Source organism: Lolium perenne, chromosome 7 (genome assembly GCF_019359855.2).
Source record: "Lolium perenne isolate Kyuss_39 chromosome 7, Kyuss_2.0, whole genome shotgun sequence".
NCBI classification, from domain to species: domain Eukaryota; kingdom Viridiplantae; phylum Streptophyta; class Magnoliopsida; order Poales; family Poaceae; genus Lolium; species Lolium perenne.
Genome location: NC_067250.2, coordinates 11,703,406 through 11,773,961, shown reverse-complemented (window position 1 = coordinate 11,773,961; position 70,556 = coordinate 11,703,406). Strand labels below are relative to the sequence as shown.

General features: G+C 44.3%; 5 protein-coding genes and 4 non-coding genes across 9 annotated transcripts; 7 read left to right on the top strand and 2 right to left on the bottom strand.

The window, feature by feature from the left end:
- Positions 1-32,251: 32,251 nt before the first annotated feature.
- Positions 32,252-34,649, top strand: LOC127311430 (probable 3-beta-hydroxysteroid-Delta(8),Delta(7)-isomerase). The gene is made up of 4 exons (XM_051341860.2): positions 32,252-32,616; positions 32,702-32,848; positions 32,939-33,047; positions 34,155-34,649. Exons 1-4 carry the CDS (start codon positions 32,481-32,483, stop codon positions 34,411-34,413), a joined length of 651 nt encoding a protein of 216 aa, XP_051197820.1. The 5' UTR covers positions 32,252-32,480; the 3' UTR covers positions 34,414-34,649.
- A 1,285-nt stretch (positions 34,650-35,934) lies between these two features.
- Positions 35,935-42,359, bottom strand: LOC127311431 (uncharacterized). Its single transcript, XM_051341861.2, has 7 exons — positions 41,884-42,359; positions 40,592-40,944; positions 40,394-40,483; positions 40,199-40,312; positions 39,335-39,448; positions 37,398-39,248; positions 35,935-36,419 (listed from the first exon to the last, which is right to left on the bottom strand). The coding sequence occupies exons 2-6, from the start codon at positions 40,909-40,911 to the stop codon at positions 37,433-37,435; spliced, it is 2,454 nt and encodes an 817-aa protein (XP_051197821.1). The 5' UTR covers positions 40,912-40,944; positions 41,884-42,359; the 3' UTR covers positions 35,935-36,419; positions 37,398-37,432.
- A 1,476-nt stretch (positions 42,360-43,835) lies between these two features.
- Positions 43,836-48,538, top strand: LOC127311432 (uncharacterized). The gene is made up of 7 exons (XM_051341862.1): positions 43,836-44,139; positions 44,215-44,362; positions 44,577-44,666; positions 47,570-47,624; positions 47,701-47,823; positions 48,084-48,140; positions 48,237-48,538. The coding sequence occupies exons 1-7, from the start codon at positions 43,907-43,909 to the stop codon at positions 48,365-48,367; spliced, it is 837 nt and encodes a 278-aa protein (XP_051197822.1). The 5' UTR covers positions 43,836-43,906; the 3' UTR covers positions 48,368-48,538.
- A 5,498-nt stretch (positions 48,539-54,036) lies between these two features.
- Positions 54,037-55,888, top strand: LOC127311433 (small ribosomal subunit protein uS10). The gene is made up of 3 exons (XM_051341863.2): positions 54,037-54,266; positions 54,380-54,493; positions 55,519-55,888. Exons 1-3 carry the CDS (start codon positions 54,143-54,145, stop codon positions 55,659-55,661), a joined length of 381 nt encoding a protein of 126 aa, XP_051197823.1. The 5' UTR covers positions 54,037-54,142; the 3' UTR covers positions 55,662-55,888.
- LOC127318196 (small nucleolar RNA SNORD36) lies at positions 54,635-54,720 on the top strand. Its single transcript, XR_007861751.1, has one exon. It is a non-coding gene; the product is annotated as a small nucleolar RNA SNORD36 (small nucleolar RNA).
- On the top strand, positions 54,829-54,912 carry LOC127318197 (small nucleolar RNA SNORD36). The gene has a single exon (XR_007861752.1). It is a non-coding gene; the product is annotated as a small nucleolar RNA SNORD36 (small nucleolar RNA).
- LOC127318195 (small nucleolar RNA SNORD36) lies at positions 55,126-55,205 on the top strand. Its single transcript, XR_007861750.1, has one exon. It is a non-coding gene; the product is annotated as a small nucleolar RNA SNORD36 (small nucleolar RNA).
- Positions 55,348-55,424, top strand: LOC139834254 (small nucleolar RNA SNORD36). The gene has a single exon (XR_011749982.1). It is a non-coding gene; the product is annotated as a small nucleolar RNA SNORD36 (small nucleolar RNA).
- A 1,861-nt stretch (positions 55,889-57,749) lies between the features above and the next one.
- On the bottom strand, positions 57,750-61,696 carry LOC127311434 (3-phosphoshikimate 1-carboxyvinyltransferase 2). The gene is made up of 8 exons (XM_051341864.2): positions 61,283-61,696; positions 60,242-60,486; positions 59,990-60,143; positions 59,575-59,789; positions 58,800-58,917; positions 58,416-58,626; positions 58,263-58,324; positions 57,750-58,172 (listed from the first exon to the last, which is right to left on the bottom strand). The coding sequence occupies exons 1-8, from the start codon at positions 61,580-61,582 to the stop codon at positions 57,954-57,956; spliced, it is 1,524 nt and encodes a 507-aa protein (XP_051197824.1). The 5' UTR covers positions 61,583-61,696; the 3' UTR covers positions 57,750-57,953.
- Positions 61,697-70,556: the final 8,860 nt, after the last annotated feature.

Below are 70,556 nucleotides of genomic sequence, written 5' to 3'. Positions count from 1 at the left end.
TGGGCATTACGACAAAGTACATAGACCGTCATCCAACTGCATCTATGCCTAAAAAGTCCACCTTCAGGTTATCATCCGAACCCCCTCCGGTATTAAGTTGCTAACAACAGACAATTGCATTAAGTATTGCGCGTAATGTAACTAGTGACTACATCCTTGAACATAGCACTAATGTTTTATCCCTAGTGGCAACAGCACATCCATAACCTTAGTGGTTCTTGTCACTCCTCCAGATTCACAGAGGCATGAACCCACTATCGAGCATAAATACTCCCTCTTGGAGTTACTAGCATCAACTTGGCCAGAGCATCTACTAATAACGGAGAGCATGCAAGATCATAAACAACACATAAGCATAGCTTTGATAATCAACATAACAAGTATTCTCTATTCATCGGATCCCAACAAACGCAACATATAGAATTACAGACAGATGATCTTGATCATGTTAGGCAGCTCACAAGATCCGACAATGATAGCACAATGGGGAGAAGACAACCATCTAGCTACTGCTATGGACCCATAGTCCAGGGGTAGACTACTCACACATCACACCGGAGGCGACCATGGCGGCGTAGAGTCCTCCGGGAGATGATTCCCCTCTCCGGCAGGGTGCCGGAGGCGATCTCCTGGATCCCCCGAGATGGGATCGGCGGCGGCGGCGTCTCTGGAAGGTTTTCCGTATCGTGGTTCTCGGTACTGGGGGTTTCGTCACGGAGACTTTTTATAGGCGAAAGGGCAGGTCAAGAGGCGGCACGGGGGCCCCACACCACAGGGCCGCGCGGCCAAGGGGGGGGCCGCGCCGCCCTAGGGTGTGGCCCCTCCGTGGCCCCTCTTCGTCTCTCCTTCGGACTTCTGGAAGCTTCGTGAGAAAATAGGCCCCTGGGCTTTGATTTCGTCCAATTCCGAGAATATTTCCTTACTAGGATTTCTGAAACCAAAAACAGCAGAAAACAGCAATTGGCACTTCGGCATCTTGTTAATAGGTTAGTTCCAGAAAATGCACGAATATGACATAAAGTGTGCATAAAACATGTAGATAACATCAATAATGTGGCATGGAACATAAGAAATTATCGATACGTCGGAGACGTATCACCAGCCGTTGAAATTTCGGCTGAATCATCGGCCTGGACGACCTCTACCTCATCTCCATCCCACTGTATTATGCATTGGTGCATCGTGGAGGGAATGCAACAATTGGCGTGGATCCAATCCCTTCCTAGCAGAACCGCATAGGTGCTCTTGCTGTCGACGATGAAGAACGTCGTAGGTATGGTTTTCCTTCCTACGGTCAGATCCACGTTCAGAACACCTTGCGCGTCAGACGCTTGCCGTTGAAATCGCTCAAAGTCACGTTGGTCTTGATTAGATCCGAGCTGGAACGTCCCAACCGACGTAGCATAGAGTACGGCATAATGTTGACTGCCGCTCCGGTGTCCACCCGCATCTTATTGACAGGCCTCCCATCGATATACCCTCGCAAGTACAGGGCCTTCAGATGTCTGTAGCTTCTTTCTCGTGGCTTCTCGAAGATAACCGGCCGTGGGCCGCAGTCCAGTTGTGCCACGGGTGCCTCATCTAATCCTGGAGCATTGAACTCTGACGGAAGGATGAACACCATGTTTGTGCCAGACGATGTCTCGTCATCGGCTTTCCTTTGCTTGGGGCGCCACTCCATTCTCTGTGGTCGACCCTCTTCATCCAGGGTTCGCTGAACTTTTGCAGCCAGATCAGGTCGCGCCTTCCTTAGCGTATGCAAGTATAACCTTTCGGCTTCCTCCAAGCCGCGCAATCGCTGAACCCTGCGCTTCTGGGAACGGCTGAGTCCATCAGGGCACCACCGTGGACGGTGGCACCTATCTTCTTCTTCTTCTCCCTCGTCTTCGGAATCCTTGAGATCTTCCAATCGAGGGGACTCAGCGCGTTTGCTCTGAGGCGGGAGAGGCCCTAAGCGTTGGAACACAGACACGTTGGCTGCCTCCTTCTTCTTCTGGTTGCATTCTGGGCAATTGCCGATTGTAGGCAATCGGCTCATTCCTGAATCCCAGCAGTGTCTGAAGAAAGGGCAGTCCCAGTGCTTAATGTTGTCGTCTCGCTCCCTTGATTTTTCTTTGGTACGGCGCTCGTACTTCTCCTCATCGCGATCATGCCGACGCTGTCTTCTGGCTTCTCTAGCCAGATGATCTCTTTCATCTTCATCGCTGGATCGTCGGCGTTGGTCATACTGACTCACATACTTGTTGAGGAGGTGATCAGAGAGGGTTCGCTGATATCTTATGTTCTTCACCTCTCCCTCTGTGACGTAGCGCTTGCCATCATGACGGAGCCGATCGCGTGGAGCGGCCTCCTCTGTATCCTTGCTACGAGAGCAGCTGCCCTCGTCTCCATCCTTGCCAGAGTGGTGCCCAGGTCCTACCATGTTGATGCTGAACGAGGGTCCCGGCTGGCAACCTTCAGGGTAAGTGCATCCCACCATGTTAACGGCGGGGAAGGGGTGAGTGTCGACCTTCATGGCGTACTGGTTGAAAATCAGACGTCCTTGTTCTAATGCCATTTGGATCTGCTGACGCCACACCCTGCAGTCGTTGGTGGCATGGGAGAGCGAGTTATGCCATTTGCAGTATGGCTTTCCATTCAGCTCTTGTACCGTGGGGAATTTGAGACCTTCGGGTATCTTCAACTGCTTCTCCTTGAGTAACAGGTCGAAGATTTGTTCAGTCTTGGTCACGTCAAAATCAAACCCCCTGGGCGGGCCTAGTGGCTTTACCCATTTGCAGGACACGGGGGTTGCCCCCCGAGTCCATTCAGCCACTGCTACCTCTTGATCTCCCGCAGGAACTTCGTCTTCCTCCGCTTCGACCAGGACTACTGCACGCTTGAATTTGTCCTGGTACAAGTCTGGGTGGCGCTGTTCATATGCTGACAGTTTCTGAACCATGTGCGCCAGCGAAGGATAGTCTGCTTGGGAGGCCATGTCCTTGATTTGTGAGGCAAGGCCCGCTACTGCCAACTCGACTGCCTCTTTTTCAGTCACACGAACCGAATAACATCGGTTCCTCAGATTCCTGAAGCGCTGGATGTATTCTGCCACGGTTTCTCCGCGCTTCTGACGTACTTGTGCTAGATCGGCAAGGCCAGACTCGGCAGCGTCTGAGTGATACTGCATGTGGAACTATTCTTCCAACTGCTTCCAAGTCTGGATCGAGTTTGGTGGCAACGAGGTGTACCACCCAAAAGCCGATCCTGTGAGGGACTGTGAGAAGTACCTCACGCGTAGTGGATCCGACACTGAAGCCGTTCCAAGCTGCGCCAAGTATCGGCTTATATGCTCGATGGAGCTGGAGCCATCTGATCCAGTGAATTTGGAGAAATCAGGGAGCCGATACTTGGGTGGTAGTGGGACCAATTCGTATTCATCGGGATACGGCTTGGAATAGCCGATTGTCCTTCTTTTCGGCACCATGCCGAACTGGTCCCTCAGGATCATGGTGATCTGGTCTGCGGTGCTGGCTGTAGGGGTCGAACTCTGAAGATTCGCCGGGGTGGCGTACTTAGCCAGCCATACTTGCTTTTCCAGCTCTGAGCCAACTGCAGGAGCTGTGCTCTGGAGGTTCGTTGGGGTGGCGTATTTGGTTAGCCACGTCTGCTTCTCACGATCCGTTGCTGACGTTCCTCCTGTTTTCCCAGAAGCCCCTGATGTCGCGGCCTGGTTTGTGAGCGCCCAGTTACCGCAATCTGGCACATACGTGCACATGTACCCGTGAGGGATCTCCTTAGGCGCCTCCTGCAAGAATTGGCAGTCACTAGGGTCACCACCGATCTTGTAGACGACGAATGCCGGTGAGTTCGGCACTTCTGGTGCTGCCAACGCAAATGGCAACGGTGGACGGGACTGGAGTGGCAACTCTCCTTGATGCGTCCCGAGAGCTGGTCCTGACGGCGAGTACTGGCGGCTCATGATCTCCTGGATCACCCGAAGAGCGACACACTCCAAAGTGTTCACCAGGTTCTTAGAGTGGCGGTGTAGCGAGTGAGCCACCAAGTAGTTGATCTCCTGCCGCAGGGACCTGGTGCGTTCTTCCGATGGGGCGGATAGGTCTATCCCATCGAGTGCACCGTCAAGCGAGAACCCCTTCCACCTGATGCCATGTGAGCGGGTTCTGTGAAAAGAGCCGATGAGGTCGGCTTCGAGGAGTGCTTTGACCTTGTCGTACTTCTTCTTGAGTTCCTCGGTTAGGTCATCGTACGTGACTGGCGTGCCTTCCGCCATCTCAGATGTAGATGGCGATGGGGTTGTTGTCGAAGATGGTCCCACCGGGCGTGCCAGAATGTGTTGCGGTCGAAACCCACCAGTGAGCAGCGACGGGCAACACAGTAGAGCCGGGAACAACTTAGGGCTGCGGCTGGCCCTGGTCCCTCCGAGCGACGGCCCGCAAAGCCTCTGGTACACATGTCCGATGCTGAATGCAAGGGCGTGCCACCTGACCTATACCTGGTCAGGAAGGTGATGGAGATGCCTCGCTTAGTTTCCTGCATGGCATACACGTAAACATTAAATACGAGCCTCGATCGGCTCTCAGGTTATCCTGTGAATCGGCTCAAGGAGCCGATCCACCCATGATTCGTACGAGGTGCACGAATATATGGTGGTCCTGCTTGATCAAGATAAAGCTAATGCGATCTACGACGATTTGGGGTTTTCACCGCATAATCGGATCATCTTACTCACGATTGGGCCTCGCGGCCACGCACGGTGATCGTAAGCCGATCCTAGACAAGGCCTAAAAACCAACACGAGGTTGATCCCCGGAACATCCTGTCTAGGACTAGCGAACGTCACCCTACGTGCCGCTGGATCCTCCAACCCTTTGTAAGGCCTAACTATTGCAGATATTAAACTAATCCTTGAAGAATCAAGGAGCAACCGTAACGGATCGAATCTACTAAATTATGATCAAGCGGGGTGCCGCCCCTACACCTAAGATAGGTGTAAGGGCAGCTAGACATGCAAGGGTTGCACTACGAAAGCATATGATACGAAGAACAATGCTAACCCTAACATATCTATGATAACTACGTTGCTCGCCATCAAAAAGGCTTCAGTACGAGCAACGCATGAACAACGAGCATAAGCTACCTAGATCGCAAGATGCGATCTAGGCAGCATGATGCTTACCGGTAGAAACCCTCGAGACGAAGGAGTTGGCGATGCGCCGAGATTGATTTGTTGGTTGAACGTTGGTTGTTGTCTATTCCATAAACCCTAGATACATATTTATAGTCCAGGGGACTTTCTAATTCAGGCGTGCACCTAACCGTGCACGGGTTAATCTCTATCTTTCAATCTAAGATGCGATCTACTATAATACAGATACACGGGCAAACTTGCCCAAACTTTGCATAACGGGCCGATTCGCGTATTTCCTCCATGTATATTCTTCAAGTCCATCTTGATCGCGGCCCACCTCTGACTCGGTCAAAATCATGGTGATAACACTATGTTGGTCGCCATCAAAAGGGCTTCAGTACGAGCAACGCATGAACAACGAGCATAAGCTTGTGCTGCCTAGATCGCAAGATGCGATCTAGGCAGCATGATGCTTACCGGTAGAAACCCTCGAGACGAAGGAGTTGGCGATGCGCCGAGATTGATTTTTTGGTTGAACGTTGGTTGTTGTTTATTCCATAAACCCTAGATACATATTTATAGTCCGTAGACTTTCTAATCGTGGGAATAGTCCCAACCGGGCACGGGCCCAACTCTAACAGACACGTATCCTACTATGTTACAGATACAAGGGCAAACTTAGCCCAAACTCGCTATTCAAGGCCGATTTACGTATATTCTTCAATGTGTAATCTCCAAGCCCATCTCGATCACGGCCCACCTCTGATCTGGTCAAATTCGGGTGATAACACATGCCCCCCTGGTTTTGGAATTGATAATTCCAAAATCACTCTGTCTTTCCTTCGCCGGGTCACGTCGTAGCAGAGCAGAACCATCGCAGTATCCTTCATCATGATGCCTTGCCCTCTCAACTTCTCCGCGTGACTTGGCAGTTTTTTTCTTCTTTGGGCACCATCTCCTCGGAAACTGCTGTGGCATTGAATCTCCGCTAAATCCCCTTTATTTAACCGCACCGAATAGTTCGCCTCTTCATCCCTTGCTCTGTTCTGGCCATCGGCACTCAAAAAATCCCAAATTCAGAGCAATGTCTTCCTCATCTTCTTCCTCCGAACTTTCCTACCAATCTTCCTCCTCCCGCGAAACACCGGAGGACGTACGCGCCCCGGAGAAGTGGGATCAGGAGGACCACGCCTCCTCCGTTTGGTCTGAGGACGACAAGTCCTTGACCAGCGGAGATGAAGACCTCCAGTTCCTTGCTGATGGGGAGCTGGAGCCGGAGAGCGAGGACGACTCGTTCTCCTGGGACGACTACACCTCCTCTGAGAAAGAGGAGGAGAGGGAGGAAGAGGAGGAGGACGACGCCTCCTCCAACGAACCGCCGGCCAAGCGCTTCTGTCCCTGGCCGGGGAACTTCAGCGACCTCGACAGCGACGACACCGCTGACGAGGAGGACGAGGACGACGAGGGCCCTGCTGGCGGCCGTGACAGCAGCGACGAGGAGCTCGCTGGTAGCAGCGCCGACGAGAGCTCCGACGATGAGGGCAGCGATGGCCCGTAGAGTAGGACCTAGTAGCATAGGCCTAGCAGTAGTAGACTGGCCCATCAGGCCCTTCTTTTGTTCTTCTTCCCTTGAGCAATCGGCTCCATCTTTGTAAGAAATCCCCTCATTAATGAAGAAACATTTCTCCCTTAACTTTGCCTTCTTGTTAATTTTGCCGATTGTCAAACGAAGTCACTGTGCAGAGAGCCGATGGTAGGGCATTGGCTTGCGATAATCGCCTATTCACATGGTCAAACAGGTCTCATTCATGTCCATGCCACCTTCGAATCTCAAACGTACAGATTCGAGAAACCCAACGAGAGAATCATCTCAAATGCCATGGGTCCTAGCTTAGGAATGACCTGTTGACCTGCTCAATGAGCCGATGATAACGCACCGGTCGCTCACAATCCATCTTTCATCCCCCCAACTGACGACTCTGAGATCTGAGGTACAAAGGGTCGATGATGATGGACCCCCTTTCAGATTCCTTCAGCTCTGATGGTCTTCTCTTGTAACAATCCGCCGCCTTTGAAGAAGGTTATGATGCCGGGCCAACCGATGACCCTCCAATCGGCTCCCAGAACAGAGTGTCTACTAGATTAGCTGCCCCCCGAGCCTCAGACGAGGAGAGGATAAAGGTGAGGATGTTGATCATCCACCATGTCAATCCAGTCAAACTTGCCCCCACCAATCGTCTCCTTTCCCATCAAAGTCGATATCATCGTTGGACCTGTGGCAAGTAGACCTTGTGTAATTTGTGCGGCTTTGTTTCTCAATTCTAGAGTCGATGTCGTGCATCGGCTGTAGATCTAGATTTTTTTTTACGGGCCGATTTTCTATCGGGCCCCAATGTTTCACTGCACACATGTTCTCCTGCACATGTTCACATGTTCATCGTGTTTAGGTGCCCCCGAGCCGAATCTGTCAGGGAACGGCAGATATCGGCTCTGTAATTTGTACGTCGGCTCCGGTAGGATCAATGTCGAACACAAACAGAACATGTGGTGAGGATAATTTTGGCCGATTGCTGGAATCGGCCTCCATATTGATTGAAGTGTTCAATGAAGGCTCTGTAACGTTCCTTCCTAGATCCTTGGGGCCGATCCAAAGGATCGGCCTCGCCACGTTTCTCATCGGTTTGTTCTTGCTACTCGGTCAGGCCGGTGGATAAGACCAGCCCAACCTCATTCTTTGTCATGTCGATGCACTTGCTGTCGTCCACCCTGAGTGCACCGTTTAATCCTGGAGCACTAACCCCCATTGGAAGGATTAGCACCATGTTTGTGCCAGCCGATGTCTCGTCATCGGCTTTCCTTTGCTTGGGGCGCCACTCCATTCTCCGTGGTCGACCCTCTTCGTCCAGGGTTCGCTGAACTTTCGCAGCCAGATCAGGTCGCGCCTTCCTTAGCGTATGCAAGTATAACCTTTCGGCTTCCTCCAGGCCGCGCAATCGCTGAACCCTGCGCTTCTGGGAACAGCTGAGTCCATCAGGACACCACCTTGGACGGTGGTACCTGTCTTATTCTTCTCCCTCGTCTTCTGAATCCTTGAGATCTTCCAATCGAGGGGACTCAGCGCGTTTGCTTTGAGGCGGGAGAGGCCCTAAGTATTGGAACACGGACACGTTGGCTGCCTCCTTCTTCTTCTGGTTGCATTCTGGGCAATTGCCGATTGTGGGTAATCGGCTCATTCCTGAATCCCAGCAGTGTCTGAAGAAGGGGCAGTCCCAATGCCTATCGTTGTCGTCTTGCTCCCTTGATTTTCCTTTGGCACGGCGCTCGTACTTCTCCTCATCGCGATCATGCCGACGCTGTCTTCTGGCTTCTCTAGCCAGACGATCTCTTTCATCTTCATCGCTGGATCGTCGGCGTTGGTCATACTGACTCACATACTTGTTGAGGAGGTGATCAGAGAGGGGTCGCTGATATCTTATGTTCTTCACTTCTCCCTCTGTGACGTAGCGCTTGCCATCATGACGGAGCCGATCGCGTGGAGCGGCCTCCTCTGTGTCCTTGCTACGAGAGCAGCTGCCCTCGTCTCCATCCTTGCCAGAGTGGTGCCCAGGTCCTACCATGTTGATGCTGAACGAGGATCCTGGCTGGCAACCTTCAGGGTAAGTGCACTCCACCATGTTAACGGCGGGGAAAGGGTGAGTGTCGACCTTCATGGCGTACTGGTTGAAAATCAGACGTCCTTGTTCTATCGCCATTTGGATCTGCTGACGCCACACCCTGCAGTCGTTGGTGGCATGGGAGAGCGAGTTATGCCATTTGCAGTATGGCTTTCCATTCAGCTCCTGTACCGTGGGGAATTTGAGACCTTCGGGTATCTTCAACTGCTTCTCCTTGAGTAAAAGGTCGCAGATTTGCTCAGTTTTGGTCACGTCAAAATCAAACCCCCTGGGCGGGCCTGGTGGCTTTACCCATTTGCAGGACACGGGGGTTGCCCCCCGAGTCCATTCAGCCATTGCTACCTCTTGATCTCCCGCAGAAACTTCGTCTTCCTCTGCTTCGACCAGGACTACTGCACGCTTGAATTTGTCCTGGTACAAGTCCGGGTGGCGCTGTTCATATGCTGACAGTTTCTGAACCATGTGCGCCAGCGAAGGATAGTCCGCTTGGGAGGCCATGTCCTTGATTTGTGAGGCAAGGCCCACCACTGCCAACTCAACTGCCTCTTTTTCAGTCACACGAACCGAATAACATCGGTTCCTCAGATTTCTGAAGCGCTGGATGTACTCTGCCACGGTTTCTCCATGCTTCTGACGTATTTGTGCTAGATCGGCAAGGCCAGACTCGGAAGCGTCTGAGTGATACTGCATGTGGAACTGTTCTTCCAACTGCTTCCAAGTCCGGATCGAGTCTGGTGGCAACGAAGTGTACCACCCGAAAGCCGATCCTGTGAGGGACTGTGCGAAGAACCTCACACGTAGTGGATCCGACGCTGAGGCCGTTCCTAGCTGCGGCAAATATCGGCTCACATGTTCGATGGAGCTGGAGCCATCTGATCCACTGAACTTGGAGAAGTCAGGGAGCCGATACTTGGGTGGTAGCGGGACCAACTCGTATTCATCGGGGTACGGCTTGGAATAGCCGATTGTCCTCCTTTTCGGCACCATGCCGAACTGGTCCTCAGATCGTATCGATCTGATCCGCGGTGCCGGCTGTAGGAGTCGAACTCACGAAGATTCGCCGGGGTGGCGTACTTAGCTAGCCATGCTTGCTTTTCCAGCTCTGAGCCAACCGCAGGAGCTGTGCTCGGAGGTTCGTCGGGGTGGCGTATTTAGTTAGCCACGTCTGCTTCTCAAGATCTGTTGCTGACGTTCCTCCCGTTTTCCCAGAAGTCCCTGATGTCGCGGCCTGGTTTGTGAGCGCCCAGTTACCGCAATCTGGCACATACGTGCACATGTACCCGTGAGGGATCTCCTTAGGCGCCTCATGCAAGAACTGGCAGTCACTAGGGTCACCACCGATCTTGTAGACGACGATTGCCGGTGAATTCGGCACTTCTGGTGCTGCCAACGCAAATGGCAGCGGTGGACGGGACTGGAGTGGCATCTCTCCTTGGTGTGTCCCGAGAGCTGGTCCTGACGGAGAGTATTGACGACCCATGATTTCCTGGATCACTCGAAGAGCAACACGCTCCAAAGTGTTCACCAGGTTCTCAGAGTGGCGGTGTAGCGAGTGAGCCACCATGTAGTTAATCTCCTGACGAAGGGACCTGGTGCGTTCTTCTGATGGGGCAGACAGGTCTATTCCATCGAGCACACCTTGAGGTGAGAACCCTTTCCACCTGATGCCATGTGAACGGGTCCTGTGGAACGAGCCGATGAGGTCGGCTTCGAGGATCCTTTTAACCTCGTCATACTTCTTCTTGAGCTCGTCGGTCAGATCCTCGTACGTGACTGGAGTGCCGTCCGCCATCTCAGATGTAGATGGCGATGTGGTTGATGACGAAGCTGGTCCCACCGGGCGTGCCAGAATGTGTTGCGGTCAAAACCCACCGGCGAGCAGCGACGGGCAACACAGTAGAGCCGGGAACAACTTAGGGCTGCGGCTGGCCCTGGTCCCTCCGAGCGACGGCCCGCAAAGCCTCTGGTACACACGTCCGATGCTGATGCAACGGCGTGCCACCTGACCTATACCTGGTCAGGAAGGTGATGGAGATGCCTCGCTTAGTTTCCTGCATGGCATACACATAAACATTAAATACGAGCCTCGATCGGCTCTCAGGTTATCCTGTGAATCGGCTCAAGGAGCCGATTCACCCATGATTCGTACGAGGTGCACGAATATATGGTGGTCCTGCTTGATCAAGATAAAGCTAATGCGATCTACGACGATTTAGGGTTTTCACCGCATAATCGGATCATCCTACTCACGATTGGGCCTCGCGGCCACGCACGATGATCGTAAGCCGATCCTAGACAAGGCCTAAAAACCAACACGAGGTTGATCCCCGGAACATCCTGTCTAGGACTAGCAAACGACACCCTACGTGCCGCTGGATCCTCCAACCCTTTGTAAGGCCTAACTATTGCAGATATTAAACTAATCCTTGAAGAACAAGGAGCAACCGTAACGGATCGGATCTACTAAATAATAATCAAGCGGGGTGCCGCCCCTACACCTAGAATAGGTGTAAGGGCGGCTAGACATGTAAGGGTTGCACTACGATAGCATGTGATACGAAGAACAATGCTAACCCTAACATATCTAAGATAACTACGTTGCTCGCCATCAAAAGGGCTTCAGTACGAGCAACGCATGAACAACGAGCATAAGCTTGTGCTGCCTAGATCGCAAGATGCGATCTAGGCAGCATGATGCTTACCGGTAGAAACCCTCGAGACGAAGGAGTTGGCGATGCGCCGAGATTGATTTGTTGGTTGAACGTTGGTTGTTGTTTATTCCATAAACCCTAGATACATATTTATAGTCCGTAGACTTTCTAATCGTGGGAATAGTCCCAACCGGGCACGGGCCCAACTCTAACAGACACGTATCCTACTATGTTACAGATACAAGGGCAAACTTAGCCCAAACTCGCTATTCAAGGCCGATTTACGTATATTCTTCAATGTGTAATCTCCAAGCCCATCTCGATCGCGGCCCACCTCTGATCTGGTCAAATTCGGGTGATAACAAGACCACTCTCTTCGATTCATATGAAGTGTCAACCAGTTTGTACAAAGCTAGAGTGAATCAGCGATATCTACTATGAATCATAGTAAGTATTTTGAAGGTGCATTATTTACATGAATAGCAAGGAAATACCCAGAAATAATGTAAATTTTAAGCATCAGTAATACTATATTGCAAGTAAAGTGACAATAATGTCATCATAAAGCTCTACTGAAACAGTATACCAGATTACAATGAACCAAACAATAGAGATGTCTTAGATTATTAGTAAGCTACACGATAAAACAACTTCAGGTAATCGACCGCTTAATCTTCTGCCAGGCTGTCTAGAGAGCGACATCATCACCACCCTTCCAATAGTAATTCATAACATATCATGATTGCAAAACAACATCAGACGTGGTCATCCGGTTCAACTACAAATAAGGATGCTTTCAGTGCCCCGGATCTTTATTTTTTTTACTCAAAACAGCAACCAATCAGCAAAATTATGCATGGCGAGACATGATTTCAAGATTCATTAACTACTATCCTAGTGATACCAGCAATCATTAATTCATAAAGTAATAGAGCTTATCAGATCCATCAGCATCTCAATCTACCTGGGCATTTAGTTGCTACTGGCTAGCTGATTTAAGCTCTAATTTTATAATAAAAGGGAGGATTATATGCAAGTAAGTGCAGCATTCCTCAACATGGCGAATCACACGCTGCACACTTGGAGGGTAACTTGGAGGGGAACTGCACCTTGCTCAGAGTTCCACAGCTATGAAATAAAACTTGCTTGGGTCATCATTATCTTTGTCAAATCCATTAACATAACAAAGTATAGCTACTATGAATTTTCTACGGGGAACAGAATCAACTATGGAAGTGAGTGTGAAGCTCACCGGAAATCACATGGTAAAGTAAACAAGTGTACTGTGTTGTGAATCAAACAGTGAAGTAGACAAATAAAGGTGGTTTATCTACGGAAAATACAACATGTTGTGTATCATAAATGCAAGGGCTGCAAAGGAAAATATACATGCATCTATTTCTGTAGTATTTCAAACAGTGCCAGATAATTTAAGCATCACCTCAATTAAATGACTGAAAGAAACAAGTACACTAATTGATCATTTTCCTTTGTAACACTACACAACATGAAGAAACAAGCAAGCCGAGGTGTTATACAGCACACTACCCAACATGAAGAAAATAGAAATTTTTGTAATGCCAACATACCACATCCATGGCAGCTGGCCAAATGCATTCCAAACAAGATGCATACTGGTTCCCTTGCTCTCGCGGGCTCCTATGTGTTTTCTGGTCTGAAAAATCTTTCATAGCAACATTCGTTTTTCTACTGAAATTTGTACGCTGGAAAATTTAGCTAATGCCGTGGAGGTACCGGTCATCAGCGGACACAAAGTTGGCCGACGCATATAACACATGCAGAGATTGAGTATCCTAGAAAACCTCTATCGAGTGAACAAAAGATAGATTAAAGACCTTGGCATAATCAGTCATACACAATCAGGTCTTAAAAGGATGTTTAAGGTGGCTTGTGGAGCTAGATGCAACACAGAATCATGTTGAAAGCCCCACTCACTAATTCCGGCTCTGATTATTGCATAGCAAGCACACCTATAAACATAATTAAATTGTGATATACTGACAGAGCAAATACCATGTGCTCTTGTTGTTGCCGAACTGGGTTGCAGGCACACTAAAAGACTGAGTACTTGTTGTTCATGAGTAAAAAGGAACAATATTATTTGTATCCGTATTAAGCCACCTACAACACATGTAACATCCTAAAAGCAACAAATTAGCTGGCATGCCAAGTGGTGTGCACTTGGTGTACATTGCTGGACCTGTTTGGCAATAAGAGCTCTATAATAGTAGCTCATGCATACATAGTAGAGTGTAAATATTATTTTCTTAATGAGACTGGATGTGCAGGGACTCATATACAGCTTCTAGCATAAATTAAACTTCTTGCACATCACCGAGGAAAATGAAGCATAAAAAACTATAAACTAAAATAAGAAGTAAATAACAGACAAGCAGCTACTCGACTACTCGAGAACACACTAAAATTTAATTTTGTACCAAATTCTAGCATATTAAACACTTGTTACCAAAATCATCAAGCCCAGAGAGTAATATATTTCTCTGAAGAAATGCAGAATAAAAAAGGAGAGCCCGAGACATACCAGGCTTGGCTTTCAAATAAGCGTAACATCAATTGGCCACTTGCAAAAAAATATCTTTCAGGACCAATATATGAGAACCAAACTTCAAAAGTTGCCCAAATGAATTCCCAGAACCAGGATCGACACTACCTGTACATAATTCAGATTGCAAAGACATTAACACAATGAAATAACGGTGCAGAAGAAATATTTTAGGTAGAAAAAACTACGGCAAAATCACTGCACCTCCTCCCAACACAATGAAACCTAATGCAGGACAACATGAATCATTGGAACCCATCAAACAGCCTCATGTATGCCTCATTTGATGTAAATTTGAACCATTTCAGGCAACCTATCATCATAATGGGCAGAGGCCTATCAAACTATTAGATTTGTAGATAAACCACTATCCATCGTAAAAATCCCAGATTATTTAAGCATCACCTCAATTAAAATGACAGCAAGAAACAAGTAAACTAATTGATTATTTTTTAATCTTATAGCGTGCAGGGAAGAAAGTTCCCGTGAACACTTCTAAATAGGTAGTGCCAAGTTAAAGGGCGTCATCTACAATCAGACCAAACAAATCTATGGCATAACTAAACAAGAACATGATTTCAGTTCAATGTCTTCCCGATTACGATTTCATTCAGCGCAACTTTGAATGATCTTGTATGTGTATGGCCCCTTTTATTTTCATTCCTAATCTTTCCAAACCTGAATTGTATGATTGGTTCATATCCTATCATCTTGAGCACATGGACATAGTTCTCACAAAAAAGCATATTGACAGCTAATTCACCTCAAAACTATGGAACTTTTTATATGTTCCGATTATATGAATCAAAATCTTAATACAAACGAAGGGGACTGCAAAGATAAGTATTTTTTTTAATAAAATTCAGTTTTTACACAATTCAGGTTCCAATTATATGCCCCGCAAAAAGGTTCCAGTTATATGAAACACTTCAAGACAGCTAGTTCACTTCAAATCTTGAAATCAAGACTGCAGAATTTCTGAATTTTTATATTTTTTCTAGTGGCTACCAACCAGTTAAATCTATAGGAAAGCAAAAGAATAAAGTGAACCAGTGTCTCAGGTTGCCTAATTATTTTAGTCCACAAAGTTGTCTCAGGATGCTTTCATAATGAACCAGAAACTTAGATGAGGGCAAGAATACAATAGAGCTGTACATGCCTTCATGGGAAACAAAGAAACCAGGTTTAGGAGGAGCTCACATGGTGTTTAGGCAGATAAGAAAAGTAACATTCTTTTTGCCAAATAAGCTCAAGTTAAGCATCTCCTAAGCTCCTAGATACTTTAATTTAAGACAGATTAACTCAAAACAGATGGCATCTTGTACCAAAACAAAAGGATAAGGAAAGCAAAACATAATTGAAATGAGCAGAACTACATCAAGAAAACAAACATGAATGTATTGTACTGTAAACTAAAACGTACCTTGCTACATTGTGCATGTCAGCCTCAACCTTGAATATGTACCTCCAACTGAGCACCTGATACCTTCATAGCACCGAATGGACAATTCCAAGATCATAGGTCGTTCTCTGAAACCCATAATACCAGGCACGTTTTCAAATAAATGGGACTTGAAGTTCATAGAGCAGAGAATAATTTAATTATGATGATTCCTTCTAGTGGTGGTTCAAATAATGTTATAAACTAAAGAATAATGTCATAAATTAAAGAGTATGCGCTAAAAGGCCCGAAGGATCAGTGGATATGCTGAGACAAAGTAAGGCACTTAAAGCAACTCGTACAAAAAGGATCAGTGGATTCAACATTCCTTTGTGGCATGCGTTGCAGGCCGCGTCGTCCTGATTTCGAGTGAGCAGCCACACTCAACCCGGGAGGTGGTGTATAGCTACGCCCACTCCGACGCCAGCTCCACCTTCACGGGATCCAAGCCCTACACAGAGAAATACCAAATCAGGTCCTATATAGTACTAGCAACTCAAAATCTTCAGAGTAATTCAGAGAGTAAAAAAGTTGCCCCATCATTGGATAAATGGAAGAAGAGATGCATCTTCGATTCTCAAATACATGATTGCAAGTGGTCAGTTTCTCTATTCATGTTATTTTTACATTTTGGATCATACCAGAAGAAAAAGGTATCCTATATGCCTGATTGATAGCCTCCGAATATAATTCACAATACATAGTAAAATCCAAAAGTTGTTCTGTCTAGTGGTGCACGTTGTACATGTTTAAAAAAATCACTTTCTAATGAAAATTTTGGTAATTTACTTGCCATGTGCAGCATCTTGAACCCCATGCGAGAAATTCTAAAGCAGTAATTTTTAAACCCAACACAGAATCTCATTACCAGATCAGGTACATGTGTATGCATCAATGGAAAAAGCAGCACAGGAAGTCGCTGAACCTATATTGCAACGTATTGCTAGTCACATCATAATAAGAACTCTACCAAAACATGAAACAAGGTGGACAGAGCACACCGACGCCACCACAGTAGCTCCAGAAAAAAATCGCAAGATCTCACACCGCACCTCTGCCTCCTCTAGCCGGCCACCCCATCCCCACCATGTTCTACTCGATTGATATCCATGCTAACACCGCCACTATGCATCCAGTCATCATTGTAAGTAACCTGTCACGGCATCAAAAAGTACCATGGCATGAACAATACATAAATTAACATACATAGTCTAAACAATCAAACGGTCTAAATACATGAAAACTAAAGCAGGAAGGGATTGGAAATGGCTGCAATGTGAACTAATTACCTGTTGGCAGCCATAGTAGGTGAATAATTCTCAGAACCAATATTTGAGAAGCAGACTTCGATAATTTCCCAAATAAGCTCACCAGAACCAGGATGGACACTACTTTACAAAATTGAGATTACAAAGACATGGAAAGACAAATCACTGCAGGCTAGACTGTATATCAATTGCTTCAACCTGGAAAAAAAGAGGAAAATATATGCGACAAATATATATGATCATCAGGTTCAGATGCATAGTTGAAGCAATTTATTGCTGAATCAAAAATACTATAAAATAGATTAGAGGTTCTGTATGCATCACCCAACCAAAGGTACGAGCAGCTAAACAAAACAATATTAACTTGGACCGTTTCAACCAAATACATAAATAGTTTATGCAGGAGTGCTGGATAACAATACACAAAATCATATTAACAGGAACAACAATCATTTCTGCCCGAGTTAATAAAAAGCACCTTCAATGACATATCATTGATTCCCTTTGGTGGTAAATACAACGTTAGCACCAGCCTTGAGAACCTTCTCCAGTTGCTCCTTTGTTATTCAGCTTCTCTACGGAAAAAATACATAGTAGATCAGATAGAAGCGTAGTTGAGTTCTAACAAACGAGGCAGCTACAAACTAAACCGTCAGAACTTCACACTTCTAGTTACCTGAGATCAGATTTGCCGTCTTGCTCATTATTAGGAGTCACTTCATGAACACCATAAGCGACATACTGCTTCTTGAGGGACCTCTACATAGAGCATATCCAACCAATATTGAGGGTGTCAGGCGATGGCGGTACGGCTGCCGTTGCGCTCGCCAAGTAGGCAGACTTGAAAAATGTGTTTCTCCATGTCATGGTCACCTTTTCTTGTGCTGTCATTCATATTCTTTTTGACCAATACTTTCCCAACACGATCAAACCAATTGCTTACCTGCTTACCTTTTCTCGTCAGTAGATACAAATCTGAGAACAACAAACAAATAACTAAATAGTAAATTCAGCAGAGACGTGCAGACTGGTTATATCACAGATGTTGATGTTATACAAAGGAGGACCATGGAGAATAACTTACCGCTGCCTTTTCCCAAATTCCTCTACGATGTATTGATCTGATATATTCCTTTCCGGCCCTAGATCTATTAGGCTATCAAGCTTTTCTCCTGGATACGGATGAAGCAGCCGGCCATACAGCCAATCAGTGATCACTGCCATACAATGTGTTCTGAAAAATCCAGATCTGTGCCTTTTGTGATCACTGGGAGCATAAATACAGATTGTTTTCATGCACAATCTGAAAGAGAGAGGTCAAGCAAGAATATAGATATGGGTAATGATGAACCAACAGATATGGCAAAGCCTAAAAACAGAGACCAGGAGAAGATGGGAAGAAGAACTGGGAGATGCTCACCTTGGCGTCATAGAAATAGGTCTTGCTCGCCCTCAGGGGCGTGCACGTGGTCACATCAAGCGGGTGCTGCTCCGTCCCCAACGCCATGGTTTCTGGGAGAAGCACACTGCCTGCCGGGATCGACGAACCAGACTGCCCTCACATGGCACACCCCTCCTCCTTCGTTCCCTATAGCCAGGAGAAAATAGATTGAGCGTAGATAGAGATAGAGAGGAAGAGATGGGGAGAGGATGGAGAAGGAAACCTGCTATTCGTTGACCTCGAATCACCGCCGACCTCCTATCCACAACCTCCACCCACCTCCGCCCCTGCCTCGAGCGCACGCCGACGCCCTCCTCCAGCGTGCCACCAGGTCCTCCTCCTCTGGCTCCCCATGGTGCTCCGATCCTCCTCTGCCCGATCTCCGCTAGCAACTCATCACGGTGCCGCCTTCGTGTTCGTCCCGCGTCTCCTCGAACTCGTGCTCGCCCGCCGCGACGGACACGCCATGAACATCCTCCTCAAGCTCCTCCTTGATCTCGCCCCACGCCGGCGCGCCGACTCCCTACAGCCACGCCTCCAGCTCCTAGCTTGGCCGCCTCCGTCCCCGGCCGCCTCTGCACAGGTTGGAGGGAGAGGAAGTGCGCCACTATTGGGGAGGAGGAAAAGAGGCGGCGCGCCGCCGCCATTGGGGAGGAGGAGAAGATACGAGGATTGGGGGAGGAAATGAGGGCCGGGATTGGGTAGCGTGGTGGGGGCGATCTAGGGTTTCACAATGGAGAGGAGAACGAAGGCGACTGAACGGGCGGGCGTGCCTCCCTCTCACCGCCGGGCCCCGCACGTAGCCGGTCCTACGAGTCATGGACTCTTTCAGAAGCTGAACGAGTAAGAAAAGTTTCACTAAATCGGACGGCTGAGGTAGAAAGTGGGATCCGAAATTTACTGTACATGGTAAAACGTGGGGTGCAGATCGATTTGCCCCCTTCAGATGCCTCCAATGGGCGGGTACTCTTGCAACATTTATAGGAAGTAATTGAGCTTTGATTATTATGTACAAAGCTATAGTTAGGGAGTATTGTGAGCAGGTACTTTGATCTCAGGCAAAAAATGAAATATCCAGAATAGCACCAGACTGAATAATTGTTCAAGTGATCACACAAATTTTGAAGGAGCAACAATACCATATTGCAACAGAAGTGACAGTAATGTCATCGTAAAACTCTATACGGTAGCAGTACCACTACAATGAACAAAGTAATATACATGTCTTAGATATAATAGTAAGCTATAAAATAAAACAATGTCACTAATCAGCGGGTTTCATCTTGAGCACCATCATCACCACCCTGACAATAGAAATTTATATCATGATTGCTAAATGACAGCGTAAGTGGTCACCCGATTCAACTACACATGAGGATATTTTCACTACCCCGAATCTGCATATTTCTTTGCTCTTTCTTGCTTTTCTGTACTTAAAAGAGCAAAGAAAGAAAGTGGAAACAAATAGGCAGATGCCGCGGGTTAGACCAACCAGTAATATTATGCATAGCGACATATGATTTCTAGATTCCCTCACAGCTATCCTAGCAATACCAGCCAGCGCATGAAACTATTAATTCATGAAGTAATAGAACATGTATAAGCTCCATCAAAGCTGTCCAACAAAACTATGTTATTGTCACCATCTCAACTACCAAGTCATGTCTGCCCCTACCGCACATACCTACATGGGCACTACATGGGCACTTAGCTGATTTAAGCCCTAATTTTACCCAATAAAAGGAGGATTATATGCAAGTAAATGTATCATACTTCAGTATGGTGAATCACACGTTGCACACACTTGGAGGGGAACTGCACCTTACTCAGAGTTCCACGGTTATGAAAATGAACATGATCTTCTCACCATTATCCTTGCGGAATCTTTTAACATAACACAACATAGCACGTCATACAAATTATAATCCTGAGAGCACTGCTGCTATGAATTTTTTTCAGGGAACAAAATCAACTTCAATTAATTGACAGTAAGAAACAGGTTTTTTTTGTAGTATTTCAAACATTGCTAGATTATTTAAGCATCGCCTCAATTAAATGACAGTAAGAAACAAGTAAACTAATTGCTAATTTTTTAATCTTATAACGTGCAGGGGAGAAACTTCCCGTGAACACTTCTAAACAGGTAGTACCAAGTTAAAGTCTAAACAGGTAGTACCAAGTTAAAGGGCATCATCTACAATCAGACCAAAAAAATCTATGGCATAACTAAACAAGAACATGACTTCAGTTCAATGCCTTCTCGATTGCGATTTCATCCAGCACAGCTTTGAATGATCTTGTATGTGTATGGCCTTCTATTTTCATTCCTAATCTCTCTAAACCTGAATTGTATGATTGCTGCAGCATCTTCTACCAAAAGAATTTAAAACATATAACCTTAAATTATAGAGCAGATTCACATCCTATCATCTTGAGCACATGGACATAGTTCTCACAAAAAGCATATAACTACTATATTATAGGGCAACCAACATCTTTTTTCCCATAATTTTGAGCTTCTTTCTGAATTAACCTCATGGTGACACGTACTTCATTTGATAGTCTGTTGTTCGCTGATTTTTTCTGGTGTGTGATTCCGGTGCCCCGTGCGATTTCTATCTTCCTGACCCTTTCTTTCTTTCTGTTTTCTGAGATGTACTTGTTGACCGGGTGGCTTTAGCTGAAATAGTGCACCGCTTTGACCAAATTAGTCGGTTGGCCAGCGTCGTGTATCTCTGGAAGAGTCTCTTTCGTACTTTTTTTTCTCTCCAATGTGCTATTCTCCACCCAATCTCTTCCATCAGCGTCCGGCGGCGAGGCGGAGGCACACACACGGAGAAGCAGCCGCGGCCGGCGCATCCTCGGCTCCATGGTGGCCAGCACTCCCTCCGCTCCCCGACGGCTGGCGCCTCCTCGGATCCCCTGCCGCCGGCGCCTCCTCGGATCCCCTGCCGCCGGCGCGTCCTCTGATGTGCGGCGGCCAGCGCGTCCGCGGCGGCCAACGCCTCCTCGGCTCTGCGACGGCCGGTGCTTCCTCGGACCCGCGGTGGTCTGCGCGTCCTCGGACCCGCGGGGGCCAGCGCGTCCTCGGCCCTCCGACGGTCTGCGCCCCCTCGGCTCCCCGGAGGCCGGCCCGTCCGCAGAGGTTCGCGCCATCTTGGCTCCCGGCCACCGGCGTCCGTGCGGCGGCCAGCGCGTCCGCGACACCGGGCGTATCCTCTGATGTGCAGCGTCTGCCGCGTCCTCGGCTCCCCGACGGCCAGAGCTTCCTCCGATGCCCGGGGGACGACGTCTCCTTGGCTTTCCGGCGGCCAATTACTTCTACATGGCGAGCGGCAGCTGCAGTGGCTTCCGTGGTAGCGGAAGATGGCGCCAGGTCAGCAAAGAGGAGTGGCGTGGGGTTGACGGTTGTGACGGAGTGGACGACATGACCGTGTGCTCACCGGTGACGCAGGTAGCGGGAAGTGCCATAGTGGCGGCGGCGCTTCGACGCTTTGACCGAGGGAGATGAGGGAACATAGCTGCCGTCGGAGGAGCACAAGTATTTTCTCGACCACCTCTCTCTAATGTGCACTCTTTCTTAGCCGCTGCCATCAAGAGGCAAGAGCTCAAAGGCGGGGTTACCAAACCTAGACCTCGGTGTTGCAGGTCGGCCTTGCTTGGGTGCGAGCTGATGGACGTGCCGCTTGGGCAGTCATTTCCCGTGGCGGTGAGTCCAGGTGGTCAGTTGTACTCCTCTGCCTCGGAGCTTCTACCTCAAGCTCTTGCGCCATTAGAGGCCCGCTCGAAATTGCTACTCTATGTTTTGAGGCCGGCGCCCGTGAGACCCTTCCTTTATTCCTTTTTCTTAGTTTCTGGCTTTCTGCTTCCTTGTGTGCTCTCAGTCCAAAACTTATTTTTTCCGTGCATGCAGCAGAAGCTGAAGTTCATGAAAATTCTTGAACTGAGCCACGGAAACATCTCCCCTTGCTCTCTAGGTATGTTCACTCAAGTTTTGTTTGATTGGACTAAGTCATGCTTTTCTGTTTTCTCTTCGTATGCTGATTTTGGTGTCTTTAACAAAAGGTGCATATCTCTATTAATCGAGCATATCTGCAGATGAGGAGGCAAATGAGCATCATCACCAGCTAGGAGACGGTGAACGCCACAGGGCACGTACTTCATGTCCTTTGATGAGGAGAGCACCCTCGCTGTCATCCAACCACGGCTCTGCTCACCGATCAAAAAGGTACCATTATCATCTGTCTCTGCCTTCTCCTGCTTATGTTCTCTTAACATATGCATTCAGTAATTTTGTTACATGTATTAGTTTCCTCGCTTTATGTTCATTCTTCCTACCACACGAGTTTGCTAATTCTCCATACATATTTCTCCTGATATGAGTAATTAGTGAAAGTTGAAGATTAAAATTATGTTATATTTGCATTTTTGAAACATTCTTCAAATCTCTACTATTAAGAGCAAACTGGTGAATGCCTGGTGTCACATTTTCAGGATGGACAATAATACCCCCACGTCCAATCTAAATAAGTACGGAAGAGAAGAAGATATATTTTTAAAATTAAATATCCTATCTGATCCAACAATATCGGTAACAACCCGCAAGCAACAATATCGGTAACAACCCGCAAGAAAAAAGATACTGGCTGTACCTTAGCGTACCCTTTGGTAACATGGCACATCCCCGTCTCCAATTTCTGGGAACAACGCGCATACTTTTCATCCCCGCCGCCCCGTCTACCTCGACCTGCGCTGGTGACAAAAAGTCGATCATCTATTTCTCGTCGCTGCTCCTCTCTTCAGTCTTCCTACTTCTTAAAATCCTCTTTAAGAAGGAAGCAGTAGAGCTCGATTGGATGTTGCCGTGCACGTGGGAGATCGTTCGGATGACTCTGCATAGTTGCATTGTCTTGTCACCGGACAGGGGCATGGAGGCGGCCACGGCAACATCAACCTGCGATGAGTCGTGTGAACGAAGGATCCGGCTGTGTGCGGCTGGCTGCGGCAGTAGCGGTGGGCTGGACATCGCAGCTCTTGGCTCCTGTGATCAGTTCATGGCCGGTGGTCATGGTCACATGGGTACTATAGCTGCGGCCTTCGGCAACGTCGGCATGCCGGACGGCAGAGCTCGCTGCCGGCAGCGGATAGTGTCCCGATGGCCTGATCTTCCTCTTCAACAAGACGCCGCAATCGGCTAGGATCGTGTCCTTGATTTTCGATTTAGTTAGGATCTACAAAGACTAACAAAGAGTACAGCCGTATCATGCTAAAAATAAGGCTTTTCAGAAGATAAATTTTCTTTTTTTTTTACATAGACTAGAAAACATATTGGTTCCTCGCGAAATTTGATGAACACACATATATTATGGAGATGTACATGTTTTTTTGTGATTTTTTTTTTGAAATTTCTAAATATTTTGTTCATTGCCTCTTACGAAATGAAACCATTATGAGGTTAGGGTGTTAGGCAACAAATTGGCAGAGAATAAAGAAGAGATGGCTCTTGTGTGTATAACAAGATATTGTGTACATAAACAGAAGTGGAAGGATTAAATGCACAACATCCGAATGGGTAAGTTTTCCGGTCTTCCTCCGGTGCGGTTCCTGAGGAACCTTTTGCCGTCCACGTGCATGTGATATTGCTGCCCCCGGGACAGCTGCTCTCGGCTAGGCAAGGTCGCGTGGGTAAGCTGGCGGCAAGGCGAGAGAAAGCTGACGGAGGGGCGGGAAGAAGGAGGCGGCGCCGAGCTTGTGCGTCGGGAGATGACGAACCTCGTAGGCGGCCATCAAGTGCTCTGGATGGGAAATCGACGGCGGAGAGCGCGCATGCTAGAGTGGGGGAGGCTGGCGGCGAGCATGGTTGGGCTGGTAAGTCGGAGGAGGTTGGGGCAGGAGGGAGACAAGGAAATCGGGGTGGTCTCTACTCGCTAGGGTCCATGAGGGAAATCGGGTCAGTGTCCTTCCTTTTACGGGGGTGCGCCAGAACGTACGAGCGGGCGCCTGTGCGTCCGCTAGACGAGTCATATAGTTAAAGCACTTTTCGCGAAGGGATTTAGGTGTGCCTTGCACTCAGTTGTTGTGTGAGTATAAGTTGTGAGAGGTGCAAGTTATTCCTTTTCGAAGCATTGTATTGTTCGTTTTGCTATTTCTAGAGATTGATCTCTTGGTTGTCTATAAGTAGGTGGAATTGCTATTGGTAAAAAGAGAGGTAATCCAAGTTTTTCATTCAGCTGTCGATGCGCATGCAAGCTCTCCTTTATAGTTGCTCGTAACCTAGGTTAACCTCTCTATAACTCTTGCTCCTCAACTTTGAATAAACATTTTATGGTTTCCCTCCTTTTGGAGATTATGGTACAATGAAAAAAAAGATTTTCATAGGCTAATTTACTTGCTTGTGCTATTACTTTAGACGCAAAAAAAACTTAAGCTGCTTGCCATTATCCTAGACAAAATGTTAATGTTTTCCCTTTTTTTTCTTGTTTGCGAGGTCATAAATTTGATCTTATGTACCATCCGGTGTTGATCCCATAATACGCTATATCAGATATATTTCAATTTCGTCACTTTTTCTAGCAAAAAGATGAAGTATTTATATTAAAACGTTGGTGGAACGGAGATCAACGATTCAACTACTTCTTGTTTGCATGATAGAACTTGATGTGGAAAATTGACAAGTTGCTTTCTTCTGCACTCTCGAAGATGGGCATACATGTGTATTCATGATCTTGGTTTTCATTACCTCTTCTAACATCTTTGTGATCTTCTTTACCTGGTTGTAGTACAAATGCTAAATAGGTTTAAAAAATTATTTTGATGTGCACAATTATGTGACACAAATATTTTCTTTTCACGTGCAATGTGCCATCAGATTTTCTCAAATAATTTTTATTTCATATTCCATTGCCTACTTTATGCATGATTTAGAAACAACGTTGAGCAGTATGAGGTTGCGCCATCATAGTTTAGTTGAACATCTTAAACATCTCAAAAATCTCACTGATCAATATCATTGTCACCGGTACAACGAAAAGCACATAGCCTGCAAGAATCAGTGTTGAATTACATCTTCATTAGATTGCACTTAAAAGTGAAGTTAAACCTTAATTATTTTGTAAATATCATGTTAACATCTTTTAATACACGTGAATTTTCACTTGTATTGTATTTGCATGTAGTGCAACAAAATAAATTTAGTGAAACCGTAGCGAAGCACGGGCATCCAACTAGTGATCAGATAATGTGTTAATGTCAATCATGTTACTATGCCCACATAAGCTTTACCAAATTCTCATTTTGAATATGCCTGAAAATGGGTAGTCAGTGCAAATTTCAAGATTATTAAAAGTCGGTTGTTAATACTGATATCTTTCAAAACATGCCTAAAATGATCACACGGTATGTTTCTCTTTCAGGGTGATATGCATGTTCTTTGGCCTGTCTAAATTTATGATTTAAGGTGTATGAGTCGATTCTTGTGTCTTCTTTGACTTACCATTTTTGGGACAGAGTATTGTAGATAATTTATGCGTCATTTTTGTTACCACACAATAATTTGCATGAGAGCCTGATTATCACCAAGCTAGGCTGATATGAGCTTTTGGTGAACTGTTGGTGTCAATAGCGACGAGGGGGGACAGAGGGTCGCAATGCCAGGCATACCTCCTTGGCGGTGCACGCACTCTTCTTGCGGTGTACGCTCGCAGGTGGACAAGGAGCACACACAAATAAAAAGGTGTGAACCTCATAGTGCATAATTCCTTTTGTGTTTCTGAAAATATTGTGTCCCTTAGTCTTAACTGTGGAATCTAACATTGATTGCTACTTACTTCCATGGATACTCTCATGGATATCTATTACCATGAATTTTTTATATGCTACTTTTACTTTTGAGACATTTTTTTGTCGATGCATGAATATTTGTTAAAAAGTTAGATGCTCTCTTAGGCTTTCCATCCATATAAATGTATATACACTTATCAATATTGTGCATATTATGGTCTTCGGCTTTGGATGGAGATTACAGAGGAGACAAGCAGAGAAGCCCCATGTTGATCTAGCTGCACATAATGTTATGTGAGTCTATTTACAATATTGGATGAGAAAGGAGAAGAACACACCTGAGAAAACCAAACATTCTCCCCTCCATCAGCTCATCTTTGACCAGCAGCTTAATAGAAAAATCGAAGTGAGTGGCAATGTTTTTTGGTGGGCAAATGAAAAATTGATTAACTTACCAAGCATTATTGTGTTTAAAATTTATGACCATACATTGTTCATAGTTTCTGTAATTGCAGCCGATCCGCGCTGCTTTTTCCCTTGATTCAGACATGTAAGGATGATGCTGATTGACTTTAGGTTTGAATTGATTGTCTGATTTCATTCTGATTGGTTGGGCATAGCTGCAAGTATGCACGGTGATAAGAAGTAAATATTTTCTTCTATCTGCAATGTAATTGGCGGGTTAGACCTTAATAGTACATAAGCATCATCTTTCGTATGTGTATATATACCTACTGAGCTGCGTATATCACATGGTTTAGGGAATGGGACGGAGATTGTTTTATTCAGAATCTTTATTTTTTATTTTTGTTAATAGAAAACTAGAGTCAGATGCTTTTCCAAAGCGTCTACATGATCTACAGCCTATTGTATCCTTGCTTCAGAGTTCAGATTGCAAATCGGATAAGACATTGGTTAATATTACATGCCAATTATATCAATAAGACACGTGTATATCTATAGTTGACTTCTTTATGTACTACAAGTTTTTTTGATATGAAGTTTAGAGGCTTTATGGTGAATCTTTGATGAATAGATTGGGCAATTATTACTTATTAGGTGTACAAGTTCTTTTTATATAGATTGCAAGATTTTTCTATATAAAGTATACAGTGAATCTTTGATAAATAGATTGGCCAATTATTAATTATTAGGCATACAATGTTCATTCCATCACATTTCCTTGAATTGCCTCTGCAAATAAGCTATATATGTTCGAATGGTATTCACAGTTAATTAAACATGAGAACATATGTAAATCTTATTGTAGTTCCCTCTTTTCCTTTGGATTTAGAGAACATATACAGGTTGAGATATATGCACTCACAGAAAGTAGATTAATTGGGATGATTCGATGATGCATACATATCTTCTGTACTAAGTTAGCTTCTAGGATGTTGCAAGCAGTTGACAAAAAATTTAGGCACTGCTGTTATCATCATGTGTTGTCAGCATTTAAATACTCAGTGCATTCTGGCCATTTAAAATCATATATACATTTCAATTTACAGTACTTGAAAATTTTACATCTTAATAAGTGATGATATACATAAGGGATATGGATGAGCTCCACATGAAGTAATTTGAGATTGACTAGACCTTAAGATTGGCCGATTTTCCTCTATTCCACCAGTGTCTTGGTATTTTAGTTAGTCATAGCTTGGGAATTTTAGGCTGCCGGTTGTGGGAACAAAGATTTAACCAAAGTACTGGAGACAAAACGCAAAGAAGGCGGGATATGCAAAAAAAAAAAGCTTATTAGAAGTCTACAACAAATATGATGGTTGTTTTTGAAGAAGTTAGGTGTTAGAAAATCTCAAAAGGAGACGAGAGAGAGTAGAACCATGGATAATGAGAGTGTTGAACCAGAGGGTAGTGCTTGCTGTTATTTCAGACCATGAGTCATCTCACTGTCCTGAACAGAAGGTTGAACCAGAGTTATCTACTGTACTCAGTCTTGCAGTTATTGGTTGTTTGATTCTCTTCTTAAGACAATTTGTGTGCTCCTAGGGTGTAAAAAATCTTAGCTTTTACGTACAAAAAGTTTCATTTCCTTCTATAGTTGTTGACGTACACTGGCTATCCTTCTTTTATCAGTTGCAGAGAGTCCATGGATATTGAATGGAAATGAAGCAATAGAGAGGACATGCCCTATATGGTAATGTACTGTTATCAAAGCGAGCCAACTATTGCCCCATTTCTTAGTTTGCATAGTATGGTTTTGGTGTTTTTTAGAGCCCAACATATACTACTCATTTGTCTCTTTGGTTCAGCTACCAAGTGAGGTTGAATTGGATCAAGAGATGCGCAGCCCGGTGCATGCATGCACGATCATATTCAAGCTGAGGAATGACAGGTTCCACCCAGGGATATCAAAATGCAATCCACCCCTTCCTACTTCATTTCTCTTTGTCTTGAATCATGGTTGTATCAGAATATTATGGCTCACACGCTTACTCAGGTTCAGTAGAACATAATCACTTAGTGTTTTAACTATTTTGCTAATGATACATACATCTCCATTCATGCGATGTAAGAACTGTAGATGCTCATCCTCTGGTTTGCAGCACACCTCCACCTCACTATATTAGCTTGCAGTAGATTTTTTTTAATTGTTCTTCAGCTCATGACTAAATAAGGGCGTGGTGTCCAAGCCCTCGTAGCCGACCAGCCGCCGCCATCGCCGGCCACGGATCCGCGTGAGAGGGTGCAAGGAGGCGAGCTAGGAGGGGGGCCGCCACCGTCGGCGCCCACAAGGCTTTGCCTAGCCGCGCCCTTTGGCAGCGGCGGAGGGAGGGAGAGTAGGTGGACGAGGGAGGTGGGCGGCGGTGGCTAGGGTTTCCCCTGCTGCCTGCGTGGGGGCAGGAGGGCGACTATATAAGGAGATCACAGGCCTCAAAATCAGCTAAGAAATAACGGCAGTAATAGTGACCTCATTTTTCAGTTTGCCAGTGAAGGTATGGGAGTTTGTCTGTATGTATATACCTACATGTCGCCTGGTTTTAGGTAATACCAAGACTCTCATAGTCGTATCAAAACACGAAATAAATTAGTAGAAGTCCTTTTTGAGTGTCAGGTATTTCTCTAAGGATGGATCTCTGAGCGTTACAAACTTTTCTTCTATATTATCGATGCTCTTTGCTAAAATGCATATACTTTCCTCCAGGTGCCAAAGAATTTTTTTGTAAGGTGGCGATGATAAGCTTCTGCAGGTTTGGAACACACGATCTGCGGAGCCGTAGAAACAACTAACTGAATATAAGTGCCATGTAAATTGTAGATAATTTCCTTTGTGATGTGATCGCTTAATATAAATGTCAACGATGTGGTGTGATGATCCAATAAGAAATGAGCTGAATTGATATCCTTGCTATTTGAAGTCCTTGGTGATGGGTTAATATAAATGTCAACCAGTATATCCTTGCTATTTGAAACGGAACAAACAAGCATTTAGAACAACTATGCAACACACTCTAGAGAAAAACCGATCATCATCGGCGCGGCGTGCCGCCGCGCCATCTTTTGCTAGTGTACATTAAGAGATCAACCTGGCCTAGGTCAATCTATCCTCAAGTATGGCGTGTGTCTTCGTTCCTTTAATCCAAGAGCAGTTTGTAGACAACAGCACCTGAAGGGTGATGCATTCAACAGTTATTGAGTTAGGACACCATTCATAAAAGATATACTTCTTTGTTTTTTCTTTCTTCAGTTAGCAAATTCTATGCAACCTTTCGAAACAAGTATACACCGCGTTACTTTTTAATCCTTTTATCAACGCTATTTAATTTACTCCATTTAGATCCAACAAAGTCTACAAAACCCCCTCAGACCAAATGATGGATCTTTTTTCTAGGTATCATAGAAAAGTGAGTCTCCAATATTCATTTCTCACTACTGGTGCTGGGAATTTAAGTTCCTGTTCTCAGTCTCCTTGCCGCGGGGGTACAAAACTCAGTGTGTCGCCCCACAGCAAGGCTAAGGTAGCTACCCCTGAAATGCATGTATTGTGGACAGTTTATCCTCGAGTCTTTGTGATCATGTGTTCTATATGAATGATGACGTTCTTCCTGTATGAATGATGCTATCCTCTTTCAAATACAGTGTTCTAGCCTAAACACATCAGTTTGGTTCAATAATATATTGTCAACTACTGAATGGGCTGCCTGTTTATCTTGCTCACTTTTAATTCAGTAATGTTGGTCTTTTGCTTTACTTAACGCCATCGTTTGGTCTCAATTATTTCATATGAAATAATGGTTTCTCCTGCAGTCAAGAATCTTGATAACAACATGCCTGAAAATTCTACCTCAACAAATAGGTGTAGCAATGCACTTATCTCTTCCTGTGCCCAACAATGACAAAGAAGCCGTCCAAGGTCTTGCCCTCCCTGTCTCAAAGGAAGAGCTGATACCGGGCGAGGACAACAATGCCGGCTGCTGATACCTCAAAGACAGAGGAACACCCGCAGCACCTGTCTTACCATGCTATCCGCTAATTAATTAACAATATATATTAGTACCACTAGCTAATCAACAAACTATGTACTAGAGTACTATGTATTAAGCAACAATGCAAGATATTACCAGTAACTAATCTTCCTGTTATGTGATGTAATCCTATCAACTATGCAATCCTGTAGGAAGATGTATCAGTATAAGTGACTATAGTTAAGTAACAATGTATATTAGTACCACTACCTAATCGACAAGCTCTATGTACTGGAGTACTTTGTATTAAGCAACAATGTAAGTTGGTACCAGTAACTAATCTTCCGGTTAGTTAATGTAATCTTGGAGGAAGATATATCAGTATAAGTGACTAATTGGTGTGCGCCTCCCCAATACCATCACTTCTTAACACTGTTATGCATACAATGCAACCATTGTCATTGGCTCAAGGGTTTAGCCGGCAATTCTGCAGTGACTTTTCTTCGAAAAAACACAAAGAATTTGTGTTTCTTTTCGTCGAATAGAAGAATTTTTCAATAATGCCTTTGATTTTCATTCTAAGTATACCTACTATCGTTGCAACCTTTTTCGTACCTTCAAGGGCACCACCTTTTGGACAGCTTACGCTCTAACCTTAAAAATACTAACTCGCTGCGACTTACAAAATAACGGATTCTTACTAAACAACAAAATTAACTAGACAATTATCATGATCCGGCGCGGCGTGCCGTCGCGCCCTTATTTGCTAGTAGATAGCTAATTCACTTCAAAACTGTGGAATTTTCTATGTTTCGATTATATGAATCAAAATCGTAATACAAACAAAGGGGAATGCTAAGAGAAGTAAATTATGCAATTCAGTTTTTACACAATTCAGGTTCCAATTATATGAATCACTTCAAGAAAGCAGTTCACTTCAAATCTTGAAATCAAGACTGCAGAATTCTGAATTTTATTTTTTTTTCTAAGAGAAGTGACCAATAATCTTGTACTTCCTCCCTCCTAAAATAAGTGCTTAACTTTTTATAGACACGGATGTATCTATAACTAAAATATGTTTATATACCTCCGTATCTACACAAAGTTAAGCATGCTTTGTTTTCGATAAAGAGAATATATTAATATCAATGGATACTAATTACATCCAGCATCTGCAACATCGCAACACCCTAATAGCAGTACGGAGGCACACATCCAAAAAAGAGAAAAGAAAACTAAGAAACAAAAGTCCCGCTACAGCATCCTAGACCTAGCAACAACAATACATCCACCACCAAGACAACATCTGAAATACAGACTCTCCAAAAACGACGTTTCTAAGGAGGAAACGGTGCACCGTCGTCGCCCGATCAAAGATCTTAGATTTTCACCCTGAAGATAGTCCCCACTCTCAAAACAATGGGTACAACAAGATCATTGCCAGGCACAAGCAGTTAAAACCAGACCTTAGATTTTCATCCTGAAACGTAGTACTCTGAACTTCATCTATATTGTCGCCCCTACTTTCATACCACAGTTGTGGAGCCCGGAACGCCAAGCAAGTTCCTCAACGTCGCGGAGACTAGAACCACCCTCACCCTTAGCTACTCCTCAAATCCGGCCTTCATAATATTCCTTCTTCTGACTTCACCATGGACCTAAAAAAACGATCGGAACAAAAACATGGGTGCGCGCGACCGAATAGCACACTATCCAGCAAACTCCAGGATGCATTGTTTCATTCACAGGCGGCGCCTTCCGAAAGTGGAGATTTTTGTTGCAATACTTGTGTTTCTTCGCTGGTTATCTAGCGATTCGCAATTTTAGTAATCTGTAATTCCTAGTACGTGCAAATACAAGCATTGATCCCCATTCTGACACCGGTGAGCCTCCGGGACGGCAGCTGTTGATCGCCGTTCGTCAGCCACCTCCTCCTCTTCCTTATTTTTGCTCTTCTGCCTTCAGTTCAGATCGGACGGTGATTAAACATTCCCTTGGGAGATCCAGTCCAGTCCAGTGAACTGTTGGTCTGTCTTCATCTCTCGCCATCTCCGAATCCAGATCGAAACCTGTCTGAGACGGCAATGGCCGCCCACCCCTACGCGCCGGCGGAGCTCGACCTCCCGGGCTACGTGCCGCTGCGCCTCTCCCAGCTCGAGATCCTCGCGGGCTACCTCGGCACCTCCCTCCTCGTCCTCCTCGCCGTCTGGCTCCTCTCCGGTACACCCCAACCCCGCTCTCCCCGATCCCTCCTTCCGTCCACCTCCACCTCCCTCTCCCGACCCAAGATCCCTTCTTCTCGCAGGAAGATGCCGCCGACTATCCAAGGCCGACCGCCTGCTCATGTGCTGGTGGGCGTTCACCGGCTTGACCCACATCCTCATCGAGGGGCCCTTCGTCTTCACCCCGGATTTCTTCTCCAAGACCAACCCCAATTACTTCGATGAAGTCTGTAAGTCGCCTCCCGATCTCTCTACTCCAGCTCCGGATCAATCGATGTTTGGAGTTTTGAGGTCGCGCTGTCTCTTCTGTAATTGTCCAGGGAAGGAGTACAGCAAAGGCGACTCCAGATACGTCGCCAGGGACACCGCCACCGTCACGGTCGAAGGGATCACGGCTGTGCTGGAAGGCCCTGCTTCGCTGCTTGCAGTGTATGTCTTCTTTCATCTTATGATCATCCAGACCTTCGATAAGCAGAATTTGATGTGACGGACTACTGATAGATACTTCAAGAGAGCATATATGTAGATCGATGGGATTATGCTCAGGTCTGCAAGTAGTGTGTCCTGTTGTATAACTTCATGATAAGACGCTGGCACATTACAGAATCCGTAAACAAGCCAAGTGTATTTCCATGTGCTCCCTTGTGGATGGTTTTACTGGCCCTGAAATAAACTGGAATCATGACGAATTGGGTGTTTCACTTAATCTGGACGGGATATCAGGGTCATAGAAATAACATAATAAAACAAACTCTGTGTGTGCTACTAAATCATTGAGACCTTGATAAGCACAATCTGATGTTGATAACTCATGGAAGTTCAGAATTTCGTGTGACAGGCTACTGGATCATGCTGCAGTCAGTAACTATTTTGTGCTGCATTAGTGGTCACTATTGTTGTATCTGCATGATTATAGACTGGAACAATAGTGCAATGGCCGCAAATTATAGAATTCGTGAATAAATGAAGTGTGTTTTGATGTCCTCCCTTGTGGATAGTTTTGCTGGCCCTTCACAGGCATCATGATGATTTGACTTCTTGAGTAAATATAGACAGGATATTAAGGTCACTGAAACAAACATTTTAACATAGCTTTAGTGAACTTCAAAAATCCACGACTATATAACCTATAAGCTCCATCAACTCAGTATAGCTGTTAAACTACGGTTTACAGATTGATTATCTTGTCAGAAAATACTGTGGTTCAATAAATCGTAGGTACATATGATTACACGGAGAGTCAGTTCCTTCTTGTGTTTTTAGGTTGTCCCACACTAAAGCGGTTGAACCGCAATGCATAGCAACACAGCTACACAAGGCAGTAGCATTATTTCTAGGACTTTCTTCTAAGGTGTGACAAATCTCATCTTGACATTTTTCAGTGGGAGTTCATTTCCAAAATTGGCAGGCTCATTTTCTTAATGTTTAGCAGAAGTATATAGCCCACATAGTTTGTATGAAGTTTTATCCCGCAGTTGTTGTAATTTTGATTGCGTACCTTTTTATTTTATCTCACCACAAGTTTCCTGCTTGTAGCTATGCAATTGGATCGGGGAAGTCCTATAGCCATATCCTCCAGTTCACTGTATGTCTGGGCCAGCTGTACGGATGCTTGGTCTACTTCATCACCGCCTACCTGGATGGCTTCAACTTCTGGGTCAGTCCATTCTACTTCTGGGCATATTTCATCGGCGCAAACAGTTCATGGGTTGTGATACCAACGCTGATCGCCGCAAGGAGCTGGAAGAGGATCTGCGCAGCAATCCATCAAAGCGAAAAGGTCAAGACCAAGTAATGCCTGCCATAGTCAGGGTTCGATTGCAACCAGGGCACATCACACTATGGAGAGGAGACATCGTTTGCTTGCCACACTGAAATTTGTTTGATCTTACTAGAGATCTGCTTGCTTGTAGACGTTGCAAACCATGTCGTCTCAAACAACTATGTGATATTGAATTGCGTTTCTTGATCTTTGTACTGAATCCGAGACCCCTTTCTCCTTCAGCAAACAGAATTGTGAATCCAATTTCAGTATATGGACTGCGAGACCCAAGGTGATCCACCAGGAGATTTTTCAGAGTCCATTGTTTGTCTACTGATTTCCTGTGTGAACTGGAGACTGCCATGGCATGGGGTGCTAGCGGCTCCTCGCTCGCCCCCTACCACGGCTGATCGTTGCACCCCCTTGCAATACTACGAATATCAATTTAATTTTATTGGTGCCGTACGTCCTCAAGAACGTAAACCAGAGGGACTGTCGCTGTAGTTTGCCTGGATGATCTTGAACTTTAATGGTGCCACACTCTGACACCATAGCATGCTGCGAAGCTCTTGCCCTAGCAGCTGACCTGCAGCATGCATATCTGGAAGTAATCCCCGCCACCCGGGATGGGAGTGGGCGCAGCTAGTCAGCTACATTTTCGATTTTGAGTGAAATCAACCGGACGACGATTTATTGGATGAGCACGTCAGAGGAGCCGGACGATCGGTCGTCGAGATTAATTTACTATACTCCACTAATATGCGAGATCTCACTAATTCTTCCGGTTTATGTATCCACATGATCCTCTCAGCTAACACCCAGGGGATTTGTGCATGACGAGACCCTTTCAGTTTAAGTTCATCTTTGTGTCAAACTCGATCGAGACCGTTTCTCTTTCAGCTAAACACACTTGTGATGCCAATTCCAGCTGTACGGTAAACGATAATACATGTGACATGAACCTTGTACACCGTGTATCTTTTCTTGTACTTGCTTCTCTGATTTTGCAGCTCCTTGATGATGTTACAACTGTCTCATATTACAAGTCAGAAACAAAACGATACGAAGAGAGACTGTAATTTACACAGCGAGCTGGTCAAATGAGGATTCCATTCGAAGTAACGTAACAGGAGCACCATCTTCAAAACTTCTCGGGATACAGAGTAGTTCAAGCTCTGTCATTTCACAACACTTGATGCAGACACAGTTATGGAGAGAATCATCGGCGCAGTTCTTAAAATCTACTGCCGAGAGACATGACATCGTAACAGAACACAGAGCAGAGGTCGATGGACCATGCTCATGATCTCAAATTCTCAATAGTAGATAACTAAAATTGATCAGTTCTGTGCAACAGCGTAGACCCTTGGCCAGAGGCAGAACGTTACATGTTTCTTCCTATCTCACATCCTGCATATTGCGAAATTCTTGTTAACAGATAGATACATCTTATCGACCAAAAAAACTACCACCGTCCGCAGACCGCAGGTGGCACATTCACAAAAAAACACAACTTGAATGCTCCAATACCTATATATGATCCAGATCGACAACTGACGACAAACATAAACAACAATATGCAGGCTGCGGCAATATTACCATGGCAGTTGGACAAAATAACCATGACTGCTGCTTAAATGTAAGCAGAGCCGGTACACAGATCTAGAGGAGAAAGACCACTCTCACATAGACATACAACGATAATGATAACCATGGGACTAGACATGCATCTTAGCTTTTTAACACTACTTATCACCAACCTACAGATATAAATAAACTGCTAACCACCATCTACTCTGTTTTCAGCTGACACTGTTCAAAGGTACTTAGGCCCTTATCAGCATCTCTAATCCATCTACTCTGATTTCAGCTCACACTTTCCAAAGGTACTTAGCCCCTTGTCAGCATCTCTAATCCATTGCTAAAGAACTTCATATAAACAAAATGATAACGATTTATGTCTCATCGTCTCCCCACTTCCATCCAGACACAGCATGCACCATCATAAGTTCTACACCGCATCAGACCCCTTACTGAACCTGCAACGGTAAAAATAATGTTCGGTTAGCCAAGCAGATCGCATAAGCCTGAACTCCTTTCATAAGTGAGAGAGAAAAAATGCACGCAAACGATACAATCTGGTGGTTCACGGGCATTCAAAATTCCAGAAAACCAGATTGATTTTACCGAAGAAAAACAGTAGTATAATTGATAAATGGTATGCAATGTTTTAGTCCCTCTAATACTCCCTACGACATAGCTTCTGAGCCTTTGGTCCCTTGACTATTGCCTCGATTTAACCCATATTAAGAACTCCAATATCATTTAACATGTTTAACCTCTCAACGATCAAAGCTGTTCAAACTGGGCCTACCAAGACTGGCTTTGTGGGCAGTTCTGTGGCGTGACTGATAAATCATAAATTTTGCCACCGCATCCCCTGTGGAAGAAATAACGCATTCTCTAATCGTCCCAACACTTCACTACCACACCTCCCCCGACGATGCAGGCAATGATGCATCCTTCACGATTGTTGTCATCTCCCAGACAGATATGGTCAGTTGGTGCCCAAATCTAGCCCCTCCATCCACGAATAGCCACAGATCTGGCCAGAGTCTACTTATCCTCTACGCGAGAGTATCACAACGTTCCCTGCAAGAATTTGGGGTTGGGCTGAACAGAGAAAAGGAGAGGAGAAGAAGCCATCTAGAATGGCCAGGTGGATAATAACACTTCAAGTTGGGGAATGGGGCCCATTGCTCTTCTTCTAGGAGTTCTGGGTGCAAGTTAAATGGCATTAGAGTCAGGGTGAAAATTAAACTGGGACAATAGTTTAGCCACCAAAAGTAGACTTTCTCCTATAAATCTTTTAATGGAAGGCAATGGTACCCGACATAGATTTTTTAGTGAATGTTGAGCTCTCTGCACTGTAATCTATTCTGATCATTGGGGATTTCCATACACTAACTAAGATGTCACTGTTCCAGCAAGATTACATGGAAAGAGACAAGATATACCTGCTATACATTCTGCAGATGAGAGTTTCCTTTGCCTACAGAAGAGCTTCACATGTTGCCTTATTGTGGCCTGCTTGCTTGCACCTGCTACAGAGCCGTATAAGAGTGGTTACCTTGTTGGGGTTAAACCTCTTCCTTCTCGGTTTATCTGATGTCCGTGGCTTGGGAGGTGGGATCGTCGCCCCAGCACTAAAATCAAAGGTATCCATGTCAGGAATTGGGAAGATTGTTCCTGAGTATGTCAAATGGTAGCTCTCTATTCTAAAATACTTCGAGCAGTAGTCGTAGAACGACCGTCCAATCCTGTTAAACACAGCAACAGCATGCATACAAGGGAGGCCAGAAAGTTGCCACCTCCGACAGCTGCATTCCCAATTTGCAAGATTAACAACAAAGATACCGTTGCCCCGCACTTCAAACACAGTCTCAGAAGAGCACAGCACTGTCAGCTTTCCAGCCTTCGACAGCTCATCCTGCGCTTTGTAATCCATGGAAGGTGTTAAAGGCCCTTCCCATGACTTGCAGGCTTCACGCCTCGCTTCCATTACCTCCGTTATTTTTATTCGAAGAGAGTCTATCATCAGCACCATTGACCCCTCCTTCTTTGTCGGTATCCAGTTATTAAATGCATCAACAATGTTTGAGGAGAAATGGTCATACCGACAGCCTGTGAAGAAGGCGTCTGACCAATGCTCTGGCTTACTCGCAATGATCCAGTCGGCAGCCTCAGTGGATATATTCCTTATGCTCTCAATTGATGCATTAAATTCATCAATGCTGCATGCTTGGGCTGCACGAGTAAAATCTTCAACCATCGCATCTCTTATCTGTTGCGACCATGGCCCCTTCTTCAGCTCTCCTTTGAATTCCTCCATGATATGATGCAAACAAAAGGCGTGGTGGCTATCTTCAAACACATGCGGGACAGCAGCATCCAGACCCTTTTGTCCATTGGACAAGAATGTCATAGAATTGAATGCGTAGTTATGATATTGAAGAGCCATCCTCAGCTGCATCAAGAACCAAACCCAGCTATCATAATTGTCATCTTCAACCGCATTAAATGCCACTGGAAAGATACCATCGTCCGCGTCAACCGCAGCGGCAACTAGCAACTTGTACTCATTTGTCGCTTTGAGTGGAACCTTGTCAAGAAACAGGAGGGGCTTACACCCATTTGCAAAACCATGCAAAGAAGCATGGAATGCAAAAAAAACACGGCGTGTATCTGCCGTTTGAGACAACTCAAGTGAACTCCCTGGGTTGGTCTGGAAAAGCCTATCCCGATACCAGGGCAAATGGCCGAATGTCTCCCTCATGACATGAAACATCTCCTTCTGCGCCACTTCTCTACCTCGCCAAACCTGTGAATAGGTCAGCAGAACTCCATATTCTTCATATATTTCCTTGACAAGGTCCTTCGGCTTGAGCGAAGAGTTCTCACGCAGTTTCTCCTTAATGATGGTAGTCAGCCACTGCCTTGTTGCTCGTCGCTGACCCTCTCCACCTTCTCCTCCACACGTGTGCTCATCAGTCATTTTCTTGATGACAAACTTTTTGTTGCGGGATGACTCAGATGCATGCAATCGCCAGGTACAGCCATCCCCAACACACTTTACAGTGACACGGGTGGTTTCATTCTTGATGAATCTGTACACAAATCCTTTCCCAATGGCGTATTTGCACAACTGAGCTCGAAAATCCTTCACATTGTCAAATTCTTGACCAACACCTTTAATAATGCCATCCCAGAACACAGTAGGATTACTGGTAAGCTCCTGTGGAGGATCAATTATGATCTCAGAACCATCATATGGATTGATTGCATCATCAAAAATCTCAGTTGGTTCCCTGCAAAAGCCATGTAGGCATCTGTGAAACTTATAATTATACGAACTTTGCAAAGTACAAATGACATAACTTGAGTAGGTAACTACCTTTGCATGTCAACGAGAGCAAGCTTATCCTGATTCAAGACATCTGGAGCAGAGGAAACAGCTTCAGCTGTGGTAGCAAAGGCATCATCACGCCCAAATTCTACTTGAAAATCCCTGGTCTCACCAAGAACGGAAGTAAAAAAGCTAAATTAGCAAGCAACTACAAAATACAAAGACTGAAAACATATCAGGCAAAAAAAAACAGATCAGGCAACGGATGCAACTAGGACATGAAACCATTCAAATAACATTGTCAGCTACAGAGAGTGGCATATGGAAAACTAGGTAAGAGAAATAGCTACAAGGTGGCTTAGTAGGTATGCATTAGCAGTTCCCATAATTAACAGAAAGGGGCATTAACAAAGTTGTGAAGATGCCTGTTAGTAACAAGGGGTGGTACCAAAGTAATGAAGATGCACATAAGAGTATATGGTAATAATATTACGTGTGCATGGCTTAACTAATTATCAGAGATATAATCTGTTTCTTAAACACAAATGATGCTGTATAAACCATGCTACTGGCGAGATTTATATTCTAGAAATTTCAGCAAATATAAATAAAATGCATGGCCCGTTAGTGGCAAAACTACAAACACCAGCCAATGAGGTAGGCAGACGATTTGATATGCCAACTACAGCTTCAAACAAACTACATCTCTTGAAATAGGCATATATTTAACTGACTGCAGATTATGCCACTTTACAAAAAAAAAGGGACTCTAAATTTTCTACTTTATCTTTTGAAGGGCACAATAGATCATAACCAACGTACATCTCATAATAGTTAGTAAGTACAACGTAGTAACCAATGGCACAGCAGAAATGCAAAGATGTGGTAACCATGTTAAGATTAGTTTTGTACTCGTTGTAATCATTTAATGCAACCACCGGTCCTGGTTGATTGACATCATCATGGGTATTAGCTTGAATTGCAGCAGCGGTAGCACTAGGGGTCTTCTTGTTACTCTTGGACGCCCTGGAGAGAGACAGAGAACACTGAGTGTAATGTGGAAAAGTTATAACATCGGAGAAAGACAACCTGCATAGTGCCACCTACTTGTTCTTGGAAGTTGGCCTTTTCCTTTTGTCACCATGTGCATTAGATCCAGCTTTAACAGTGGATGCTCCAGTGTACGCTATGATACTCCTAATTACCCAGTATATATAAAAAGTCCATCACATCAGGACATGCTTGATATTAGCTATTGTAAATGAACTATAAAAAGATTAGACAGGAAGATAGAACAGGACATACCTGTTCTCCACTCTACTAATCACAAAAACATCTACTTGTGCAGCACTAGCAGTAAAATCAACCATCCGTTGCAAATCTCTATCACATGAGACTGTGATGAGCGTTCTGTTATTGTTCGGAAGGAAGTATTTGAACGACATATCAGTGACATCCACATGGAACACCTTAGACACCTCATCCTTGAAGCTGTCCAGTGACATCTCCCGAGAGACATCAACAGCGTGTGCTTCTCCTCCTTTGTAGATCAAATTCCCATTGGGACCAGAAGTGAACTCCCCACCGTGTTGGCAAATGGCTACTACAATGCCACCCTCTGCCATTCTCTGTAAGCTGTTCCGTGATGAGTGAAGACGCTGCATTTAGAAGAAGAAAACATTACATTGTAGCAATGGAAAATATATTTCAAAGTTCCTTCCTCCTTCAAATATTCAACTATGCAGATGCAATTCATTTTCGTTTAATCGAGAATATATCAAATATTCAACTATGCATATGTAATTCATTTTTATTTAATCAAGAATATATACATGTTAAGTTGAAGACGAAATTTCACACAATTCATCAACTGGATGATAAAATAGATAAAGAATTAAACACAAGAAACAGGCGGTACTTCTGATATTTCTTCCTACAATTTGTTATACAGGTGGGTTTAAATCTGATTAAGCTTGGGCATAAGCCGGCTGTCCAGGCAAGCCCCGTATAACAGTGAAAATAAGCCATTGAAAGAAGCTGCCTGTTTGGAAAGGATAGCAGATGACAGCTTACTTCAGTGGTGAACAGTGTGAAATCTGAAATACCCCTGGACCCATTTGCCTGCTGTTTACAATAGATGGAATTGTTGCGTTTTGGACTGTTTATTCAAACAAGTTACAGAGAAAATCAAGTTGAAACATTAAAAAAAATTGCTCCTGAAACAATCAAAAATATGTACTACCTCCGATCCATAATAAGTGTCGGGGTTTTAGTTCAAATTTGTTGTTTTTTTTTTGCTCACTGGTATTCAACGCCATGCATTAAATTTTTGTAACATCTAAAAAAAAGCATGCAAGCTGTTCTTGCTTCACCCACACATACATGCATAAATAGTCAGATAATTTCATTGCGTGCTGTTCTCGCTAGCAGGACGATTTCAAAGAGAAAAAACTTCAGCTGCTTTTGGTAGCAGAAGAATTTCAAACAGAAAAATGGATATGGTAAGAACGATGGTGATCTGCATTTGCCTTCAGGTGCTGTATCCATTCATACATCCACGCTAATAGGGAAGATACAAGCACGCCGAAGCAATTTACCTTTAGACCTTCGGGAGCAGAGGGGCGTCAGTGGGACTTGGACCGCGACCTCCTGGCTAGCTCGCGGCGACCTAATCTGTCAGCCGAGCTGGGCAGGTACCGGGACGGGGAACTTGACGGCGAGCTGGGGGCGGGGGAACTTCCGGGCGAACTGGACGGCGGCGGGACGTCGATCTTGTTCGGAGAGGGGGGTGGGGGGCCTCGGCGTCGAGATGGGCGGCGCCCCCGTCCGGCTCCCGGTGCGGCAAGGCGGGCAGGGTACCAGACGGGACCGGGCGGCTCGGGTCCGCTGGAGGCGCAGGGCCCGTGGGATGAGTGGTGACTGGTGAGGCGGCCGGTGTCGCTGAGGGCGAGGCGGCGCTCAGAGCGAGGCGGCAGGAGGGAGTGGACGGCGGTGCGGCGCAAACCCTAGGCCGCTCCGTCGCGAATTGGGGGAGGATAGAAAAACGAAGGGAGGAAACTGCGAATGTACGACTCATTGGCAAAAAGATCCTGTAATTTAGTTCTTATCCAGGGGCATTTTGTAAAGAAAAAATAAAACTTATTCCCAACATGGTAGAATTTTATTTTTTCGCTTCTTTACTTGGTAGGTCTAGGATTTGACTTCTATTATAACTTTGCCCCCCCCCCCCCCCCCCACATTGGTGATAACTTGATTTGCGTACCATTGTAAATCGGGGGAATCTTAACGGTTGGTGTCGATGTAGACGATCACGGTCCGTTCAATCTTGGCGATCCAACTCGATCAACTCTGTCGCTTGTGCGATGGCTCTGAGGTGATGCACACGTACGGCTTGGCGACATCATCTCATTCTTGTTCCAACAAGTTGGAGTCGAGGTAGAGAGATCGCTCCGGCATCACAACGGCGTCATGACGAACTTGGTGTAAATCCGGCAGGGCTTCACCCGAACTATCTTTTCGGAGTTCGCCAGAATTAGGGTTCCGACGAGATTCCGGCGATCACCGGGAGGTTCGAGGACCAACGGAGGTAAATGACGGAGGACGGAGGACGACCCCGACGAGGACTTGTGATACTGTGGCCAGCTCCGGGACTCCCGTATAAAAGGCTCGAACCCGAGAGGCCGTAGGATTTCTGAATTCTAATTGGACTTTCGGTCAAAACTTGTCAAACTCATATTGGAACCAAATAAGGAAGTCCCCAAGTGAATTGAAATAGAAAAAGGAAAGCTCCTCCCTCCCACTTCCAAACCGAGTGGAGGGGGGACTCTTTCCCTCTCCCACTTGGCCACGGCGGCCAGACGGCCGACTGGCCCACTTGGCGCGCGGGTGGGGCCCACCTGGCCCTAGGCTAGGTGGGTTCCTTCCCCCTACCGGATTTTTCCGGTATTTCCGGAACCATTTCGATACTTTCTATATATGTTCCTATAGGTTTGTCGCCCTTCTAAATCCATATGTGATATCCTTGAATCCATCCGGGACACTGAAAAACACTGCACCAAATCCGTCGTGTCGTGTGGAGTAGCGGTGGACGGTGCAAGTCGCTAGCGCCGCGAAACATATCGCCACCGTCCCTAGTTGTCGTCGACGTGCTGTTGAGACCGCGCGGCTCCCCTGGTCTCCCTTTCGACCTCAGCTGACAAGGAGCAGCCCGACTACGATCGGACATTGGCGGCGGCAGGGCATGGTCACGAGCGCGCCGAGCGATTATTGATGGTCGAACTCGTGAGAGTGCCTCTCACTGGAGCACTTGTTGCCTTCAAGCGGCAACAAGGAGGAGCCGATCAAGAGCAGCGGTGGCCGGTGAGAGAAGCTGCGGTTTGCAAGCGCCGCCGTGACTGAGCAACGAGAGGAATTACGGGGGTGCAGCGGGGGTATTTTTGTCCACGATTTGTAGCTTTATCCTCAGAAACAATTCAGAATAACTGAAAAGGGGCAAATTGTAGAAGTACAAAGTAAAGAGGGGCAAAAGATAAAATCCCCCGACCTAGTCCAGCCGCAGCCCGAACCAGAGGCAGAGTCCGCACGTCGTGCTCACGGCTCCGACCGCCGCGCGGCCGGCTTATGAGAGCGCCGACGGCCGTCTCCCCGCTGCGCGGCCTCCTCCTGCTGCACCTCTCCTCCCTCCCCCCTCGCCCGCCGCCCACCATGAACCCCTCCTCCTCCTCCGCCGGCTACCGCTCCAGCGCCGCCGCCTCCGCCTCCCCGCACCACCCGCGCGGCGGCGGCGGGCGGCGATCCGGCGGCCGTGGCGGTGGAGACGGCGGAGACCGCGTCGACGCCCTCGGCCGTCTCCTGTAACACCACCACTACACACCAACTCCTCTGCTACGCTACCTGGGTACTCGCTACTCACCGCTGCTTCTTCTCAGGACGAGGGTCCTGCGGCACATGGCGTCGGAGCTGAGGCTGGACATGAGGAGCGACGGCTACGTGCGGGTGCGCGACCTGCTCGGGCTCAACCTGCAGACCTTCGCCAGGGTTCCCCTCAAGGCCCACACGGTGGACGAAATCAGGGAGGTGAAATAGACCATCCCCACGACTTCACGCTTCTTCCTGTTAATTCTCGCTCAACATTATTACAGAATACAACATTGGGAAATCGTGAAATCGCACTGGGAAATCTCGGAATTCTGCGTGTCTCACTAGTGGCTATGGGATTTTCCGCGGATATTTTGATGTCATTGGTGGGCTTCCAACGTGACAAACTGAATGTCGCCTTTTCAACGTGTAGGCGGTCAGGCGGGATAACAAGCAGAGGTTCAGCCTGTTGGAGGAAGATGGGGAGCTGCTGATTCGAGCGAACCAGGGGCACACGGTGACAGTAAGTTCTCTGCCTGAGCACCGATGTATTTTGTTTTACGAGCACCGTACTATTCAAGTATTTGTCCTGTCCATGATCATCTGCCATGCTATCGTTTTTTTCTTTGGGCGCGCCTAACTCTCGATCGATCTTGAAATTACCTAGCGCTTGATCGATCGACTTATGTGTGTGTTTTGGATTGTATCCAGCGTCCCTCTTTTATGGGCCTTTTAACTAGGATTTTTTTAATAAGGAAAAAGGCCTACATGGCAATTGCAATTACAAGCAGATGAAAAAAACAATTACACAAAATTTCAAAATTGCACATATATATTTGCGCGAGAAGAAAATGCATATATTTTTCTAGTGCATAAAATGGCATAGTTTTTTTTCTGGTAAATAGATGCAACTTGCACATACACGTGAAGATACATTCAAATTACACACACATGTGCAATTACGCATCTATATTTAAGTGCACACATATGCTCAATTGAGCCTATATGCAATCGCAAACATATTACACATAAAAAAATTGGCATCAGTTTCCAACTGTTCACGTACAAAAAATATGGCATGGGTTTTCAATTGCACATTGCACGTATGTGCAATTGGATATGAAAAAATACACATGTGCAATTACACACCGCAGTTTTTTGAATTACGTACATGTATGCAATTGCATGTCCATGTGGGCACATGGAGTTATTATTGAGTGATGACCTTACACAAAAGCAGTACAATTACACTTAAAAGAATGTCCGACAAGGAAAAAAACCACACTAACTAGCCCAAAAAAGGGATGGTCGTCCGACAAAGTACAAAAGGCAATTAATAAATTGACTAAAGGCCTAAGAGTGCATTAGGCCCATCCTGAGCTCCCTCTTATGTCTTAACCTGCTGTCGCTAGGATCCATGAGAGGCAAAGGTGTATCTTAACAAGAAAAGATAATCGGAACAAATCACCACTGTAATTGGGATTTGCTACAATTTGTTTCCTTCTGTGGCACTCTGCTGCAAGCTCCTGAGCTGTCATGAAAAATATCATGCCATTCCAACCTTGGTATGTGCTAACCTGATTCGACATCCAAATAGTTAACTGAACTTATGCATACTGCATCCAGACAACCACTCCTAAACAAATTGAGTAACAACCAAATGTTTCTTTTGCTGCTCAAGATCATATCCGAGTGCCAATGTTACAAGAAAATAAACATTGTAACAGAGGCATGCATGGCTCGAAATTAAGATTAGAGGAAGAATGTATAGATAGAGAGGTGTTATATCCCAACATCTGAGCCATCATTGAATGATTAAGCCTCTTCACAACTAACCCAACCATGCAACATCATGCTAAACCTGGACGTTACTTATAAGATCATTGCCAAACACTGCATTTGCAGGCAGAGATTGTTCGATGTTCTTGTTTTCGTGCAACATCAGAAGTTATACTAACTCCGTTCCTAAAAAAGCTTCCTTAATTTGTCTAGATACGGAGGTATATAGACATGTTTTAGCTATAGATTCATCCGTATCTAGAAAAAGTTGTGAAGCTCTTTTAGGAACGGAGGGAGTACAACAAACTGTTTCTAATGTACCACATACATGAAACAGGATGTGTAGATGTACCTCAGGCTCTGAGATTGATGGTGCAGCATTATATTTAATTTCTGATGGTGGAGTTGTGATCTGAGGATTGATGCTATCAATACCAACTGAGGAAATTGAGTGATAAGTGTTCATCTGGTCTTGGACTACAAGGCCGTTCCTATATTCTCTCACTTGAAGCACCTGGAAACAAATACATATAACAAATGCAGAAAGCGCTGATAGCCGGTAGGAAATATAACAAGAAAAAGATGTTTCCAATGCTTGGTTGGGTTTTGTTCAAGCATAGCAAATCAAACCTGGAAGTATAAACAGAAATTTATTTTAATTCGTTTCAGTATAACTTTTATAGAGGAAAGACCTGATGGGCCCTGCTTTTTTATGAAAGCAACACACAAGTCTGAATACATCTGGGGCTACCAGTTCTGTCAAGCGGCACAAAAGAGAAAAAAAAAAAGAGTGCAAGTAGGAAAAACTACACCATCAAAACACACTGCTAGGAAACAGGATAAACGTCCACACAGGGTCTCCATTACAATTCAAACACCTACTCAACCAATGCCACTCCTGGGACCTGTGATCAGATGCGAGCGGGGCGGTAGAGGTGGCTTGGTGGGAGGTGTGTGTGTGGTTCTGATCGCCTGTGGATCGCAGGAAGGGAGCAGGTTCGGGATAGGGATCGATAATCAGGACTGATTTCTTCTTCTCCCGTTCGTGGGGATGGAAACATCAGTTTTCTTCCGGATTTTTTCACCGTGAGCATTTGATTCATGCGGGACCAGAGCGGACTTGTTCGTGGTGATGGAAAGTTTGTTTCCGTTTTTTCACCGTGAGCGATTTTTATTCATGCGGGATCGGTAAAGCGACGTACCAACCTTCACCACCGCTAGCTTTTTACTAGTACAGATTCTTCAGTCGCTCTTCAGTTTAACTGCCACGTTAATAATTAAGATGCCTCTGTCTTATCTGATGCCTAGCTTTTGCAAACTTAAGATGCCTTAGCACCAACAAATGGCAATATTCATAGCTTTGTAACCCAGTGCGTTTGTTTTGAAGAAATAATATCTGATCCCAAGTCAGAAAACTGCATTTGTTGTTTTTACTTGTACAATTCAGTGTTTGAGATAATGTCCCTACTTTGATTTAAAGATGCATGCTTTCTCAGAGAGTAATTTTTTCTGTTGTCTTAGCATGTGTGGTGTGGCATGCTGTCTATTAGTTTCATTTTCCCATCAAGTGAATTGTGTTTTAACTTTTAACCAGCTTAGTGCAATTAATCAAGTTTCCTTCATAATAATCTCGTAAACCCCTTGCAGACTGTTACTTCAGAGAGCTTGTTGAAACCAATTGTATCAGCTGATGAAGTCTCAGGTATATGATATTAAATCTCGTGTTTGCTTCCTCTCCTGAATGGTAGCTTGTTTGTGCTAATTCCTTTTATCCACAGTTTGTGTCCATGGAACTTATAGGAAAAATCTTGATTCAATCTTGCAATCTGGGCTAAAACGTATGGCAAGGTTACACGTTCATTTCTCAAGTGGCTTACCTTCAGATGGTGAAGTGATCAGCGGTATGACTTACCATTATTAACATACTATAATTGAATTATTCTTCCGGAAACAAGTAGAGAAACTAAGCCTGTTCTCCTAGTAAAATCTGTGCTAAAGGTTCTTGAATAGTTTGTGCTTCTGCTGCGAATCTATTTTACTTCTGATAATAGCTGTTGTTCCATTGTTTGGGTCCATCAACTCGTACTGTTCGCTATTTGTCTGTGCTCTAATGTTTCTCCCACCACTGCATTCTCATGAAATATCACTTCGTCTTCTTCAGGTATGAGGCGCAGTGCTAATATCTTGATATATTTGGATGTCAACAAGGCAATGCAAGGTATCAGCGCTGCATTTAAATTGTTGCAAATAATTTGAGTTCCCTATTCATCATCTCACTAAAGGCTAATATTTGATTGCTGATTTTGTTTCTCAGATGGGATGAAGCTGTACATTTCAGACAACAAGGTGATTTTGACGGAGGGATTCGATGGCGTCGTCCCTGTCAAGTACTTTGAGAAGATCGAAACATGGCCAGGGCGTGCGCCAATACCATTCCAAAGATAAGAGATCTTAGAGTACCGCTGTCTGCAGTTCCTGTGTGTCTTTTTGAGTGCCCCGGTGCATGCACATTACATGTGTCTCCTTGCCCGAAAAGAGAATTAACCGTGTTGTAATATCTGAAAGAGCCGTGTTACCCATATAACCATGAATATGTGAGATATCATAGTTCGAATAGCCGTCGTGGACCTTGTGCTGGTTGTGCAAACATGTGTGGTATGCCGACGGCCTGGTACGTTGGATCCATCATCATTCTTTCTACACAAATTAGAAATCCAGGGTGCTGGTGCACTCGATTCTTAAAAATTTCTGAAGTAATTAGCAAAATGTAGATAATTAGTTATGATGTCTGAATCTGTAAACTCTCATCCAAGTGTATGTTAATTTGTATGCATGCACCGAAAAGACAAACTGGGTGTATGCCGCCTTCTTTTTCATATAAATGGCAGAGTATATGCATTTCTCGCTCAAAACCTTTTAGTACACAATACTTACAAGCAAAGTTCAATACTTTAGTTTATTTTTCACCATTTTGTACCTGCAGTTTATAATTCCAAACATGTCCATTTGTTGTACTCTGTCTGATTTCGAACATAATGCCCCCTTAAGCTTGTGACTATATCCTATTACAGTTATGTCATGTGATAGCTATGCTTCAATATATTTCTGGTTGGTGTGTTTATCTAGAATTGTTTATTACTGGACCTTGGTTTTTTTTTTTGAACATTATTACTGGACCTTGGTTTGTCTACACCCTTCTTAAGCTTGTGATTTTGTCTCCTCTTATGATGATGACAGTCAGTCTTCAATATATTTCTGTGTCACTGCATTCATCTGATTTATCTAGACTTATCTATGAGGGAAGCAACGGAGCCTGAATCTATAATTAGGGATATATTTAACTAAGGGAAGAGAATCCTCTCTTTTTTCATTCTCTCTCCTCCAACTAAGTAAAAAATTTGATGTGACGACCGTAAGGAAAGGTTGATGTCACTCCATTGTACATGCCCTTAGTTAATGAGTCATCACTAATAAAATAAGAGAAAACTATTTTCTCCACTATACCATTTGTTTTCCCTTAGCAATCTAATATAAATCTAAAATTTAATTGATCCTCATTTAGCTAGGGATAAGAATAACAATAAGAGATAATACATTATACCACTTATATTTAGTGTCTTCTCCAGGTGTTGTGGACTACTAAGAGAACGTGTGTCTTCCCTACCGTTGTACATGTCCTTACTCATTTTTTTTGGTTTTGATAGCCCAAAAATCGAGTTAACATTCCTCTCTTTCTTTTCTAGTTTTTAAGCAAAACTACCAAAGCTTTATTACTTAGATGAAATGTTTAGGGTTTGTTTGATTCAAAGAATTTTTTAAAGAATTTTTGTAGGATTCTTACTCGTAGGAATTTTTCTATAGAGACTATTTGATTCAAAGGATTGAATGCTCCAAAATTCCTATGGTTTGCTTTATACTATGATCCCATAGGATACATAGCAAGAGGTTAGACCTCTTGCTATATTTCATGTGTAGGACGGCTATGCATGTACTCAATCTTTATAGAAACTAGTTGAGTGCCCGTGCGTTGCTACGGAATAATTACAAACAAAGATCTAAAAATATTTATTGGATAGTTTTCTATTTTATGAATGTGTGTGAAGAGAGATCTACATGTGATGTCTTACTATATTCCAAATTAATCATGTGTTTATTCCTAATTCTCACTATGTGGAAACCAACATTGACCCCTTCCCCTCTCTAGGGATCTCATTTCTCCACCTCTTACCCTTGAGAGTTACTTCCTCCTCTTTTGATCCTCTCCCCCTTGAACTTCACTGGATATAGACAAAAAATTGATATGCTTATTCAAATGAGAATGTTTCCTTAATACCGAGAACGAAGAGGCACAATCAACAATATCAACAACCTTCACCCCCTTTATCATGACCCTCACACATCCCCAAAGTTTTGTTTCTCATCTCAACCCCATCTGTAAAGAAGACAATGTGGCAAATTCTCCTCTCTTCTTCCCACTCTCGATGCCCCCATCCATCCATTGCACCATCATTCATCCTGATCTTGAAACAAGTAGTAGATCCCATGCTCCAAAATCTCCTTCAAAACCAATGGATCAATGCACTACCATGTTGAATCAAATAAAAAAAATCCATGTTTCACCTGGCCTTCAAAAAGAATGAATCAACAAGTTTTAAATATTCAGCTACCAACATATCTTAATTTACAGTATATAAATATAAATCTTGATGTACATCGATTAACCATTTATTAGGTCAAGTTCTGTTGAGATGCATTTGGGCTAGGAATTATGCAAAATCTTGATATGTCTACGTCATCATAAAGCAATGTAAAGAAGCAAAAGGAAAACACATGTCCTACTTAATATATTAAAAACATGTAAATGCAAGTGTATATGCCATGCCTGTACAAGCAGCAACTTGAAGTCTCCCAAACATACTCCATTTTTGTGATCTATAACAGATAAGTGAATGTGGAATCCATCGTTTTCACGATTACTATTTTCTAATGCAAAGTAATGGAGTATATCATAAAGCAAAACATGATAACTCGTATATGCAAGGATGTAAAACAAATTACTAATGGTAGAAAGTAGGAGTAGTAGTTAAATACCTTGTGAACTTCGTATGACAAAAGCTTGCACTACACCATGCCAGACCATAACTCTTTAGCTAGCTAGAAGGCTACTTTGATACAAGCATCAATCGATTCAACTGGATTTTTCTAATTGAAACATGGCGCAAGAAACACCGTTTAAAAGATAGGAAGATGGTGAGAACAATTCTCAAACAATCAAATCTAGGGAGAATAAGAACTTCTAATTCATAGAAGACATTGGTCTAACTCTAACCTATTCTGAAATAATGTTCTCACAATCTCACAATTGCTCTTAACTACAACCATCAGGAGCATTTCGTCATATATCTTGTTGGTGTTTGTACAGAAGGAGGCAACGATAATTAACAATCCTACCAGACCAAGATATCTTGGGAAGAAGATAACATTACCACCGCTGGAAGTTCCTCAGTGGTCCAGCATCCGCAATTGGCTTCGTCTTTCAATGGCTTATCAAAGTGGCCCCTTCGGAGGAGATAATTGCCAGCGTGTTTGAAGGAGAATTCGACGAGGAAGAGCCCATCGTCTTGTCGCGCGATGGCTTGCTGCATGCACGCGCTGAGCATCGAAGGCTCCAAAGTGCGGTGAGATGGACAACGACCACTCGGGGGGCGCTATCGGAGGACGAGGAGCCCCCGTTGTTGCTGTTGCTGGCACTGGCGGCGTTAAGCCTCTATCCTCGATCATTGATGTGGCATTGGAGCTGCGGAAGAGCGCGTCGTACCACACCGGTGTTAGCACCGAGCGCGGATGCCTCGAAGATGGGTGCTGCGCCAGTTGAGGCTTGGAACGTCGGGGAGTAGGTGCGCCGCCGCTTGAGAGTTGAATAAGGCCTTGTGAAGCTACGAGAGGGGAGATGGGATGGGCCGCGAGAGCAAGGTGCTGATTATGTCCTGATTACTGAATATAATAGGATCGATCACATTGAATCGGAGAGAAAGGAAGTATGGGATAAGAAGAGGAAAGGTATTTTTCCTAATTAATATGTAGCGTGATTTATTGATACCATTATGATGAGCGCAGAGGGCTTGAGATTGTTTCCAACCTTGATTGACATCTTAATTAATCAATGGCGTGATTGATGATACTAACGTGATCTCCCCGTAGTGATTTCCTTGAGCGATTGAGATGGTTATGCGATTTTTTTTGGGGCAAAAAAATATATCATTCCTAATTAATTTATGAGATAATTACCTGAGCCCTTGAGATGGTTGTGAGATTTTTTTCCGAGGAAAGAAAATATATCTTTCCTAATAATTGACATCCTGATTGATTATGCCATGATTGCTACGAAATTAGATCCAACGGAATGGAGACCGTGAGATTATATCAGACGGACAGGATGCACCGAATGACGACCATCAAATGCGTTGAGTGGCAAACGACCAACTCCCATTTGATAGTAAAGATTATTGATACCATTATGATGAGCGCAGAGGGCTTGAGATTGTTTCCAACCTTGATTGACATCTTAATTAATCAATGGCGTGATTGATGATACTAACGTGATCTCCCCGTAGTGATTTCCTTGAGCGATTGAGATGGTTATGCGATTTTTTTTGGGGCAAAAAAAAATATCATTCCTAATTAATTTATGAGATAATTACCTGAGCCCTTGAGATGGTTGTGAGATTTTTTTCCGAGGAAAGAAAATATATCTTTCCTAATAATTGACATCCTGATTGATTATACCATGATTGCTACGAAATTAGATCCAACGAAATGGAGACCGTGAGATTATATTGGACGGACAGTATGCACCGAATGACGACCATCAAATGCGTTGAGTGGCAAACGACCAACTCCCATTTAATAGTAAAGATTTCCTACGTGTTTTTCCTGTTGTGTGCAACCAAACTACTTTTGCAACTAATTTATTCGTTTTTTTAGTTTTGCAGTATTTCACATGTCATGACATACTATTCCTACCTATTTCCTATTCATTTGCTTTTGAAATACTTTGAATCAAACACGCCCTTAGAGGGATATACACACTAGAAGGAGGAGTAAAGAACCAAACATGTCTCCCTACTTCTGAAGTAGTTGCAAATTTAGCTATGTTTTTCCTGTTGTGCAACCAAACAACTTCTGCAACTAATTATCTATTTTTTTATTTTGTAGTATTTCACATGACATACTATTCCTACGGCTTTCCTATTCACTTGCTTTTGAAATACTTTGAATCAAACATGACCTTAGAGGGATATACACACTAGAAGGAGGAGTAGAGAACCAAACATGTCTCCCTACTTCTTAAGTAGTTGCAAATTTAGCTAAACATCGTGCTTCCCCATCATCATGAACCACGGAATGAATACTCTGCCTTTATGAGACACACATATGTCAAACCTGTGATTTGAACTCTGTTGGGCTGGGGGTACAACCACCCTCCCAACCACCCAACCTCAGGTTGGTTCTCAGGATCTTCGATGATTGTTACCATCTAACATGGGAAAAGTCTCAGCTTTTCAGAACCTGGGTGCATGTGAACCCACTTTTTCAAAAGTGCGTTTGTGATGTAAAAACATGTTTTAAAAATCAAATCACAAAATGAATGCAAAGGTGATCTCAAACATGTGCCCTGGACATGAGTTTCGTGACGAAAAAACCTTTTATTTTGCCTCGACGAAAAAGTGAAATTTTGCAGGGCTATATAGCAGTATATATGTGACGTATTTTGTCTTTTTTAGATTCTGAAATAAAAAAGTGGTTTCTCCGTGGAAACTTTCTACGCACACATGGAACATGCATACGTATCCCGTTATTTTTATTTCAAAAAAATTTAACATTTGGAAAATGCATACTTCTTTGATTCTATCCTACCTCTTCTATTAGATGTTGTAACTTCGATTTGGAATGAATCGAATGAAAGTTGTACGTAAGAAAAAAACACTGCCAAACCAAAAGTCAGGGTAGCACCGGGCTTGGGCTTATTGGCTGGGCCGGTGCTACAGCCCAGGGTCCAGCTCGGCCCTCCCTCGCGCCAGTCGCCACCAACCTCTACTTAAGCCCGGCGCCTCATCGTCCCGCAAAACCTAACCCCAGCGCCGCCGCCGCCGCCGCCGTCTCCCTCCCTCCTCGAGCCGGCTGCCTCCTTTGCTCCTCCTCCCGCCGCCACCAGCAGCCATGGCGACCGAGGCGTACGCGCCGCCGATGAAGGCCGGCAAGGAGGGGTTCCAGGGCACGCAGGACCCGCAGCACAGGATCCGCATCACCCTCTCCTCCAAGAGCGTCAAGAACCTCGAGAAGGGTACCCGCTCCTCCCCGACATGAATTTCCTTCCCCCCGTTCTCCTTCTCGTAGATCTCTCCGCGTGCGTTAACTCTGGTCTGATGCATTCTTTTCCTCGTGTGTCGTGGACAGTTTGCGCCGATCTGGTGAAGGGGGCCAAGGACAAGCTGCTCAGGGTCAAGGGCCCCGTCAGGATGCCCACCAAGGTGCTCAACATCACCACCAGGAAGTCCCCCTGTGGAGAAGGTGACCTCCTCTCCTACTTTCTCCCGCAACCCCCGCCGTTAGATTTCCATTTACTTAGTTGCTCTGTAGTGTAATATTTTGTCCTGCCGTTCTCAAGATAGTTGATAGTTTTTCTTGGCTGTTTAGTGGTGATGATGTGCTGAGCAGATGATGTGAAACATTTAGACCGCTGAGATCTCTCCGGTCTTTGATGTCTCTAAAATCGAGCTTTTTAAAACTGATGCTTAGCATGCCATCGCTGTATTGTTGTGCCCTGGATGTTCGTGGTAGTTCTGTTAGTGTGGTACGATCTCAAGTAAAATGGAGTCTACATGGGGGATCGTTTATTGTCGACTGGGCATGTGATGTTACAAGGAGATGCTACTGAGATGTTCCATCGTTGAAGTATCTTAAACCGAGCTTTTTAAAACTGATGCTTGGGTTATTTTAGTAACTTAGCTAGGGGCTGAACCACCAGTAAATGCATTCATTGCTACTGGCGACCCACTGATTTATTTGTGATCCTGAACCTCAGCACTTCTGAGCTTGCCTCAGTTGTTGCTTTTCCTACATACTACCTCCATTTGTGTAACCCAGTCTATACTATTACGGTGTGTGCTGCTAGTATTTACACCTTTGTTCTGTAACGGGCTGATCAGATGATGCTAAACCAAGTTATTCCTGAGATTTTCTTTGAGGAATCACAAATCGAGCTTTTTAAAACTGATGGTTAGCCTGTGTAATGCTTTGTTTGTTGCTATACAGACGAGTTCTTCTAGTATTTCTAAAAGTACTACTTGCAGTAAGGTCTTGTTGTTCAATAACGTCTGATTTAATTTTTTTTGGAAAGGAACCATGGATCCTGTGGATGGGCTGAGCAGATGATGATTCCATATGATTTTGTCTGATACATTTGATGTTTCAAAATCGAGCTTTTTAAAACTGATGCTCAGCCTGTCACAGATCATTCATTACCTACTGCAGCTATGCTGAAGCTTCATCATCTTCCAAATTGAAATGGCTAACTCTGTGTTTTGTTAAATCAGGTACCAACACCTGGGATCGGTTTGAGATGCGGGTGCACAAGAGGGTGATTGACCTCGTCAGCTCCCCAGATGTTGTCAAGCAGATCACCTCCATCACTATCGAGCCTGGTGTCGAGGTTGAAGTGACCATCACCGACCAGTAGTTATCCTACCCAGTGCCTTTTATCTGTTTATTACAAAGGTGGAGAGACACCAGAGTATGACATGTCTTTGAATTTCTAGTATGAGACCGGTTTTTGTATGACTAGGTTCTTTGCATCACGATTCTGTGTCCCTATCGTCTGAGTTATCATCATCACCAATTTTCATTGCTCTCTGGTGTATCTGATTGGAAGTTTATATATATGGCTTGCTATTGATATTGTTAGCATTTCGGCAGTGTCTGCAGTTTATATCGTTGCTATATGCGTGAAAGAGTGGCGTCAGCTTTGATGCATGACACTGCAATTGTCATTGCTAGCAACGTAAAAATATGTGAATAACCTGAACCTAATTTCTTAACCCAAACTAAAATACTTTTAGTATAAAGATAATCCAATTCTTTGTTCGATACTTAATTTTACATCTGAACCTGGCACAAATTAAGGCTTGTCCTATGATTCTAAGGGCTATCATACCCTAAATGAAAATTTATTTTTCACTTCAAAATGATTACTCTAAGAGCATCTCCAGTCGAGTCCCCCAATGGATTTAGGACGCGCCAGACAAAAAAACGTCCCAGCCGCTTCCCCTAAACCCGATTTTTGTCTGGTGCGGCTCGATACGGTGTTCGGTGCCTCGAGCCCATCCTCGCTACACAGGGGATGCCAGACACAACGAGTGTGGCGGGACCGATGTGTGTGTCAGCGGCACATGAATAATTTGTTCAGCGCTCCCGCCTAATCGCGTCTCTCCCGCCGCATCGCGCCTTTTTCGCCGCACATTTCTGCCATCCCAACACATTTGAGCTATCCCGCCTGCCGATTCATTTCTCTCTCCATCCCGCCATCGCTACGTTGTTCCTCCCGCCGCCACCCTCTCCCCAGGCGCCCTTCGCGAAGCCGCGGAAGGCGCCGGCTCCGAAGAAGAAGCCGGAAGGCTGTACCGATGATCAGTAATTGTTTGCGCTGAAAGCGAAAAGGACGGAGGGCTACGCAGCTGGAGAAGAAGGCGTTGGCGGCGCGCGCGCATCAGCACACGCTGGCCGGGTGTATCGCTGCCACCAACGCGAGCCCATGGAGTACGAAGTTGCCGCCGTACATTCCGAGAGTGTTGTCCCCGTCGACATCCGGGTTCTACAACGACGACCCCTCCGCCACTCCCGGGTGCGTGACGCCAAACTTGTTGCCGCAGTACGAGGATGCACTGCCTCATGACGGCTTCAACCCCAACGCTATGTTCTACTCCCCGACGTACGAGCCAGGACCCGGTCCGGAGGGCGCCCCGCTCAATGGCCGCAGGGCCGCTCGAATTCGACGGCGCCGGTGCTGACGAGGAGGAGGTGAAGGAGGACGAGGAGGAGGGGGAGGGGGTGGAGGAGGGGGTGGAGGACGACGAGGACGAAGAGGGCGGCGATGAAGAGGACGACGAGGGTGCCGGTGAGGATGCCGACGATCTCGTGGAGGTTGACGCGAACAGCGTGAGGAAAAGAAGAAGAAGGCGTCGGACACACTAGGCCCCAAGTGAACCGTTCTGGAGGATCTATGTTTGTGCGAGTCCGTCTGTAATATGATCGCGCGCCAAGTACTTTGATCGCCGTTACTCTGATCGCGACGACTTCGGCGGAAACGATCTCTTTTAAATGCAAACTATTTTGAATTCCTCAGGGGACGGCGTTTGGGAGACGCGACTAGAGAGCGATGTCCCCCAAACACGTCACGAACAAAACTCGTTTCCCAAGCGTTCGATCTGACGCCGTTTGTGGGGACTGCTCTAATACGTAAGTATGCAATGGCCTACTCCACGGCCTAAATGAAATTAGTTTTAGCACGAGTGTCACAGTGCTGAGTTTTTTTCATATCTGCTGAGTCTGGTTTGTTTACTCTGATAGGCAAACATTCTTGGTTCAAGCTGCACTGTTTTACCATCGACTGGTGTTCTTGTTTGCTTTGATGATCTTCCTCAAGCATCCGCATACCCAAATGGCATCTCCCAAATTCCATGGCTGTCGAGTAGTTTTCGAACACACTTGAGTACCAGCAGCCAACATAATACCTCTGGAAACGGAAGAACATGTAGGTCACAGTATGGTCTATGGTACTCCTAACTTGCTTCTTATTCAAAACGAACTCAGTATGCATTACAACTCATTTTACCTCAAAAGCCCCACGCCATGCTACACAACTAGTATTACACTCATAAATCATTTCGCAAGAAGACCAAAACAGTAAAAATTTCCTCGGACCATGGACAGGCTACAAAAGTACAAATGCGATACAGTGTAGATTTTCATCGAGCTAGTTCTTCACGAAGGTGCTTAGCACGTCAAAGTAGTTGGGGAAGGTCTTGCGGGTGCACCCAGGGTCCCTGATCGTGACAGGCACCTCAGCGCAGGCGGCGAGGGAGAAGGCCATCGCCATCCGGTGGTCATCGTAGGTGTCGATTGCCGTGACGTTCAGCTTCTCTGGTGGTGTGATAATGCAGTAGTCTGGGCCTTCCTCTACCGTTGCTCCCAGCTATAGCACAGAGGCACACAACAGGTGAGACTAAGCACTGGGGAGTGCAACAGTGAGCTGAAATATAAGAAGTGGAGATAGGTGTGCTACCTTTGTTAGTTCCGTCCGGATTGCCACCATTCTCTCGGTTTCCTTCACTCTCCAAGAGGCAACTACAGAGGAGAATAGACAAGTGTCAGGAAACCATACGCTGTAGCGGAATCCATCCAAAAGAAATCAACAGCAACACATAAGAGGGTTTACCATCTCTGATAGCAGTTGGACCATCGGCGAAAAGGGCAACAACGGCAAGAGTCATGGCAACATCAGGCATTTTGTTCATGTTGACATCAACAGCTTTTAGGTGTTTCCTTCCAAAGGGCTGACGTGGTGGACCAGTAACAGTTACACTAGTGTCGGTCCATGTAACTTTCGCTCCCATCATTTCTAGTACCTCAGCAAATTTCACATCACCCTGCAATATTAATCATCGTCAGGGAGATAGCACAAGAAACCGACTTACAGTACTGTAGTTATATAGATTCATAAATGAATGTCCACTTAAATCAGTTTGGTTGACAGCAGTATATCTTTGATTATGTTATATACCGCAAGTATGCTTAACCAAATGGTAAAAACTGGTTGTACCTGCAAACTGGTGGTGCCGCAACCTTGGACAGTCACAGTTCCTCCAGTGATTGCAGCGCCAGCCAAGAAATAGCTCGCACTTGAGGCATCACCTTCGACATAGGCATTTCCAGGGGACCTGTCAATTGTCAATTCCAGAGCAAGGGAGGGCTTGTTTAGGAAGCGATTACTGCAACTTTTATGAAGTTTGAACTGACAGTTTCAATTACATCAGTGAAGTATGCTCAGTAAAATCAGGATGCATATCCTGCTGCAACATTTGGCAGCAGATATCCCAATGTAACATTTGGCAGCAGGGGATAACAATAAAAAAGGCTAAAAGAAGCAAATCAAGAATCGTCCGCAAAAGAAATGCTTATTGCCAAACAGCTGTCATTAAGCTGCATATGTTCTCAATTCTCACCCTTTTTTAGATGGATGGCACTTCTGATGTGACCAAGTTTATGCACAAGAAAATATAACCGTCCAATGTCATTGTAAGTAGCGGAGATTTGTCACACTGATTTCCTTGTACAGTTCACAACTACTACAAGTTTGGTCCTAACCAGATGATTAAAGTTATTTGGGCAGACAATAGTTTATGCACCAGAAAACATAGCTGTGCAGCCAGTGCATTGTAAGTAGCAGAGTTACTCATTTCCTAGTAAAGCTTGACTTAGCTAATAACAGTAAGTTGAGCAGTCAATAGTTCTTTCCAATGTTCAATTCCCTAGTTTATCCAGAAGTCAAATGTTTGGACAAATGTTTAGAATAAGCAGAACAATTCAAAACTTACTTGTACTTCTGTCCTCCTTTAATGTAGAATCTGTCCCAGCTATCAGAATGCTCTGCCGTCACGCCAAAACGCTCCATCAATCTCAATGTCATTTCAACATAAGGAACAGAGATTAGTTTATCAATGATTTCAATCTCAACATCCCCAAGAGCCAAAGGAGCAGCCATCAGCAAGGAACTCAAGTACTGGCTGCTGATGGAACCAGATAGCTTAACCTGTGGAATGCAATTCAATGTTAAGTGCTAATTTTATGATAGGCCGTGTGATCTAAGACCACAACACAATCAGCATATCTGTTTTACACGAAATAGGGCCTATTGGTTATGGCTATTTTAAAGGTCGCATAATCTTTTTTTTTTCAGAGAACTGAAATGTGTGTACAAAAGCGCATAAAAGGGAAGTTGATGAGGCTAACCTTGCCACCAGGTAGCCCTCCAATGCCGTTGATACGAACAGGTGGGCAGTCGGTGCCGAGGAAACAATCAACATTCGCACCTAGTTGTTTCAAACCGACAACTAAGTCACCGATAGGTCGCTCCCTCATTCTTGGTACTCCATCAAGAACATAACTGAAGTTCAGAAGAGAGACATAAACCATCAGTCTCAAAGCATAACCACGGAACTCATACTTATTCCCATAATAAGGATTAAAAAAAAAGAAACATACGTTGCATTTCCGCCAGCAGCTACTACCGCCGCCGTCAATGGCCGCATCGCAGTTCCAGCGTTCCCCAGGAAGAGCTTTACTTCCTCCTTGGCATCCTTTTCAATCGGGAACCTGCCGCCGCAGCCGACGACTACAGCTCTTTTTGCAACTTTGTCTGCTTCCACGGAGAGGCCGAGCGCGTCCAGGGCCTCGAGCATGTAGTGGACATCCTCACTGTTCAACAGGTTATCCACCACCGTTGTTCCCTGAAGAGCAAAATAGTCAGCTAACGATCAACTAGAGATGCCAGCAAAGTAAACCAGTTTCAGTTTCTTATCAAGTGTCCACGACACCATTGCAATACAAATCTTTCATAGAGAAGCCATCAGAAGAAAAGAAAAAAAACCAGCCTAAGGATCACCTGATTATACTAATACCTTTTAACCTTATGTATCATCTTGATCCAACTAATAGCTAGTACATAATTCTAATGATTCAATAAACGGACATAGGATTTGTCTAGTAAACATACCACTCCCTCGGTTCCAAATTAATCGAAGTCTTATGTTTGTCCTGTGTCAACCTTGTCTACGTTTGACCCAGTTTGTAGACGAGAAAAATGATAATATATACAACATCAAATCTCTATAGTACAGTACAAAAAATATATTTTATGATGAAACTAACGAAATTAAAGTGACACACTTTTCTGTGAAACCAGAAATAGTTTTAATTAGGACACATACAACTTCAATCTATTTGGAATGGAGTAGAGTATCCTATGGTGAGATCATCTTCATTCAAATACAAGCTACAGTATATATGCAATAATTGGGTGAACAGACTTATGAATTGCCTACTGAACAGACTACCTTCTTAAGTATATGTCTTATGGCTAGATCGTCTTAATAAGAATGAAAGAATATCTTATGATCTGGCCAGCACCTAGCATGACAAGATACAAGTGCGCCCCTAAACCTCCAAAAAAATCCCATCTTTAGTACACCCAATTCACCCCAAAGGAAGGGGAGGAGGGGGAAGCGTTTCGGGTTGTTTGGTCACCTCGGACAAGGCGGAGAGGAGGAGGATCCGGTTGGAGAGCGACTTGGAGCCGGGCAGCTGCACGGCGCCGGAGATCTCCCGGATGGGCTGCAGCACGACCTCCTCCGCGCCGGCCGGCGCCGCGGGCGCGGCCACGGACGTGGCGAGCACCGCCCCGCCGCGGCCCCGCAGCCGCAGACGCGTCCCGCGAGCCGGGCGCGCCGGCATCCGGAGGCGGCGCGAGAAGGCCGGGGCGGCGGCGGCGCGGTCGAGCGACAGCACTGCCGCCGCCGCCGCGTTGGACGGCGCCATGGTGGCCATTGCCGATGCCGTTGCGGCGACGACGGGGTTGGTGGGAGGGAGTCGGGGTTGGTTGGGTTGGTGGCGGGTGAACGGGAGGACGGAGCGAGGGAGAAATAGTGGAGTCGAGGTGGTGGTAAGTAGGGCTCGCCACCAACCCTCGTGTAGTTGTTGTGGACTGAAGAAGTATGCTTAGACAGTTGACGGGCGCTTGCACACGATGCACTTGGATCTGCAGATCTTGAGATCCGATGATACCCTCAAAGAAAATGCAGATCAGGGAGGGGCAACTCGTGTAGAATCCGACGTTAGGTAAGGACCTGTGAGATCACTTTTTTTTTTTTTTTTGGAAATACAAGCATGTTCAAAAAAGAATTGATTTTACACATCCATGTTTTACACATGGCCCTCAAATAGATAAAACTGAAATGACTATTCGCCCGAAGACGGCACTAAGCTAAAGTGTGATTGTGAATGGCGACGTGATGTATCCACGGCAATGTGCATAGATGGTGAACTTGGATTTTAGGGAAAGAAAGGTGTGGTGGATTCATCGTCTAACAAGCAAGGAGAAGGCACTGTTTACCTAGGTTCAGGCCCGCCATAGGGTAATACCTACTTTTTATTTGTATGATCTTGATTATTGGTGATGATAGTCTTTTTTTGTGTGTGGTGGTCTTTCCTAGGCTTTGTATTGCAGGCTAGGTCTCGGGTACCATGCCCGGGTCGGTTACATGGTAAGGATGAACTCTAGGGTTCCCTAACCTTAGGCTTGTCCTTATTCGGAACACCATGAACATGGGCTTCGAATGCTTCATGGTTGCCATATTATCTTGGGCTTCGTGGTCCTTATCAGGTCAGCAAGTGGGCCTCCAGTTGGGCCAAAGCAGATATGTTTACGATGAGTATCCGACGGGTCAATGCCTACATCAAATGGAGATTAAGGAAATGCCAACGTAAATTTTTAAAATAGTTCTACTAAAATAACTCATGCAAACAAGTTAAAGTCCTCGGTAGGCTCTAGGCTATAGATGCATCCTCCATGCTGAGATCACTCTATTTAGTGACTTTGTTTACCGCTCATCGCATTGATCTTTCTTCTGTGGTTAGTGTTAAGTACAATACGTGTTAGGCTATATTATGTAGTTTAAGATTATAATCTAGATCTATCTCTACTAGGTTTATCCCTAGGGGCGGTGGAAGCGGTGGGTTGCGGAAAGAACCACTATCATACCACGCAAAATTACTGAATAGTTGTTGTATTGATGAATGATAATTGTTGATTACATTGTATGACTTTGCGCTGTTTATATAGTAGAGAAGACTTGGAGACTAAGAAAAACCTGGTAGAGATAGATCTTACAATCTTAAACTACCTAATATAGCCTAACACGGATTACAACATAACACCACCGACTAATATTACTAATATGTTTGGTAATTGGCTTAGTGGGGTAAAAAAGAATGATAAAGCTCGGATACGGATTGGTGTATCAGCTTTATGCTGGTCCATTTGGACTAGTAGAAATAAAATTATTTTTAATAGAAATAACGGAACTAATTTTTTGCAGGTTATCAGACGAACTGCGCATTGAATTCAGCAATGGGCCTACCTTCTCCCAGTGGATCAGCGGGAGAGTATGGTTACTGGATGCAACCGTCTACTAACGGTTACACATGATTGTTATTTTCAGCCTACTGGGTGGCATCATATTAATAGGCTTCAGAATGGATAGCTTTATGTTGCTTTTTATTTTTAGATGGTTGATACATGTCTCAATCCTTTCTGATTTGTGAACTGTAAATCTTTTGAATATTTAAACTATGAAATAAATAAATAAGGCTGTGTGCATCAATTGATGCAGATGCCCATTAAAAAAATGCTTCTTAGTGTCCGTATGATTTGGTTATTTGTTGCTTCTCGTTATTTCCCTTTTGGGTCTAGTAGTTCTCATTCGAGAATCAACATCTCTACCTAAGGGCAGTAAATTGCCTCCTGGGATTCATGGAGCCTTTAAATTCAAAATTCTATTTATAAGTTGTAGAAAATCCAATATCTATTCACATGTACATCTTGACATGCATGTGTTTTATAAATCCTATTATATATGGCATGTTAATTTGTAGGCCATATACAAAGATGGTAAAAATGTAACTATATCCACATATTTTTGCTTTATATATTCACCACACATGAAAGTATATACGGATAATATGTAGGTACGTACTACACACCTTTTTCGGATACATACTACACATCCATATGCAAGTATAATATTTTAAAAATCCTTCAACTGAAATATGTGGATAGAGTTACATTTGAAACCCTTGAAGGATTTTCATTACTTGTTCCCTATAGCTGAAGTGCCACACATTTCGTTTCATCTATACTAATTTCCATACCCTTGTACATGTGATGATGATATTGGTTACTCCCTCCATCTCGGTTCAGAGGGCTCAAATCGTTTTGCATTAGGACCAAGACGTTTTTTGATTGGACGCTAAAAACTCTCTCAAGCGCTGCATGCATTTAATTAGAAGAAGTAACCCCCTCTAATTACTCCTCAATCAGCTGCCACTCCCGAGCTATTAGAGATGCATGCATAGGCCAGTGGCGTTTTCCATCCAACCCCGCATGCAAACTTGTCTCGATTCCCACCTCAACCACATGAACCAAATTATTTCTAGTGAGTTAAAAAAGGAGAAAGGGAAAATCAAGTGTGATTAGAGGGGGTTACTGCACCTAATTAATTGCATGCATGCCTTAAAAGTGATACTAATGTGGGACAAATGTTTTTTCAAAGTAAGCCCTGTGAATCGGGACAGAGGGAGTACATCACATTACTTCGTTGCCATAAATAATTCCCGGTTCCTTTCAAGCCTACGCAACACATATGGATACATCGTCCAATTTCTGATCTCTCGATACAACACACACGTTGATCTATTTTTGTTATTGCTAGAGGAATTGATCTCAAGGGGTGGGGAAAATCAATATTTATCAGTTGTGAATGGGTGACATGAAGTGCCCCACTGGCCCACTACACCACATGCTTTGTGTATGTCTTTCTCTAAAAAAAATTTATTGCAATGTTCACCTTCATGCACAGTAAAACCATTTATCTCCATGTCATGGAATGCCATCAGCAACAAGGCACCCAACTATATAACTCGATAAAATGGGAAAGCGAAACGGAAACTCTAGATTCTTACTCTAGACATTCAAGTACAACGTACAATCATACTATTTTCTTTACAGTTTAGAGTCAGGTTTCTTTTATTTCCAATAGAGACATCCTTCTCTCCTACCAGTAGTTTGAGGCCTCGAGGACAAAGAAATGGTGTGTGAGCACCGCGATGACCAACAAGTGTGGATAGGAATGATTAGTATGAACAACAATTTATACATGAACGAACCCGAGCAATTTGCGGGCCTTTGGATGCATGTCGCTCAAATGAAACTTGATGTTGAGACATGAGATGAAATAATTTGGACTTGTCGACTGGACTATGCTAGCAAGTTGACGGGCGCTTGCACACGATGCACTTCGATCTGCAGATCTTGACCCGATACCATCAAAGAAAATGCAGATCAGGGGCAACTCATGTAGAATCCAATCGTCACGGAGAATCTATGAGATCACTTCTGTTGAAAATACAAACATGTTCAAAAGATATTGATAACGTTCATGTTCTACATATAACCCTAAAACAGTCCAGCTCCAAATTTGACCTAAGCTTAGAAAACTAAGAAAGATAATTTGAAACAACTACTCACACTAGTAGAAATATGGCCTTTTGCACCGGTTGGTAATGGCCATATGCACCGGATGGCCAACCGGTGCAAACCATCCGGTGCAAAAGGCCCCCCCCTTTTGCACCGGTTCGCTTACGAACCGGTGCTAAAGGGGTCTCCACGTGGCCGGCTGTGGGGCGCTGGGCGGGGGAGCTTTTGCACCGGTTCGTAATACGAACCGGTGCTAAAGGGTCTGCCGCGGCAGAAAAACGTCCCAAAACGCTGCCGCGGCAGAAAAACACTTTTTTTTTGAATTATTTTCTACTCCCTTTTTTTTTCTTTTTTCGGAATTTCTAATATTTTAGTTATTTCACAAGGTTAGTCTCTAACTACCCTTATCTCTAATCCAATTACTTACTCATGCCCAAACTTCCCGCTCGGTCACCCATCCTCCCACTACTCTAGCACTAGCACGCTTAACTTCCAAGTTCCTTTCCATCCCGCATCCAAGTGCTTCGCGCGCATGTATGTGATAGTAGTATCATATCAATCCTATTAACATGTCGATCGATGTCATATTTCTTTATTGTTCGAATTTCAAATAATTATTTTAATAAACCAAAGTAATGTTGTAATAATAATCCTGAATAAATAAATAAACATTAACTTTATAATTTGTATTATTTTTAATTATTTTCAATTTTTTAATTTTTAATTTTTTTTTTGCCAAACCTAAAAATTTGAAAATCTTATAATTTTCTAAAAGTAATAGCAATCTTTATGCAGGATGCAATTATTAATTTTAATTATAAAAAATAAAAAAATATGAAATCCTAAATTTCTGGAAAAAAACTAAAATCTTCCTGCTTTCATATTTTCATTTGGAATTTCCAAAATCTAAAAATTAGCTAACCGGGTAAACCCGGGTGAATTCGGATGTAATTTTTTCCCACGATGATTTTGATATATTATACGTTTTTTTTCGACGTCGTATGCAAAAGTTAATGCGGTTTTACCATTTTTCAAACATTTTTTGCAATAAATGTGAAAATTCAAATTTGTTAATTTTCCCTAATAGTAGGTTGCATAACATACATGAATCTCAAAAGATTTTTTTTTTTGAATAATCTATCATTTTCTTTTCTATTTTACAGTGTTAAAAAAGGCGATCCACGGGGGGGGGGGGGGTGGAGGTGCGTGGGGAGCAGAAAAACCTTTTGCACCGGTTCGTGTTACGAACCGGTGCAAAAGGGAAAAGAGTTTGTGGCTGACGCCAACCCTTTTGCACCGGTTCGTGTTACGAACCGGTGCAAAAGATCCCGCACGAACCGGTGCTAATGCCCCCTGGACGTGCAGACCGCACGAACCGGTGCTAATGACCCCTTTAGCACCGGTTCGTGCCAAATCCGGTGCAAAAGCACTTTCGAGGACAGGATAAAAGCCCTTGTTTCTACTAGTGTCACCCAAAGCTGTCACTACTTACTCACTGTTGGTTTTCTTTCTTCTTTTCGTATCTTTATCTCTGGATCAACTTATGGACCTTTTTATGGAGTTTAGATGTAACAACCCATAGTTATGTTGTATACAAATTTTACAATTTTTCAACAATTTCTAAAAAATTGTTAGTTGATACTAAGATCTCACCTACAAGTCTCCCGACCACATCAACCCATGTGATAAGGTACGAGTGGTATTGCGAATTGTGACTGATTATAATACTAGTTTTATTTTCTCAATTATTCTTATTGATATCGTCGTACTTCTGCCTTTACTCCTGACCGTAAAATAAGTTCACCACATGGTAGTCCAACTAACCAAGACTAAGCTAAAGCTCTACTAAAGTAACTCGGGCAAACAAGTTGAACTACTCGGTGGGTTCCAAGCTATAGATGCATCTTCGGTGGTGAGATCACTATATTTGGTGACTTTGTTTACTGCTCGTTGCACACCTCTTTCCTCGGGTATCAGTTGATCCCATGTACTTATACGTCACAGTTTTTTGTGGTTAGAATTCATCTCCTTCTCTCATGGCAGGAGAATGTGCATGGATGATGTTGTTTAGCGGTGCGTCTAGTTTTCTATTCACGATTGGCAATTCGCTAGGGTTTTGGATGCATGTTTTACATATAGAAACCTATCTCCTCTTCCACCTCCATGTTTCTCCTCTACCTTTCTACCCCGTTGTCTAGCCACATTTCAAGAAGTTGAGCAATACCCTTTAAACTTACAAAGACATCGTTTGAATACTATTAATTGTTGTCCATGTCCGATCTGGCAGGATTTCAGTAGCCCTACAAAACAGTTTAATATTAAGTGTCCATCTAATAATGATTTTGTGCTTCCTTGCTTCTTACTATCACTATTATTTGTTGTTCCTTGCTTCTTGTTATTTTCTTACTAGGAATACTCATTCACATTCAAGAATTTACATCGCTACCTAAGGGCAGTAATTTGGCTCCTGCGATCCATGGAGCCTATCATTTTTAAAATTCAAAATTCTATTTAAAGTCGTGGAAAATCCAATTTATGTTCAAAAATACATCTTGACATGTTTGCATACTTATAAATCTTATTATATGACACATTAATTTGGAGGCCACATGCAATGATAAATTTGTTTCTCTAACATGGTAAAAATGTAACTCTATCCACATATTTTTGTTTTCTATATACACCACACATGAAAAAATAGGTGAAAAATATGTAGGTACATACTACACATCCTTCTTTTAGGGATACTACACATCTATATCCAAGTGTTATAATATTTTCAAAATCCTTCAAGGTTTCAAAGTGCTAAAGGTTTTTCTGCTCCCCACGCACCCCCACCCCCCTCCCCCGTGGATCGTCTTTTTTATCTCCGTAAAATAGAAAAGAAAATGATAGGAACTTCAAACAAAAATCTTTTGAGATTTTTTTATGCTACGCAACGTACTATTAGGGAAAATTAACAATTTTGATTTTTGATTTTTTTTGCATAAAAAGTTTTGAAAAAGGTAAAACGGCATTAACTTTTGCATACGACGTCGAAAAAAATGTATGATATATAAAAATGATCGTGGGAAAAAGTTACATCTGAATTCACCCGGGTTTACCCTATTAGCCAATTTTTAGATTCCCCAAACTACAAATTGAAATATGAAAGCAGAAAGATTTTAGTTTTTGCTAGAAATTTAGTATTTTATATATTTTTTTTTTTTTAAATTTAAACTAATAATTGCATACTGCATAAATATTACTATTACTTTTAGCAAATTATAAGATTTTCAAATTTTCAGGTTTTAGGTTTGGTAAAAAAATATATTAAAAATATTAAAAAATAATTAAAAATAATACAAACTAAAAAGTTAATGTTTATTTATTTATTCGAGATTATTATTACATCATTACTTTTGTGTATTAAAATAATTATTTGAAATTCAAACAATAAAGAAATATGACATCGGCCAACATGTTAATAGGATTGATATGATACTAGTATCACATACATGCGCGCGAAGCACTTGCAAGTAGGACGGAAAGGAACTTGAAAGTCAAGCGTGCTAGTGCTGGAGTAGTAGGCGGATAGGTGACCGAGCGGGAAGTTTGACCACGAGTAAGTAATTTACTACAGATAAGTGTACTTAGAGACTAAACTTGTGGATAAGTAAAATTTTAGAAATTTTGAAAAATAAGAAAAAAAAGGGAGTGGAAAATAATTCGAAAAAATCGGATATAAAATAGGCCCCGGTAGTGGGGTTCTACCGCGGCAGCGTTTTGAGAGTTTTCCTGTCGCGACAGACCCTTTACAAACCGGTGCTAAAGGTTCTCTCGCTCGGGCACTCGGCAGCCGCCACATGGTGCCCCTTTAGCACCGGTTCATAACTGAACCTTGTGCTAAAGGGGGGGCCTTTAGCACCGGATGTTTAGCACCAGTTGCCCAACCGGTAAATAAGTCCCTTTTCAACCGGTGCTAAAGCCCCGTTTTCCAGTAGTGAGCTTGTTATTCGACAAGCATTGATCTTCCATTTTTAACTACCATTTTTGATTCGACAGTCTTTGAGGTGAGATCAAATTCTTCAGATAGAAAAAGTCATATTCCTTCCTATATACTCAAATGCGCTCACCCATCTGCACGTGGTTTGTGAAGCAAGCTCAGTTGTACCGTATAAGGGCATCTCAAGCGGCGCGACGCAAACGGACGTTGAGTGACCGTTTGCGTCCGCTCGGCCCGAAAATGCGTCTGGTACCACCTCCAGCGGGGCGACGCATAGTGATCGGGCCGTCCGCGGCGACGCAAACCTGGCCCAAATATGCGCCAGGTTTGCGTCTCCGCGGACGCTGCGGTCGTCCGCCTGGCCCTTGCACGGGCCCGCCTGGCAGGGACACAGTTGCTTCGTCTTCCGCAGTATTAGTTACGGGTGGCGCGTTGCAGCCTTTCCAGGGCCGCGTTAATGGCGCGCCTCGGTGATGTCTACGGGAGCTTCTATTCTTGTAGACAGTGTTGGACCTCCAAGAGCAGAGGTTTGTAGAACAACAGCAAGTTTCCCTTAAGTGGATTACCCAAGGTTTATCGAACTCAGGGAGGAAGAGGTCAAAGATATCCCTCTCAAGCAACCCTGCGATCACAATGCAAGAAGTCTCTTGTGTCCCCAACACACCAAATACACTTGTCAGATGTATAGGTGCACTAGTTCGGCGAAGAGATAGTGAGATGCAAGTAATATGGATGAGTATGAGTGGTAATAGCAATCTGAATAAAATATGGCAGCGAGTAAACATGCAACAAAACAGTAAACAAACGGAGATTCGATGCTTGGAAGCAAGGCCCAGGGATCCTGCTTTCACTAGTGGACACTCTCAACAATGATCACATAATAGGACTACTCTACACCCTCTTGTTGGATGATGAACACCACTAATTGTGTAGGATTACACGAACCTTCAATGCCGGAGTTAACAAGCTCCACAATATTCAATGTTCATATTTAAATAACCTTAGAGTGCAAGATAGATCAACACGACCAAACCAAGTACTAACATAGCATGCACACTACTACCATCACACTATGGAAGGAGGAATAGATCACATCAATACCATCATAGTAATAGTTAACTTCATAATCTACAAGAGATCACAATCATAGCATACGCCAAGTACTACACGATGCACACACTGCCAACATTACACCGTGCAGGAGGAATAGACTACTTTAATAACATCACTAGAGTAGCACATAGATGATATTCAACTTGATCACAAAGAGAGAGATGAACCAC

Bases quoted from the DNA above. Each gene is read 5' to 3' on its own strand.
- LOC127311430 (XM_051341860.2), top strand. From the start codon at position 32,481: ATGGCCGCCCACCCCTACGCGCCGGCGGAGCTCGACCTCCCGGGCTAC. The intron at 32,617-32,701 runs GTACACCCCAAC...TTCTTCTCGCAG, and splicing joins CGCCGTCTGGCTCCTCTCCG to GAAGATGCCGCCGACTATCC. The intron at 33,048-34,154 runs GTATGTCTTCTT...TCCTGCTTGTAG, and splicing joins CCTGCTTCGCTGCTTGCAGT to CTATGCAATTGGATCGGGGA.
- LOC127311431 (XM_051341861.2), bottom strand. From the start codon at position 40,911: ATGGCAGAGGGTGGCATTGTAGTAGCCATTTGCCAACACGGTGGGGAG. The intron at 39,449-40,198 runs GTACAAAACTAA...TGGTGAGACCAG, and splicing joins GCATTAAATGATTACAACGA to GGATTTTCAAGTAGAATTTG. The intron at 39,249-39,334 runs GTAGTTACCTAC...TGGCTTTTGCAG, and splicing joins GCTCTCGTTGACATGCAAAG to GGAACCAACTGAGATTTTTG.
- LOC127311432 (XM_051341862.1), top strand. From the start codon at position 43,907: ATGAGAGCGCCGACGGCCGTCTCCCCGCTGCGCGGCCTCCTCCTGCTG. The intron at 44,363-44,576 runs GTGAAATAGACC...TTCAACGTGTAG, and splicing joins CGGTGGACGAAATCAGGGAG to GCGGTCAGGCGGGATAACAA. The intron at 44,667-47,569 runs GTAAGTTCTCTG...AACCCCTTGCAG, and splicing joins ACCAGGGGCACACGGTGACA to ACTGTTACTTCAGAGAGCTT.
- LOC127311433 (XM_051341863.2), top strand. From the start codon at position 54,143: ATGGCGACCGAGGCGTACGCGCCGCCGATGAAGGCCGGCAAGGAGGGG. The intron at 54,267-54,379 runs GTACCCGCTCCT...TGTCGTGGACAG, and splicing joins CGTCAAGAACCTCGAGAAGG to TTTGCGCCGATCTGGTGAAG. The intron at 54,494-55,518 runs GTGACCTCCTCT...TTGTTAAATCAG, and splicing joins GAAGTCCCCCTGTGGAGAAG to GTACCAACACCTGGGATCGG.
- LOC127311434 (XM_051341864.2), bottom strand. From the start codon at position 61,582: ATGGCCACCATGGCGCCGTCCAACGCGGCGGCGGCGGCAGTGCTGTCG. The intron at 58,918-59,574 runs GTAAGTTTTGAA...GACAATTGACAG, and splicing joins AAAGGAGGACAGAAGTACAA to GTCCCCTGGAAATGCCTATG. The intron at 58,173-58,262 runs GTAGCACACCTA...TCTGTGCTATAG, and splicing joins TCCGGACGGAACTAACAAAG to CTGGGAGCAACGGTAGAGGA.